Source organism: Lepidothrix coronata, unplaced genomic scaffold, assembly GCF_001604755.1.
Source record: "Lepidothrix coronata isolate B3197 unplaced genomic scaffold, Lepidothrix_coronata-1.0 Scaffold7, whole genome shotgun sequence".
NCBI classification, from domain to species: Eukaryota; Metazoa; Chordata; class Aves; order Passeriformes; family Pipridae; genus Lepidothrix; species Lepidothrix coronata.
Genome location: NW_016690187.1, coordinates 4,861,924 through 4,934,012, shown reverse-complemented (window position 1 = coordinate 4,934,012; position 72,089 = coordinate 4,861,924). Strand labels below are relative to the sequence as shown.

The 72,089-nt window shown below is 42.7% G+C and overlaps 1 long non-coding RNA gene across 1 annotated transcript; it reads right to left on the bottom strand.

Moving 5' to 3' along the window:
- Positions 1–45,045: 45,045 nt before the first annotated feature.
- LOC108507524 lies at positions 45,046–54,010 on the bottom strand. The gene is made up of 3 exons (XR_001878172.1): positions 53,903–54,010; positions 52,379–52,547; positions 45,046–45,116 (listed from the first exon to the last, which is right to left on the bottom strand). It is a non-coding gene; the product is annotated as an uncharacterized LOC108507524 (long non-coding RNA).
- Between the last annotated feature and the right edge of the window lie 18,079 nt (positions 54,011–72,089).

The window sequence follows — 72,089 nt, the reverse complement described above, 5'->3', positions numbered from 1 at the left end:
TTAATAAGGGGGCAAGGATTATATCCCTGCTCCCTGCTGAGTGTTTTGTACATTGGATTAGAAAGTTGTGATCTCTCTGAACCCACAAACATACACAATTGCTTGGAGAGGTTCCGAAAGCATCCCACCTCTGAATACCCCACTGCCTGCTAGCCAAGGCACACTTCTGTGGAAGGGGGAAATCCTCAGGCTAAGAAGCAATTAATCTGTTTTCTGCCGTGAACTAGAGGTTTCCACCATGTACCCCTCTCTCATCCTGTTCTGCTGAAGTTACACAGTATTTTAAACTGTCATCTGCCAGTAATGAGGTAGCTACAGAAAATCCTTCCCTAGAGCAAGAGATGGCCTGCTCAGTATCCCTTCCAGCTCTCTCTTTCTGCAATCCTGTGATCCTGACTGATGAAGAATTCTTGGGTGGAACAAACCCACTGTTTACTATTTGCTTGTGTAGCCTAATAAGTTATCTAAGGGTGAATGAAATAGGATAATGGCTAGCAGGGTAAATTACACAAACGCGTTTTCCCTGGATGCTCAATGTGCTACCATTAGACAGCAAATTATCTGGAGCCAAAACAGAAGAAGCAAACAAAGGAATTACTGGATAAAGGGAAATGGCTAAAGGAATATAAAGTTACTTTCTCAAGAAAGTTAAATTTTAAATGTTAACTGGACTGTGGCAGAGTGTATTAGAAACTCCCTGGCTCTGAGAACTATTTTTGTGTATTGAAATACTCAGCAGAGCCAAAGTGTTGGTTTTCCATGTTTACTCAGGGGTTATTTCTCCAATAGCTGTTCTCTCCCAAGCATTCACTATCAGTATGGATAGTGATTCTGATCCTTTTTCCTGCCACAATGACAGTCTGTGGCATGGCTTTGCCTCCCATTAGACTTCCTGAGGAAAGCCAACACTAATGCCAGTTTTGGAGACAATACTGTCCCACAATGGACAGTAATACGAGGCTGCAAAGCAAACTTTGCTTTCAAACAGCCACAACAAAATAACAAATCCACCCCTTCATTTTCTACATTCTATTTTCCTAATTAGGTGGGTGGGGGAACAAATGTCCACATGCAGAAAGTAGGTGGGCATAGGCTGGATAAATCCCATGCTCCCAATTCTTGGCATGGAACAACACAGCCATTATCCCTTCTAAATGTCAGGGAACTAGCTCCAACTCTATGAGGTGCCAGACACCTGCTCCCACTACTCCCAGCTTTGCCTTCTGCTGTTGCATCTCTCACTCACAGGCCTTGGTGTAATTCCACTCTGCACAAATTGAGCCATAAGTGCCAGGAAAATGGGATTCTGAAAGCATTTCATAGAAAGGCACAGACCAGGGCAGCAACAGACCCACGAGGAGGGACACAGCTGCCACCTCCATGAAGAGGAGCCACTCAGTACCAAGACTGCACACTGATAAAAAGCCAGCAGAGGGTTAAAGCAAGATGCTTTCTTGCAGGCAGATGAAGGGAAATGGATTTAGGGATATTTTTCACAACAAAAAGAGGCGGAAGAGCCACAAAAGGCTATTGAAAGAACATAGTGAGCTCTCCTGTCTGACACATCGACACAGAAGCAGTGGCAATGCAACAAGGCTGTCACATTGAAAAAGCAGCTCTTCCAGCCACAGGCTGGGCTGCAGGGCAAATCCTGTGCAGTGAAGTCCTCAGATAGAGGGGAATCTGTCTGACTTAGTGTCAGGAAGCAGCAAGATGGGCAGAGCCTGCCTCAGGAGGTCATCATTCCTTGCCTATAATCAGGGCTCCCAAGATGTTCCAATCTAGCAGTTTAAGGTGGTTGCTCATGGATCCACTGCCATGCTAGAGGCCCAGGGAACTTGGGTGAGAAGAAAAAGGAACATGTGCCAGAGCCCAAGATGGTCACTCCTGTAGACAATTGCCAGCATCCCCATCTGAGTTAGACCTCTATTTACAATATACGTTTCTGCAACTGAACGTGTATCAGTTCCAGATTCTTTGGCAAATAAGAACACAACGTGCTACTCCTGCTTGTTACACAAATTTACTGATATGTGCAGAGTTATTTATGTGCTGACTGCTCCACAACACATCACAACTGTTGTAGTAGAACAAGTTCACCACTGCTTAGCTCACGCCTCTGTGGGCAAACCTGCAGGCTGCTGGCCATAGCACTGTAAATCACACAAGCCATTCAGCATCAAACTACAGAGACAGGCAAGAAAATGAGCCAGCACCTTGCTTTCTAGTTCATCACTGGCTTCACTAATTTCATGGTCAGTTTTCATGACAGGAGCAGTACTGTCACCACGACTTGCAGGTACTTCAAATTATCTGTTTCACAGAAGCCTGATGTATTGCTAACACATATTTAATGCATAGTCCTGGGAACAGTGGTGCCACCTGAAGACAAAACATGTCTTGCACTTGATGAATTGTGTATCACTCAAGAAAAGTGGGACACTTTTCAATGACACGGCCCTTTGTGCCACACCATGCTGCTCTGGAGGCCGGCCGCTAAGGACACAAATAACACACCAAGCAGAACACAAGGCTTCTTGTGCCTACTGAGCAGTTTCTCTGGCAAAGATAAGCATTGCTCTCCCAGTACAAACCATTTGTCAGCTCAGTGCTTCCACGAATGCCAGATCAGTTCTGCCAGTGAGGGGCCTTCAGAAGAGGTACTAGTTACACCATGCTAAGTATTAATTGGCACAGAAACAGAAGAATAATCCCAGACTACTTTCCACCTCATTTCTAAACTCACATGACTCCCCCATATGTCAGCCCGAGTTGCAATATTTCACCTATCCAATTTTCTGTGGATTGGTGAGAATCAACTTGAATGCTCTTATGAAGGAATTTAGTCTTTCCTCCTGAGAATTACAAACATTAATCAAACCCTACACTGCAGGATAATATTTTTAATTGATATTGCATAGCACCTAGCAACTCCCAACTAAGTTACAGAAGTTTGAACAATATTCATATAAGGCAAAGATATTGTCCTTCAGGAGACAAGAGGCAAACAGATGGAGAGGAAGCAGGAGAAATTGGGAAATTATGTAGATTTGAGTCACATTCTGAGTCTTATTAAAGAACAAGTCACTTTATAGTGGAGGATTTCTGTTACTGTAGGGCTGGGGTTTTTTAAGGAAAATCATTACTGGGAACTGCAAGATCTGTGGCAAGCACATATTTTTCTTACCAAATTTCTTATTTTCTAACCTCATATAGTGCTTCAAAATATATTGCTTTGGGAAAGTATCCTTCAATACAAGGAGATACCTCTGGAAATCACTATTGAGAAAATTAATATCTAGCATATAAAATTACACAACAAGTAGCTATATATGGGAAGAAGGAGAAATACTTGCCTAACCAGATATCAATAGGTCAAATTTTGATCCCAGATAACCAGTCTGCAATAAATCTGTTTACATGAGCTCTTACTTGGTGTCAGTGGGTCAAAGGAGCTGAGAATCTGCCAGCTGAACACAGAGTACACTTAAAATTTTGTGGTTTCCCTGAGACAAGCCTCATTGTTGGGAGCTGTGTGGATCTCCACTTCTGGAGTAATAACTTCAGCCAGCAAAATCCACAGGATCTGTTTATCTTGGAATCAGAAAGTGCCAGCTGTCTACTTTACCCAGTATGAATAAATGCAGATTTACAGTTTCAAAAAGACTTATAAAGAATCATGGTTTTCTGAAGCCAGGGACAACCTTTTTAATCTCCACAGGCAATCTCCAGGCCTATTTTCCTTTTACATTACCTGTAGATTAAAACCTGAAGACTGTGTATGAAGATCACTAAAGATCATCCTCCAGAGAAAGAGAGAAAGTCAGATTCTGTGGGGGCTACCGAAAAGGTTAGTTTTGCATCGTGTGCTAGCTTGGAGAAGGGTCCAATTTCAGCTTATAGAGGAAGTATTAGCATGGCCAATTGTGCTATAAACATCGGAAATAACACCTGGTCCTTCCTGAGTTTGTTGCATGACATCTAGCTTGAGAGAAGGAAAGAAGAGGGAAGTCAAGGCAAAGGAGAAGGAAGAGGCAGAGTCAATGAATACTAATGGAAAGGAAAGGGAATGACTACCTTCAGTCTCAGGACAGAAGTAAGATGGAGATGAGAGCATCTAAGTTCCATTAATGTTGGCTGCTTCTCTTCTCACCTGTGAAAACCAATCCATGACATTCAGCAGGCTAGCAAGGCTGTCTCTTTCTGACTCCCAGTGCGAACACAAAAGCACCTACTGTTGCTATTGCAAGAGAAAAATAAATATCTGACAGGAGGGAGAGGCAAAAGAAGTATAACCCAGAGGGCTTTCTCCTCACTTAAATGCAACTCAATGCTAAAAAATCTCAGCCTGCCCTCATTGTCCCTGACACAGAGGGCCAGCAAAGCAACCAGAAACCCTGACCCTATGCCAGGTTAAGAACAAAAGTGCATTTGGATTTAATTACCCCCATTGGAAAACAACCTTAGTTTTGAATACAAAGCCAGAAAAGCAGTGAACTTTTTTTCCCCAAATAATTTAAAATTAAATAATTTAAAATCTTCCATCTTCCCATGCGAGATTTCAGCTCAAAAGACCCACCCATTTGAGGTGGCACAAATGTGATAAAATATTGTGACTGGGACAGAAATCTCAAGAGTATCTCAGACCACTGCAGAACTTAACAACCTATCCATCAGGTCTCACACATGAAATACAGGATCAACTTCTAAATCCTAATAGGCACTTCTCTCACCCACTGTTTTACCTGTCTACAGTGGTTGACTAAGCAGCAGTGTGGCTTCTTTCCTCACTCTGGGACCATCCAGGTCCTTTGGTTCTCCTCACTGCTGTGTCCACCATGTACAGCTGCCGTGGAGAAAAGGCAGTTGATCTGCCTGCAAGAACATGGCCCAGCAGCTGCTCAGCATGACAGCCCATGACAACATGACCTGGGAGTACACACCAGCATGACAGGTGCTCCTTCACATCCCAAAACTTGTTGTCTCACACTGAAAGCCTGGAAATATAGACTGGCTTGGCCTGAATCCCAAGAATAGCTGAAAACACAGGTTCATGTTTAAACCAGCCCAAATACCTTGATGTCACTATAAAGGTGTGCCACCCAGACATCTCTGAAGGAACAATACTTACTATTTCACAAATCTCTTCTCTGCACCTTAGAAACACTCTGTCAGTGTTTAGAGATGTTATTTTTTCACCTGTGTACTTTAAACTACTTTCACTGCTGCAAAGGCATTGTCTCTCTTCGTTAGCAGGGTTTTCACAGAAATAGCTTTGCTCTATCGTATGTATTTTAATAATTTACTCAACCAGCATGTATCCACTCATTTCCCTTTCAACTGGCAGTGCAACCATGCGAGTGAAATTCAGTGGATGAAGCAGCTATGAAAAATTGTTTAACTGTGACCTTAAGCAGCCTAGTTATGGTGGAAATCCTCCCCCATTAATCAGTTGCACTTTGTCTGCAGTATTGACTTTGTACTCTTTATGGAGCCTTTCATTGCAGAAAAGCTGGTGGATAGCTCAAAAATGTAAAAATTACATTCATATTTCAGAGCACCAAAAAAAAAAAAAAAACAGAAGGAGTAAATATCTTGACAAAATTCTTATGCAGATTAAAGATACTGGAACATGTACTTTCAGAAATGTGGTGTGGCATTTTCCTGTGTTATTTGAGAAAGTGTGTAATCACCCAGTTGTTGGGCTTATCATACAAGAAGTTGCCAGCAAATAACTGTTATCTCTCAACTGTGAGATTTCTGTCCCTGGCTGACATTGCTGATTAAAGGGTTCCCGTGGTGAGCGAGTGTGGAAAGGCAACCATTTTAGCTGGCGGTATATTGTTCTCCATTCATATTACTTTCAAAAAAGGATGGTGTTTACACAAAGGGCAAACAGCATCATAGCTGGAAAGGAAGAATCAACCATGAGTCTAGAGAAAAACAAGTGACAATTGATCACTGATGCAAGATTGTTGACGACATGTTACACTAAGGCTGGCAGGCTGCATTTAGCTTGATAGGTATGATATTCTTACTTATGCAGCTGCCTGCCAGAAGCTGTAGGATCACCTGATTAGAAAAAGGCAGTTCCAGAAGCTCTTCTGTCCTGAATAATGCTTCATTTGTGAATCCTGGCAATTTCTGAAAGTACTGGTCAGAGGGATACATGCAGCAGAGTACGTCTCTTACCTCCTGAACAGCACTCTGAGGGTAGCCAAGATGTGCAGGAACACAGAACACCTGGATTTCTGCCAGGAAACATTGAACAGTTAGACAGTCAGACACTGGGGGCAAAAACTGTCTTTGGAACTGGTGTTTATGCAGCACCCAGTCCTGTTGTTTTAACAGTAAATGGTTTAATAGAAAGAGACAACTCCGAAGTCAATAACAAACACAGTTGGGGCTCATAATCTAAACAGCCCTATCTGACCTTTTCCTTAGCTGTCAGGGAAGAATATACTCTTGTTATACAGGCAAACCCAGAAATAACTTACAGCAATTGTACAGGGGAGGCAGAGCACACAAAATGAAAGGGTTAGCACGTTCTTTCCTGAAAAAGGGTGTTACTCCCTCCATAACTGATACCAAAGCAGCTTTGGGCACAGTGCATCCCAATGAGAGAGCATGTGGCCTAATTTGGCACTTCTTCCACCAGCAGGAGCCTCTTCTGCAGGCTATTCACAATCCAACTGGGGCTGGCATCCTTGCCTAGTTGAAGCTGACATGCTGTGCCACATTATGAATGGGAACAGGACCATCCTAACAGATTAGCATGAAAGCAGGCTTGCCAGAATACCAGTATGTGGATAATATTTAAGTGTTAAAGGGGGGATCTCTGTCCAAAAATAATGAAATGACAGTCTGTCTTTCAGCTTGCCCAGCTGCAGTTAGGAAATCTGTCACACAGTATCACAGCTGAGCTCGGCACACCCCAAAGCCATTTCTGCAGCCCGTGTCAAAGAAGAAACTGTTTCAGGAATCAAGTTCTCTAGAGGGTATGAGAGGGTCCCCAGAAAAAAACTGTGAGAGTCTCAGTAGACTGGTTGTTTTTGTTGCTGGAGTACCTGGTTTGGCAGGGAAGCCAAATTAAGAATTGTTTCATCTGTTTTCTCCAGGGTAATTTTTGTGCCTGTGAGCTTCATGGTAAATTTTGGAGTGAGAAACAAAAGTTAGGGTCAGAGTGTGATGAAGTCTATGCAGATATGAGAAGCCTCTCCCCACTTCTTTACTGCCCTGGGAGATAAAAGCAATATTCTGTGTGGGCCCTGAGTGCACCAGCCCCCATTTGCTCTTTGGAGAAGTACTCTGCCCAAGGTAGCTGGCATGCTGCTGAGTCTCAGCAAGCAATTCAGGCTGGGGACCTTCAAAGCTTGCAGAATATGAACTGAATTTTTGAAAGAGATTTGTTGCACATAACCAGGAGCTATGGCATATAAGGCAAGGAAGACTAATCCTTGCAGGATTAACCGGTCACTTAACATCCTGCTTTACCTCTCAAAATCAGGGGTTTTCCCATCTGTAGTTGGAAACGTGACCTACCATTTAGGTTGACAGGTGATTTACACAAAAAGTATACTTCAGCACCCTTCACAAGCTATTAATGTCACCTCCAAATACTCTTTTCAGGAGGTTTTCATAATAAAACAGGGGAAAAACAACTAGATTTGCACAACCCAAAATGTGTTTGACATTTTCAAAGGTGTGGGTTGAAACAGAAATATTTTTAATCCCAGATAAGATCCTAAGGAAATAATTACTGGGCCTTAGAGAAAACGTAAATCAAAACTGCCCAAACTGTGTCAGTAGATTTCATTACAGTTTACTTACTTAAGCTGAGAATGCAAACAAGCAGAGTTCTGGGCAAGTTTGTATTCCTGCACCTCCTTTTAGATCCGTCTGTTTACATTTTACAGTATTTTAGGAGTGACACAAAGGTGGCAAGTTGCTGAATTCTAAATGTCCTTCAGTAACTGGAACATTGCATTCCCGTGCCTCTTGATGAGTCACATTACTTATTTGTCACATATGTTGCTCACACAAGGCAATGTATTCAATGAAGGAATGAATCCAGGCAGCTAGCCATGGACAGATGAATGGAAGTGACCAAAAGCAGGTTGGAGCAGAACACGAGGAAGGGAGAAAGGACTATTATATCTGTGCAGTCTCCAAATCCTTGTAATATCAAACACAAAGGCTTTAGAGAGTGAAAACAGCACTTCCCAATGCAGAAACACGAAAACTGAGCAGCAGCCTGAGCACAAACCTGGGTGGGGACCATGCTCCTTTCTTGACGTACGACCCCTCCTAACTGTGCTTTCACCCTTGACCTGAGGACAGAGGAAAAGTAGCAGCAAGAATTTGGGTAGGCTGCTTAGCAGAGATGTGAAGAGCCTATGGATCCTTCACTGGGGCCACCTGGGAACCCCTTTTGGAAGGAATGAGAAAACTGAATGCATTGCCAGCATTATGCTGAGCTGTTGTTCTCTGGAGTCCAAGTCTTCAGTCGGACTGTGAAATCAGAGGACTTGGAGTTGAAACAAAGATAAGGACAATTACAAAAGGTGTTTTCTACCATATCACCTCTTTTCAGCATTGTCTCCATAGGGCATGTGGACACCACAACAGGTCGTTGCTGGGTTCATTATTCTAACACAATATTTTTTGTCAGCAGTTTTTGAAGGGAAAAGTAGTATTCTGCTATGATAGCCAACAATTAGACCTGGTTATCTCAAACAGTATATCCAAACCCTTCATGCCTCATAGCTGAGACATGAGTCTATTGCCTTTGTAATGGATTAGCACTGTGGCAGCTTCTTCCATCCCTGGATAGTCTTAGTGATTGCCCCAGCCACTGAGATCCAAATCCTGGCCTCGGTTTCAGAAACTTAAACACCGCAGCCCTAACACACAACTAATCTAGACAAGAATCAGTTGACTTACCAGGCAATGTAGAAAGTAAAGAAACCCTGATCTTTGTTCCTGTACCGAAATGGCTGTGAACTCAGATGAAGTTTGGAGTGTTCAAACTCACTGAAGCTCTTCTCACCATTTTTGCTCTTTGACTATAAAGAAAACAATCAATATGGGCACTTTTCTGTCAAAGAAAGGCTTCAAGAGCCCTGAATACTTTCTCTTGAAATAGATGGGTCCACGCAAGCTCTTTGGCATGACTCCCACTGCTTGGCCGGGGTGCATTTCTTGCACGGCATCACTTCATGCCACTCGTCGCACTGTGATCTTCAGTATTCTGATCTATTCCTTATTCCAAACTCAGAGAGGTAAGCCTTTCCCACACCAAAGCATCAGGAAGATCTTGAGGATTGCCTCAGTTCTGTATCCTTCTTTCAGGCATGGCCGAGTGCCTGACTGCCCTGGGAATAGGTTCTGTGCCATTTGCTAGAAGGGAATAGTGTTTCCTCCCTAAGGAGGCAACTCCTGGCTGTGCAGGCTCATTGCAACTACAGCTGTTATACATGCTGTGGAGAGGTGCATCTTGTGGTAGCCATGTGAGTGAATGGGGTTTTAAATAAGTGGAATTTAATATTTAAATAAGGGGAAATTAATATTTCATTATTGGAGCCATGCTGCTTTCAAATCTGTCCTCTGAGAAACTGAGATCACTGCAGCCTGGAGAACAGGCAGGACTCAAGGGAATGACAATTCTCAATTCTAGACTAATAAATTTTGGTCTGACCTAGAGCAGCCATGAATCCTAAATAATCCCTCTTACTTCACTCATGTTAAGATAACCACAGTGGTTTTTCAGACACTGATCATTATCCATGACCTCTTTTCCTGAAAGGACAGTTGAATAGAAAATTTGTGTCCAAATCCTTCCTATTAATTCAAAATACAACAAAAAGATATAGGCTCTTGTACTCTGGAGAAGATGACCAGTCTTAACACATTCTGTTTTCTCCACAAACCTTTCAGCTTGAAAGCAAAAGTCCTCCTCATCTTTCCTTTGCTGGTGTAATCTCAGCATGTCTCTCAGAAAACTGATGAAATCAAAATGTAACCTGGGATCTCCAGCAAAACTTGAGCATGTTCATTTAAAGGCCTCTTTTGTCCAAATAAAATAATGATTCAGTGTCACACAAAAGAGTTCTCTTGTCCCTCAGCTCCCACCAAGAATTGTAGAAATTGATTCTACCTAGAAGGAATTAACTGGTTTACAGCATTAACCAGGTAACCCCACAGTTAACTCCACTGAAGTCAGGAGGCTGAGCTGGGTAGTGGAAATTGGATGGACAGTTTGAACAAATTTACAGTGAAAGGCGGATTTGTGCAGGAACATTGGCACCTAGCACACAATTATGTTCAACAGATTCTGAAAATCTGGTCCTAAATTTCAAATTGGGTTTGAACCCCGGGTAAGACACATATCTGGCATGTTTTGTCCCCTGGCTGCAGGACAGGCAGAACCAGCTTTCAGTTCCTAAGGCTTCCAAAGGCAGTTCTTCTCTCTAGACCCAATGACCTCCTACCTCCACACAAAGAGCTCAGACTGTTCCTCTGTTGCTTGCACGCTCTCTTTTGTGATTTACACAAACCACTCTGTTGCTTGCATTGTCATTAGAGTGCACTGCAAACTCAAAATCAAAACTCTGTCTCCAGTAATCCCACATATGCCACGATTACTTGCCCATCGGGGGAATCCTGATATTCTTATCTACCTCCACAAAGGATTATTTGTCACTTCAAGCCCTGTAGCCACCAGGAATATGGAAATTCCATTTACATAAATTCACGACCCAGGTTGTTTCTCTGCTCTTGCTGGCTGTCATAGCAGCCTAATTCGTGGGTGTTCACATCAGCCCTTCACCCTTGCATGGTGCTTTAGAGTTACAAGCAGCAAACACAAAGCTCAAGAAAAGGAAACACATCCTTTGGTCTGATGCAGAATGACAGGCAGAAGAAATCTAAGAGATTGTTATATGATCGGGGGGGTTTAGAGAGAGAGTGAGTTACTCTGAAAAAAACTTAGCACGCAAATCAATAGTTAGTTCTTCCTCTCTTCAATACAGTCTTTCACAAAAGTGCTCTTACCCAGGAGTCAAGCTCTGGAAAACCACTGGTACCTTAGGGAGCTTCTTAGCTGCTCCACTAGAGAATGGATTATTTAAGGATTTCTGCCTTGGATTAAACTGCTTGGGAAGCTTCAAATGTTGCCTTTCCACATCAAACAGCATCCAAATCAGTTGTTGGCATAAACAACAGTCAAGCTGCCTTTTCTCCTTGCCAGAAGAATTAGGTCCAATGGGACTTAGCAACCAAAATTTTCTATACCATGGCTTCGAACTCAAGACTCCTCACCAACCAGCCACCCAATTTTTGTGGGTTCCAGCCATGGAATGACTGCTAAGAGACAAAATCTCAGACTTAGGGAGGCGAGGGCGTGGGTCCAGCTTCACTCTGAGACATGGCAGAAAGTTCTCAGAAATATGCAGGAATTCATTTTGTCTAAACCTGAGATGTATTTGACCCTTATTGAATTTTAATGCAACTGGCAGAACTCTTAGATTACAACCTTCTTCTTCTCATTTAGTTCACAGTTCAAAAACTAATATTACTCATCTATTAGCATTTCACAATGAATTATTTGTTTAGTAGCAAAGAAAAGTGATTAAAATATACAACGTGGTGCAAATCACCTTCTCATCCTCTGCACTGCTGTATAATTCATGCTGAAGGAAAAATGAGATTACAGCTCAGGGACTGTCTCCAGAATGAGTTATATTTGTCCCATTTCCCATTCCTGTTATAATCTTTGTCAAGACAGTAGAATGATATGTCCCATTTGCTGTCCCCTTCACAGTATTTGTCACACTACTGCAATAATATAGTTGCTGGATACCCATATACACATCATGAATTATTTGTTGATGTAAGGAAAGTGTTCTTGCATTCTCTTTGAGTAATCTGTCCTTCCCTTTAAATCCAGAAGCAGGTACAGATCAACATTATTCCTTTTTACTGCTTTTAGGATGAGACTTGCTACACTCATCCTTTTGTTAAGAAGTGGTAAAAGAGGAGGGGTTGAGCAGCAGAGTGGCAGACACGGTATATCACTTTGCTAATTGCAAGGAGGGATTCAGGTGTTGGCAGAGATCAAGCCTACTAATATAATATCACCAGTCCTGAAGGGCAAATAATTGCAACAGATAAATCACTGTTCAATAAACACACCATTAGAACAGCCATCTACCCCTGAGCAAACAGCTTTGAGAAAACTTATCTTCTTATGCAAGCATTTGTGCAGGACTGATACTCACCAACTAACAGCATTTATTTAACTAATGTCAAAAATGGATATGCTCTGGTTGCTGCTAAGTAAATGCAAATAATGGAAGAAAAGGAAAAAAATGAAAGCATGAAAAGTGGACACAGTGCTTCAAAATTAACGGGAAAAGGATGGAAAAAACTTTAGTCTGTTTAGCTTGCACTACTAGAATAGCCTCACATGGCAGGATACTTGAAAGAGGGGTCAAGTGATTACCCTGAGCAAGCAATTCCAGAGGTTCAGTTCAAAGACTTACCTGCCACTTCTTGGTTGGAAACTGTGCAAGAGCAGGCTCACTCCTGTGATTTCAATGTGCCCTGAGTCTGACTGCACTGGAAATTAGGTGGTTTTGAACACTGGGCCATAGCTGGGAAATGCAGCTCCAGGCCCAGACTCCCGAAGGAACTGCTCCCTCTGGGGTGGGACTCACCAGAGCTCTGAACCAAGGAACCTGCAGCTGGAGTTCAAGCTGCTCTGACACCTCTCCCTCCCCTGGGGCCCAGGATGAGCACATACAAACTTCTGAAAACAAGGGAGTGGAGGCTGTGGGTAAGCAGAATGGGATCAAAACCAGGACATACAGAGTTAAGGGGGATCCCCATCCTGCAACCCCAGAGCTGCTGGGGCAGCTTAGCAGCGAGCAGATGACTGTGAGCAGGTACACATCATGAGCATTCCTGGCTGTCTCTGCTTGTCTGCCAGCAGTAATCTGCGTTTGCAGTGTGAGCTGCAGCTGTGCAGGGAGATGGGTTTGCTTCGCTCTGGTACACTGAGAGCAGTTGTGTTCTGGCAGGACTGCTGCTGGTGCCAGCCACACTGGAGAAGACCCAAAGAAGTGTACCAGAGGAGGGAAGGAAAGAAGGCCAGCTGAATCAGACTGGCAGCAGAAGAAAACCTTCACTTTCAGCACTCTGCCTGAGGCATGAAGACACCACGGGAACTACACAGTTTGTGATCTGTGCTATGCTACAGGGATAAAAGAACAACCTTTGTGTTCCAGCCCAAAAGTCCTTCCAGTGCAGTTTGCTGTCAGACCTAGCTTTGGCAGGGCTGGGAGCAGGGACCCAGATCATACCGGAGCTAGCAGGGGCACACAGACCCTGCAGCAAAGCAAGCACACAGAAGGAGCACAAGAATATGCTGCCCCCTCAACAGCTGGGAAAAGTGAAGTGGCCAGCCCAGCATGATACATGAGGAGGAAGGATGTACAAGCAGAAAGCCTGGTCAAAAGCAGCAGCAAGCCCACTGAGAAAAGGCAATTTCTCTATGACCACCAATTTGACAAATCTGCTTATGAAAAGGGTAAAGGAAGGGAATTTACCTCTGATAAATCCAGATTAGCAAAGGCATTTGTTCCCCCCAAGTCAAAGAGCCAAGGGATTCACAGCAATACATATTTCTGCAAACAAGTAATTGATATCACATAACAGCTAAAAATTAACAGTGGAAACTTCCCCCTCCACAGAGAGAGACAGAGATGGCCAACAGCATGGTAGCCAGGGTAGCCCCAGGAGCAGAATGGCTTGCAGACCTGATTTGACCTACACACTCAGCAGCTGAAGGGCTTCCCCTCTGCTAAAAATGACACAGAGGCCATTTCAGTTCTGTCCTAAGCTGGATGTCATGAGCCAGCTATGCACTCACTGCATCTTTCTTTGGGAGGTTTGCAACCTTAAGGATCCTAAATGAGAAAGAAATCAAAACAAGGAGACTGTCATTCATGCCACTCACACAAAAAATGAACTTTTCTCACCACACAAACAGAAGCAGCAATATGGCAGTCAGGTTTGTGTTTAGAAAGAAAACAGTAGCAAGAATGCTGTCATTTTTTTCAGAGATAATACATTCTTCAATGATACTTTTTGTATTGCTGTTTGAAATATGTATTTCCAAATGTGATACATTGTGCATGAGTTTAAGAAAAAAACAACAGAATAGTTACAATTCTGATGATGAACAGATCCCTGGAGAAAATAGGAACAGAGAAAGCAGAAGGATACTAATTCAACCTCCTAATACCACCCTCCTGGCACCCAGCTTTTTTCAGCTCAAGTGACATCTTCCCTATCCCAACATTTTTCTTCCCTAAACTCTAAGGTTTTCAGTTAGTCTGTTCATCTGAGAGCAAGATTACAGTCAGCTGTCAATGATTTTCAGCAACAGTCCAGAAGGATTTCTTATTTTAGACTAAGATGGGGTACTTCACATTGGTTAAACTTGCAATAAATCAAACACCAAACCACAAAAAATAACCAAAACCACCAGTCAAGCTTACCAGAGGCAAAAGACTAGCTTAGTTTTTGCACACGTCAGTCAGACAACAAAGTAGGACAAGGAAATCAATGACCATAGATTCCCCAGTGAGAGCCAGTTTTGCATTTGCTGCTATTTACAAAAGGTGTGTAGGTTGAAATCACTTTCATATACCTTGAAAGCAAGACAATTTTATATATATTATTCAGATCTTTATTCTTCCTTAAGTGTTTCATTCACCTTAATAATGTATTTCCCCTTGTTAACTACGGCAGTTGTGTTTATGCAAAACCAGAAGAAGGCATGAATTTGCAGGAACCATCATGGGGTTTCACAATGTACTGCACAAGGAAAGCAGGCAGTTGCATAATTATTCCAGTATGACATGTTCATGCATAAAATTAGGCCTTCTCTCCAAGCACTGTCTGTCAATAAGCCCTGTAAGTCTATAGGAGAGCTGTTCATAACACATTCAATTTTACCCATCAGTATGATGTCCAATTACTTGGGAAAGGGTGAAAGACTTTATGCCACATCTAAACATGACAGACATAACCTTTAAGTACTGGCAAATGCCAAGATGTTGCTGGCGGTAGGCATTCTGAACATGTTTGTGTTTTTCTTTGTACATGATTTCCCCCCTTTTTTTGATAAATGCAAATTGTTAAATATTTTAAACCCCTGCATTATCACATCTCACAAGAAGCAAGTTAGGAAAGCGGAAGAAAGTTTTAAACACCCTAACATGCCCTCACGCATTTAGCACAATGTGGGGTTTGTTCCTTCCATGGGGACGAAAGTGGCCTTTCCCTACCCCCTGGTTTTAGCACAAAAGTATTGAGCTGGAAGTTCAACACTAAGTCCAATCACTGAATCCTACACAAAACTAAAAAAAAAGCTAAATAATTTTGTTATATTGTTCTGTGCAGAACACATCAAAAGCCCCTGTTCTACCTCCAAATGGTAAAGCTGATCTGTACCTCACAAATCTTTCCAAAGAGGCCAGCATGTCTTCCTTCTTAAAATACCTCCCAGCAGGGAGCACAACAGCAGGTCTAGTTTATCTTAATTACGTCTCTTTATCTCCATAGGAAGAAGGGATTACTGGCAGTAGGTTGCTGGCTAGAACAGAAGAAGCCAAAGAGCACAAGCCATTTCTATTTCTCCACTTCTCCCTGTCTCAGGTAACTGCAATGGGAAAACCTGATGGAGGGAGTGGAGACCAGGAGAACGATATTTCTCTTGTTTCGGGTTATGCATTGTAACTGAAAGTGTGTGGTCAGAGTCATAGTGGCTGTAGAAGAAAGAAAGAAAAAGTTTCTTTGTGGAGGATGTGCTTTGTCCTTGCTTACCACGCAGGGAAATAACAAAGAGAAAGCTGGCTGCAGCCACCAAGACAGCGTGCTCTAAGCAAAGACAAAACTTGAGAAACACAGCCTCTGTATCAACCAAAAAAAGAGAGGGATACTTACAGTGCTGAGTCCCCGTGGGACAAAAAGTGACTGTCAGAATTTTCATTTTCTCGGGTGCTGTGGACATGGTAGTTCTTTTTGCATCAGGGAAGTTACCTTTCTGTCACTTACTGACTCTGCTGCGTCTCTTTTAGCTGCCTTAGGGAGTAGGCTTATGGGTTTTGTGTTCCAGGGAAGGTGCTGTGGCATTTGATTTGAAGCCTATGGCCTATTGGAAATTGTAGTTTGGTTGCTTTGTGGCTATTTCGGTTGCCCCTTTTTTAGTGTCCTGGCTGAGTGTTTAACTAATGTGCCCTCAATTTTGTTTCTTCGTTATTAGTGAAATCCCATTCTGTTTTTCAGCAGAGCATCATAAACTGCCTTAGGAGTCTGATGTGCTGCTCAGAGAAGTTGATGGGAACTAGAACAAGATTCTTCTGTGCTTCCTAGGGCCTAATTAGTGAAGCAAAAATAAGATTGTAACATAAATCTGAGTTACCATTCTCTTATATGCTTTGCTCAGCTGTGGTGATCTTTCCAAAACTGCTTTTCTTTAAAGTTTTCATGGTCCTGAGGAACAATCTTTTTTGCTTCATTTACATCCTGATCAGAACTAATAACTTACCAGAAAATAAATTTCAGAAAAGTTAACGGAAATATTTAGTGTGTAAGACTCAGCAGAAACACCTTGCAGAGGTAAAACAGACAATTAGAAATCTTCCAGTTCACAACAAAAACTTAGCTCTCACTGACCTTATATATGCTCCACATGCTGAATAAACATAAACACTTAAAATCAAGGCCTTGCTGGCCTAATCTAGATTATTATTATGACTCTTTCTCTGTTGAATACTATGTATAAGAAATTAAAACACAGTTCAGTTGTCTTTTGCTGCCTGTTTCCTGTGATGGGTAGCTACTGATGGCAAATAATATTTCCTTGCCATTAGGAGCTGGATTATGATGCACAGCTCATTCCATCAGATGAGTTTTGAGGATTTGCAGGTGGCAATTTGCAGGTTTCCTTTATACAACGGACTTCTTGCCTTCACTCTTACTGTTGCATAAAGGCACAGTCAGCAGACTGGGCCACCACTAAAAAGGTGGAAGGAAGCTCTGGTCCTAAGATTCCCCAATTTAAAGGCAAAACATAGGTTGACCATGAAGCTAAATAAATGCTGATGAGTAGCCTCTCCTTTATCCTCATGCAGCGAAGGGTGGATTTACAGGCCTGAAGTCAGCAGGAAATCCTTTCAAGCAGCTTGGTAAAATTTAGCCAAGAATCCTTTTCTAGCAGATCTTTGGCAGACTGTGTGCACCCTTCTGGTTTCCTTCTTGATGAGGATCGTGCTATCCACATACTGACGGACAAGAAAAACAAGACACTAGTAATAATAACATATTAATTTCAAAAGCTGGCAAGTTTTCTTCCTCCAAATTAGGAAGCACCCTTGAGCCAGCTGGACAGTGTGAGTACTGGCTATCAATGCTCTTTTCCAAAACAGAAGTCATTTGATAACTTCTTTCATGCATAAATCTTTGTCTCTTTGAAACATGATCTGTATCTTCCTGCTGTCTATAAAGAAGCTGGACCCCAGAAAGACCCCAGTTCGGTTGATAAATTCAAGTGATGATCACGATGACTGCTTTATTAAGCTGTAACACTCCAACTGTTGGCATGTAGCCAACAAGTGAAATGGTTGCCTGTTTCACTGTTCTGGGAATCCCACAACAGTCTGACAAATCTGAATTTTATTGCGAGGCCTGTGTTTGAAGTTCCAGCCATACAGGCCTGCAGGACTAGTGGCCCAGTGTCTGAGCATGGCTTTTATGTCAGAAAGCATGGGGAGGTTTCGTAGCAAGAACAGTATGAGAGCTTCTGAACAGGGAAATATCCATACCCAAAATACTTATCCACCTGCAGTTTACCAGTGATGGCCCAAACAAATTACTGACTTGCTGATCTTTTCTCCTGTGAAAAATGTAAAGTCATGGTGGAAGAGTGAGATTCAAGTGTGCATGGCACTTTCTTCTGAAGAAATGGAATAGGGGTAGCATATGTACATCTCATTCAGCAAGCCTCGGCTGATGTGGTGGTGAGTGGGAGAAAATGAAAAACTCCATTTTGTGCTATACTTGTGTAACTCTTCATTCTGTAAAAAGACAAACATGCATCACTTGTGCTCATGTTTCATGCTCAAGACTGTTAAACAGCGGTTTATGTTGTGCCATGTTTCTTTTTGTTCCTGATAGTCCTTTGTTATTGTAGATATCAAAACAAGGTTGTTATAATTTTCACTATACTCAGAGCTGGAGAAATCCAGCTAGGCATCAAGAACCATTTTCTAAATCTACCCTCCTGCAAATGGGGAGGTGGGGTAAAAAAATGCACAAAACCATGGGGAAAACTATCCATATTGTGCAGTTCCTCCTTTCCTCTCCCACTCCAGGCCTATTTTCTTTCATAACCAGCTCAATGGCATTTTCAAACAGCCGAATGCTTTCATTTTTTCTAGCTAGATTTTTCTAAGCAATCAGAATTCTGCTGCAGCATTAAATTAAAAAAAAAATAAATAGAATGAGCATTTCGACTACAAGCAGTCTTTGCTCTTTCACTGCAGCATGGCTCCCATCCAAAGCCAATTATGCAAAACAACAGCACCTCGGCACCATTACCACAGCCATCTAAAGGGAAGAATTACACCTACTCAAAGCTGAAAACATTTTCAAGAAATTTAATTATTTTCTTACTTTCTCGCCTCGAGCGTGCTTTTTACCTTACTTCACTCTAAAACGCCTTGGGTGTTATTCATCTAGAACATATGGAGCACTATATAAATCCAAGTTGTTGCTAATTTTACTTAAAAGTCAGGTTTTATTTTCTGTTTTTACTTCTGCCTGTTTACACTCCTTGAAACATCTTTTGCATTGCCCCAGATGTCGCTTCTCACAGTGCTTCATCCTTTGTACATGTTAATCTTGCTTCCTCAGTACTTGTGATTTTTTTGCCTCATACAGTGATGGAGAGAAATGCAATGTCAAAAACCAGTTGTCAAAGAAAATAGCAAAATTATTTAAGTTCATGCCTTTAAATGCAGTATCAATAAAGTTTAATGGTCAAAATCTTTTCATTGAGTTATGAAACTGTGCAGATCATGATTTCTAAAGGAAGAAGTGACTCTGAGACAGCTCTATCTAATAGAGAGATTTCTCTTTATTTTAGAGTCTTCTGCCTTAACTTTTACATACTGTGGAAATAATTTGCAGCTTTTTGTTCTCATATTAGACTTTCAATGATCTTGGTCAAGAACTCCAAGAATACTGATAACAGCTGCTGGCAAAGAATGTTCCCTGTGCTGCAGTGGGCTGTAAGACAGAATAATCGAAGCATGATTTACTCTCAGATATGGCACCAGTGGGCTCTCCAGAATATCTATCAGAGTTATAGTCTGGAGGCACAGTGAGTTGTCAAATATTCCCCTAAGTTGTGCTGGTCTTCTAGCATGTATTCATTTAACAACTGGGATGCCCAGCAGGCTGTACTTATTTCCAAAATGAGAAAGTGTTCTTCACAAGGAAGAAATCTTAACTTAGAGTATAATGTTTCACATGTAAACCACACAAATATTTGCATAAATATTGATGCTGTTTCATGTGTGCACTCATACTCCCTAAATGAAAAATGGTTCAAATGAAAGGGCTGAGTGATTTCTTCACTCTCAAGCAAGGTCATACAGTGTTTTGTATCTTCCACCTCTTGGTTTGTAGTGTGAAAATGCTACGTATGAGGCTAAGAGGAAATAATGATTTTCTTCTTTATATATCCCTGGGTACTCTTTCAGTCTGAACACTCTGAGTGTGGACTTCACCTGGCTCCAGATTCTCTCAGGTAATTGGCTCCCCAGAAACCATGAACGCTGCTTGCTCCTGGTCAAACACAGCAAAGCTATTACCTTACTTTTTTTGGGACAGTGGCTATAAATCATTCCTTTTCAATTAAGTTTTCCCTCCTTTATGTACAGTTCTTCGCCAACATGAACTGAGAACTGTGAATGAAAGGAGTCATTTGGAAGAAATCTCTTTGACTTGGGCATGTGACTAGACAGCCCCTAAAATATCCGAGGCACTGAAGTGAAGGGGGAATGGGGAGACAGGAACAGGAAGAAGAGAGTGGGACTATACATAGGATCAGGGCAACGGTAAGCAGAAGAATAGATCTTGGCCCTGCAGCACAAATTTTCTCTTGGAAAGGAAATGATTAATACAGTATAGAGCCAGCCATCAGCCTGAATTCTTCTTGACATCACGGAAAAGAATAAAATAATAGAGAAATGCAAATTTTTGAAAGAAGCGAATATGTACTACATTCTACAGCATGTATGTTTCTATTAATTGAGCTTGCAGTATGTAGATCTGAGTGGGAAGAGGCAAAAAATCTGGAACTTTTAGGTCTTGGTTCTCTTTGGAAGCTTCTACTCATTCAACCACCACACATACTGACCTTGTATCTCTGCAGCTTGTCTCAGTACTTGGACTTGCTCCTGCTGCTGAAAGCAATGGTAAGACCATCATTGTGCTCAAAAGCACTGAAATTGTAAATAATCTCTCTGGAATCACTCAGCATGGATATCAACAGAGCTGTGTTGATGCCTTCTTACAGTAAAGTCCAAATTTTTCACATTAGGATTCTAGCAAAGACCTATGGAAAAGAACAGAGCCACAGCTCCTGCCATTCAGTAGTACTGTGCTAAGAGAACAACAAGCAGTTCATTGTCAGTAAATGTATTGTGTTTGCATGGCAAGGTTTTGGAACCAGGGAACTGCAGGGTGGTTTCTCTGAGAAGCTGCTGGAAGCTTTCCCTATGTCCAAGAGTGTCAATGCCAGAGAGCTCCAAGGTGGACTTGTCACTGACCAAGCAAGGTCCATCAGCAACAGTGGTAATGCCTCTGGGTTAACATATTTAAGAAGGGGGAAGAAAACCTGCAGCTGCATTTGCAGTCAGATAGAGGAGTGAGAACATGTGAGAGAAACAACTCAGCAGGCACCAAGGTGAGAGAAAGAGAGGGGGGATGAGGTGCTTCAGGCACCAGAGCAGATATTCCCCTGCAGCTCGCAGTGAAGACTGTGGTGAAGCAGCTGTACTCTGCAGCCCACAGAGATCCATGGTGAAGCAAATATCCACCTGCAGCCCATGGAGGACCCCACACCAGAGCAGGTGGATGCTAAAAAGAGGCTGTGACCCAGTAGGAAGCCCAGAGTGAAGCAGGTTTGCTGGCAGGACCTGTTGCCCTGTGGAGAGAGAATCCTATGCTGGAGTAGTCTGCTCCTAAAGGACTGCACCCTGTAGCCCTCTCTCCCCCTGTGCCACTCAGGCAGAGAAGGCAGAGAATTTGTCAGTAAAGTTGAGCCAGGGAGAGGGAAGGAGTGGGAGGAAAGGTGTTTTAAAATTTGTTTTTATTTTGTCATTATCTTACCCTGATTTGATCAGTAACAAATTTAACTAATTTCCCCAAGTCGATTCTTTTCTGCCCATGACTGTAACAGGTGAATAATCTCTCCTTGTCCTTATCTCCCTGTCCTATCCATGTTCTTTCACTGTATTTTCTCTCTTCTGTCCAGCTGAGGAGGTGAGTGAGAGAGCAGCTTTGGTGGGCACCTGCCATCTAGTCAGGGTCAACCCATCACAGTTAATAGTAAAAAAGAGGTTCCACGTGGAACTTCAGAAAGCTCAGCAAGGTCCTGCTTCAATATATTATTATGCTCAGCGGTACATGTTGCTGCACGTAATATGTTGTTTACTCGCTGTCCCTGATCAAAGATCTGCTGTGTGCAGTGCTGATAAGGCACCGGAGAGCTCCTCAGGAAAAGAGCAGTTCCTTGGCTTAAAAACCTATAAGAGACCTTAAGAAAGGCTTGTTGGTTCTGCACAAATACAGCAACATTAAATTATAACCCGAGCTTTTTACCAAGCTCACTCAAGTACAGCAAATACCAGCTGGAGGGTAAGGAGGGATTTGCTTTCCAAACAGCTAGGAGAAGCATTTATTTCAGTAAATTAAACAAATATCAGCCTGTTTATGACAGTAGAAGTCAGCTGGACATCATGAGCTGTGGCTTGTACTGTGAGCTGTTCAGGACCTGGCATCCCAGGAGGAACTGAAAGGAGTACAGCAAAGCTACAGAAAGATGCAGATGTATGGACTATGGGTCAACAGGATAGAGACATTACACCATGAAGATGTAGGGCAGGTTTCTACCACTATTGCTGATGGTGCTATACCATTCATCCATGGTCTCCTGAGAGACCCATCTGCCTGCAGAAGAAATGCGACATGAACTGTGCTTCTGTCTGGGAAAAAACAATCTCTATTCCACCTTTACTTGAGACTGATGAAATGAGTTGGGACACCAGGAAAGAATTGTCCCTGGAACCTGAAGAAATAAGGAAAGGAAGAAAGGAGGAGGATGCATTTAGAGCAGAAAGATTTTTTGCATCATCTTTGCAACATGCTTTTCAAAGACCCAGGAAGGGCCACCCACAGCCTGGCCAGAAATGAGCAGGTGTTATTCCTGATATAGAATCACCAAATGGTTTGGGTTGGAAGGGACCTTAAAGGTCATCTAGTTCCAATGTCCAGTGCTTCACTAGACCAGGTTCCTCAGAGCTCCATCCAGCCTGGCCTTGAACACTTCCAGTGATGGAGCATCCACAACTTCTCTGGGCAACCTGTTCCAGTTCCTCACCACTCCTACAATAAAGAATTTTTTCCTAATATCTAATCTAAAGAATACTCTCTTTTAGTTTGAATCCATTCTCCCTTGTTCTGTCACTGCATGCTGTAGTAAAAAGTCCCTCTCCAGCTTGGACTTCAGCTCCAGTGGCACCTAAATTCCCAGAAAGACAGCTTTTCTTCCCTGCAGTATACTTAGTCCTGCTTATCGAGGACTGCCCAATGCCTGACCAAAGGGACAGAAACTGTCCCAGTAGGAAAGAGGAACTGGGCCCAGTTTGTTCCCCTTGTGTAGGAGTACAAAGTGCACTTGTATCCTCCTAAGAGCATGCACACCATGCTTTCATAACCCTGCAGCACTGTGTATGTGGCTAACACATGCCACTCATGTCACTTGTTCCTTACTGTCCAGATGATGGCTGCAGATGGTCTGAAATCTCTCTGCTATGTAACTTCACAGGGTCCCAGTTGCCCATAATGCAAGAAAAGGGGACCCCATCACACTGAATGACCACGAGGATTTCCAACAACAATTTCCATCAGCTTGTTATTCTTAATGTGGCCTGAGTTTGGGCACTTTGTTGCCAGCCACTCATGCACTGAATATTCTGTCAACCTGCAGGGAGTCTGTGACTCTCTTCACTGTGAGCAATCTAAGAGGCAATAGGGCATTCTGTTCCAAAGAATGAGTGGGAAGGCTCCCTTTGATTTGTCATCTCCAACTGATTTCAGGGAGGTTGGATTTTCACTCCCTCCCCAATTCTTTTGCCCTGTATTTTTACATTCTCTGCTTTTACTAATACATCATTTTTAAGGCCTTTTTTCATTATTTTTTTTAAGCATATCTATGCTTCCTGGTAATGCAGACAGCCTTGAAAATACAAATCAAAACACACATAGCACCAGGAACAAGATAAACTTTCTGATTAAAGGATTGTTGCTCTGGGCTTCTATTCTTCAGTGAATAGAGACCTTAAAGAAACCTTACCTGAGGTTTGCAGGAAATCTCTGGTGAGGCTGGCATTTTAGTACTGCTCTTGGATCTCAGCCTGGTATTTTTTTCTGAGGACTGTCATTTTGCTGGTAACACTAATGCCTGTGTAGTTGAGAGAGAGAAATGTGAGTGAGCTGGCCGATGTTAATGCCAGTACACACACAGCCAGACTTAGTTCAAAAAATAAAAGAAATTGAACTTACCTAACAATAACTGAGAAAATCTGATTTCTTATTTGTTCCAATGCTGAGAGGCATTTCCTTTGTCTCAATCTACTTCTCAGCAGGAGTCCCACACTGATGAAGTATCATCAAATTGTCATCTCCCACTGAGAGAGACACCCACACTGCTCACTGATTGGAGAGACAGAAACAGTGACAGGTGTTTGTAAAAACTGTGGGGTTTTAAAATTAAAGGAAAAAAATATTTTTCCCCTCGTGGCATGTATTTCCAAAATATAAGAACTCCTGAAGAACATTAAAATTATGTTGTGAGAGACTGAAGAAGACAAATGAGACTTGTTAGTGTAGCAAGGAACTGGGTGACAAAAGTTCGAGAAAGTCAGCCTCGGTGGTGCAAAGGACTTCATTCCAGGGCAGCTCAAGTCTTGATAATTCTGCGGCAGAGTAAGACAAGTCTGTTGTTTGGGTTCATCTCACAATGGCTGTTCAATCAAAGGAGTTGGTGGGATTCTGAAAAATGGGTTAATTATTCTTAAGAATAATGAGGGTATCTAGGCTAACATTGGTTGGGATAAAAAATACAAAATTTATGCAGGACTGGTAGCATCACTTATTATTAAAACTGAACAGATCTCTTCATAGTGAAACCATATTTCATTAGTTTTCTTAGCCATCTCAGAGAGAGCAATTGAATTTCTCATAGAAATTGCTCAGCAGTGATCTCCTCAGCTAAATGGGGATAATGCCAAGCCCTCCTTTTACACAAATGAAAACAAATGTTTTAATTTATGTGAGGTCCACAGCTGCTAAAGTCAGGAATGTGACAAGAATGTCCATGATGAGATGAGTAATCCTACCTTCAGCATGAAGTGAATAGTGTTCAGTAAATAACCTGGGACCACACAAACAGAAGGAGAAAGGAAAATATTGAGCAGCTTCTTGCATGGTGGATTTAGTCTGTCCTCTGCGTTGTGAGACACAGGCCCTCTGGGGAGAAATAATACATGCTTATGCAATTAGATAATGCATGCACACAGGAGGGTTAATTAGGGTTGCACAGTTCTGACATCTCATATCTGTGTGGTTTTGAATTTGTGTTCTGTTGTTTTTCAAGGGATTGTTTTTAACTTTCGTATTTGTTTACCAGAATGTAAACAGTATTTGGGTTCTAACACCAACCACCCATTTGCTTCCTCCTCTTGTCTAACTGCACCGAAGGCCCCTCTGTCCAGGATCCCTCTTGGAGCTTAGATCAAAATTAACATCAGCTTATAGGAGAATGAACAACAATAGTTAAGTATTTTCTGTTTCATTGCCATTCTCCTGAAAAACAACAATAAAGCCAAGCAGCCAAAAAAACCCCACAAAATCAAGTTTGACCTTTTGTGTAGGGGTACACTCAAAACAGGACTGGTGTAAGAAGGCAATTGAGTGGGAAGGGACTGGTTTGTGTAGGCATGGATAGTATTCATGGCAGGCTACCAGGCAGCTCTTTCATGTAGAACACAACTGCGAGGTCCCATATACGTTGGACAGACACATGCTGATTGAACAAAGATGTCTGATTCCTTCTATGCTCAAAATAATTCGTGTTGTCTCTCATGTGAGGACCAGACGTTTCCTTTGAATCCCTGGGGTAAAGGAGCTTTTCACAGGCTGTGAAAAGCATCGGTCTGGCAACTCCACAGAATGGTTGGTTGCTGCCTCTGCTGAGCAGTAGCCAGGGACTTGGTACTCCACCTGTCACTAGGAGGCAGGTAAAGCATTTTGACTGGGTATCTTCTGGGCACTGTCCTATTATTTCTCTGGTTTTATCCCATTCAACCCTCTTCTGAGCACACCTGACGTCTTTATCATGAAGCTGAATAGTCACACCATGTTTAAGCTTCCCAAGGCAGCTTTTGGTATTAAATTTAGGCCAGATGTTTTCATATCTCTCTACAGTAACATTCTTCTCATTTCATAGGCAAACCCCCTTGGAAAGTTCTGCAGAAGTTGAGAGGGAGAGTCTGTAGAAGTACAGCAGTGCTCTGTTCTGGAATTGAAATAGAGTGCTGTCTTCTGCAAGCTTTTTGAGCCATTCTACCAGATTATATTATCTGACAAAGATGTTAATTGTATTCTATTCTATAGGATGTTCAAAATGTAAGGAAAGGTTATCATTTTCTCTAAAATCTACACGGCTTTACCACAGAAATCAACATCACAGACTATAAAATGCAGTCACCACATGAAGTATTTCCATGTCTCTTTTGTTAGGTGTCTTTTTTATTTTTTGTATGAATTATTTATTACTCATTAATACTGGGGGAAGTGAATTGTGCTCCTGAACATGACCAAGTGAATGACAGAGACAATGTGACAATAATTACAGGAGTGTGCAAGTTCTCTAAGTGCCTGTAAAAATGATTTAGTTGGCTGTAGGGAAAAAATGGGTTTGTTTAATGTCTTGCTTTTTAGGAAGCTCAAGTGCCCTGGTGATGAGTGCTATATAAATACCACAACACATTATGTAAGTCTCATCTGGTACACTGATAATAAGAGTAATACACAAAAAAGGACAGTAGTCTTTGATATTTTGACATCTACTCTTAGATTTTCGAGAATTTGGTGGGCTGAAATAATCATGACATCTCTATGTGAGGAGCTGAGCACAGAGTAGCAAAGCTGCCCATCTACTGCTCAGTAAATACACTGTGAAATGATGAAGAGATCTCAAGGCACCACATTCTTGCTCCAGAGCTCCAGGGTGTGCTCTCCCTGCAGGGTGTTTGAGCACCATCCCCTAGGTAGGACATTACCATTTACTTTGCTTTTAATGTTCTCAAAGGGTTTTAATCTGTCTTGGGTACTGCTAAAATACTTAGACCTCACAGATTCTCATGCATCAGGGATACAGTACATTCAGCACACCCATCATAATTACATCTTGACCTTTTCTGGCAGGTAACCCCAGCAGGCTAACATCAGTGAATTTAGTAGAGGACTCTCTCCTTTTAAGATAACAGTGTCTTCATTTCCCTTCCATAAATGGTTTTACATTTTTGGGCCTATCTTTGTATGACTGTTAGTCTAATTAGTTGCTAAAATAAGTCATTCTAACAAATGCAGGAGTAAAACAATAGAGCAGAAAGTAGGTGCACTTGGAGAGCTGTCACTGAAGAGAGGACGTGGCTGATTATCTGAGTGACACGAACAGACAAAAGGGTTATGGGGGGTTGTTTTCCATAGACAAAGAGCAAATGTCTTTGCACTCTGAATAGCTCTCATTTTAGATTAAAGGAAGCAGAGACAGAGGATAAAGGGGAGTTTGAATCAAGTAGGTGGAGCTATGAAGCAATTATAGTTGACTTTCTGTGGGGTTTATGGAGGCTTCTTCCCATTCTGCCAATGTCATGATCAGCTCTCCATTACAAGGCACCAACAGATACCAGTAGAGAGTTACTGGTGCTACTGGCAGCAACAGGAAGTGGAAAAACAAAGAGAAAGCTGTGTGTGTAAGTGCATGTGTGTGCACAGATGATTTACTCTGTGACAGTGACTACAATGGACTTTACTCTGAAGGAGCACTCCCTAAAGAGTGGCTTCAGGATCACTTTAAGCTTTAATGGAACAGTATGAATAAAAACACTCAAACAACAGGCACACATTTACATATTTAGCATGTACCATTAAAGGCAGGAACAGCCAGGGTCAGCAGTGGAAATGGGGAGAAGGGAGACTGGAAGATTTAGTTAGAGATGCTTAAACCTAAGCAGTCACAGACAAAAAAACCCCTGTGCTATGTTCTGCTACAGCCCTGTTCTCTTGTCTGTACAGGCACTGTCCAATCTCGAAATACTTTTAAGATGTCTCGTGCAGATTCAGTGAAGAAATTGCTGGTGTGGCCTCAATAATTTTGTGCCACAATGTGAGAACACTGTTCACACCCATGGTAATGATGTTCCATTTCATTGGGCTGCACCAGTTCCTGCTGTACACGATACTGTAGGTCTGCCACTGAAGGCCTCAACTCACCATTAATATGAGGTTCTGACTTCTTTAGCTAAAAACAAAACCAAGCTGGACTCACATACTTCCTGACAGGGTTTATTTAGAGATCCAACATCTTTTAGCTCTGAAAGCAGTAGTCACACAATTTTCTTTTTCTCTATGTAAACAAAACACTTCTATTGAGCAACTTGAAATATGAAGTCAGGATCTACTTGGTATATACTTAAATTTAATCATGTAAGGAATCATTTTCCTTTGCAGGGTTGGAAATAAAAAACTATCAGTCTCCCTTTTGCCTCCACCCCTGAACTGAGTCTGTTGTGTTTCTAATTCCAGATGGAAGTACAGAAAAGACAAAGCACAGAAAATTGCACATAAAATCCATTTTTCCGTAACTCAGGGTTTTTTTCTGACCAGTGGCACTTACAAGTATTTCTTTCAGGACTTTATCCAACCTGCAAGCTGTAGTGAAAGTCAATTTTTCCCAGCACTTAAAACCTAACAATAAGACTTTCTTAGAAGTCATGAAATCACTGTTAAAAATGCAGATGTTTAACCGTAATGTACTCTTAAGGTTCTTTTTTTAGGTTTATAATTTTGAAGTTCTGTTGGATGACAGATTTTCAGACTTTTCTTACCCCTTCAAAAGGAAAAGAAAGCATTTTTTTAAGAGAAAACTAAGATTCCCACAGACCCAGAGTTTGGAGTTTAAAGAAAACAATCACCAAATATGGCAAGAAACCATAAGCTGGAGATGTTGAAATGCTATTATTGTTATTATCTGCTCTCATCCTGTCTTTCCCAACAGGCTTCACACCAGAGAACAGAGAAAAAAGCTCTCCCCTAAGACAGGATAAAAAAGCTGGTTACATTTTAAGAAGTGCCAGGCACCCACAGCTCTGCTATCAGTGGGAAATGCAGGTGCTCTGAGAATATGATCTGTTGTCAGCTTTTTTCTGCTATTGACTTGCCTTTTTGTTCGCTCTCCAGGCAGGACACAGTCCCATTGCTGTTCTGTGTAATAACAGAGACTTGAGTCTGTTCTCTGCCAGCTTTATCTACGGGCTTAGACAGGGTCATTCAGCTCCTGGGCGAGACATAAACTAAGTGCTCTGTGTTTACAGTCTGAAAGAGGGGTCTGGCTTCAACATCTTTTTACTTTCCCCAGTTTATTTCCCACAGAAACCAGAGTGTGGGAGGATGTCTTGCCCCATCACGAAGCCAGGATCAGCCAGAATTCTTTCCAGTTTTCTGTGATGATTTTATTGCAGACAGCAGTATGTGTTATGAGGTTTGGGTTCAGTGGTGGAGTGTCAGACTGTGCAGTCAGTTGCCCAGGCAGGTGTCCGAAGTGTGCCCCTCAAAAAGCTTTTTTGTCACTCAGAGCAGGACTGGGCCACGGTCTGACTGAAACTGCCTCTTATCTCTGGCTGTGGCAGAGCCAATGGCACTAGTTCTGACTGACTAGTCTAAAAGCTTTCTTTCACTGCCAAATGCTGAGTAAGGATTCCTGCTAGTGTGTGATGGAAAAAGAGTGACTTTGAGTCATCTAATAGAAGGTAATGGTACCAACCTACAAAAATACACCTCTGGTGGAGTATAAAGAGAGGCTTGAAGAAAGCTAAAATGGGAAGATCATAGATTAAGCAACAGGAATCCCAACGAGCAGTGGCAGATGTGCACCTACTTCCATGCTAGGAAGGGGGATGGAGAGACCATATCTCATCCTCTGCTAGACCTGCCCTGTTAATGTATCCTCAGTAGACCCACAGCTTGCAAACACTCGTAAACTAGCAAAAGCTTAAAAGAAACGCAGATTTCTCTCCCTGCTGGTCTTACACTGACTGCAACTAAGGAGAAAGAACTGAAAGTAAGGCTTGTATGAGTGTATATACCCACAGTCTAGATGAGTTCTTGCTATTTGATTTTTCCCCTGTCACTTCACGCTGCTTGTTAAAGGCGCCAATTGTATAATTTTGTGCCACAATGTGAGAACACTATTCACACCCATGGTAATGATGTTCCATTTCATTGGGCTGCACAGCTTTTAATTTCAAGTTAATACAGTATCGAGGTTTTATGTCCAACATTCTAAATGCCACAGCATGTTGATGAAAAGAAATTACATTGATGAAACAGTTAGGCAGTGATTAATATGATCCATAACTCAGAGTGATGTAACAGCCCCAGCTCTCTATCCTACAGAAAATGATGTCCAATTACTTGCTATTGATCAGATATTGCATTGCACCAAATGGGACCTCAGCATCAATTCATTTCATCATATTGAATTTCAGCCAGTATCAATGGATATTTGGCACGTGTTTTGCTGAAACATTTGTCTGTGTAATGATCAGAGCTGATGAACAGGTTGGCAGATTTTGTTTGTGAAAGAGGTGGGGAGGGGATAGGGAAGAAAAGGAAAGAAATGTGCTAATCCTGCTTGTGAATTTGTGCTCATACCTGGCACTGACAGGGCAGGAATGCCTCCGTGCATGTGCACATTCGTTTCACACAAGTGGCTGCATGTCCCTTTCAGACACGTTAACATTCTGTACTGCTCACTGCTTATTTTTTATTGATAATCAAGTGAATAATTAAAGCCCAGCAGCTACGTAAAACCCACATAAATCATCTTCAATATGCGAGTAATGCACCTCTGCTCAGGCAGAGCTCCCATTATGAATAATGGCCTAGAAAGCCGTGATTCATACTAGTGCGGATCGCTTCCTCACTCTGCAGTTGCCTGTGGGAGATGTGGGTGCCAAAAGTCAGGGAAATGGGGTGGAGGTACATAGAGTGGTCTTGAGATATCTCTTCAGCCCAGTTTCCCATAATATTATCATCCATGTTTCTTCTTTGCTGTTGATGTATTATTTTCCCAGCTGACGTGCCATTATCTCTGAGCTTCCCTTCCCCTTATTCTAATTTTTGGTTGTTATTATTCCTGCCATTATTAGTTCACTTATAACATTTGTTCCACTTTCTTTTGAAAGAAAACCCTCACACAGAAGTGCCCATCACCATTAACCTCTCTGGCTAAGATCACCAGTCGTGTGCCTGCCACATGGAGTACTGCTAGGCCAAATGTAACAACATCTGCCACGCATTCAACAACTTCCTTTTGGATTCCTCACACTCTATTTTCACTTCCAGCTCTGAGCAGGAGTGAGATATGTTCTTCTGTCTCTCAGATGCCAGAGTGCTGGGAATGTGCCATCCTTCCACTACAAACTGGGTGAGTTTTNGCATATTAAGCCAAGCGCTTGAATAGAAGTGGAGATGAGCTGCCCACAGCTTGTTTTTGTTGACCCTCAAGGCACCTTCTGCCATAGAACTTCTTTCCAGATCCTTGAAAAATACTGTGGCTGCAAATTACCAATTATGGAGCTGTAGCTCTGCAAATGTTTACATATCTGCTCAATTTTATGTGTTTGAATGTCCCTGGGGCTGCGTGAGGGTGTAAAATTAAGCACACACGGAAGTTTTTGTACGCTCCAGCTTTCCACCTTACAGAGCAGATGGCATCTCCGTAAGCTTTGTGAAACATTATATTTAGAAACAATTCCATTTGTTATTCAAATTATTTGTTTACTGGGCACAAACAGCATAGTTGGTATGTTGCAGATGTTGAGAAATGGCCCTCTTTTCCAAAAAAGCTTGTGACCTCAGTGGAGACTGACTACAGGTACCTGAGCAGGACAGCCTACCTGAGCTTCTTTCTTGAGCATCTGAATGGGTTTACCTGAAGGCATCATTTATTTTCAAGATACTTCCCTCAATTCCACAATAAACTACACTAGTGCATGTAGCAAGTTTAGAATGTATCCTAACGCACAGGAATTCCTTGTGCTTTAAGTGTCTTAGGACAGATCAGTTGAATCATGTTACTCAAAACTGAGATCAAATATATAGAGAAAAAATGTCTGAGATCACAAAAAAGTAGGTACAATAAATAAAAGAAAATTTTAATTTCTTTTCATTCCATGAGCACTTACATTTTTCTTAATCAGTTCTAGTGTACAGCAATAGTTAATTGCTGAGTAGAATAATAATAGGAGCTGTCCACTCAGTATTGAACTTCTAAAAGTCAAAGTATTTTCCATCTTTACCCTTTTTTAGAATATTCTTTCCAAATGCAATTTCAAGGCTATGATCAAATTATAACTGAGCAAGTGTCTGGAGGGAGAAATATTCTTCTGCAATAATTCAGTGAATAAAGGATTCAAGGGACAATTCCCCTGGCAATACTTGTTTTGCTGTGGACAGTATTCTCCAACTGATCCTTGATCTTGGATTACATCACTCAGAGACAGTTTTTCAGAAGAGTAATCCTCACCATTTCCCCAAAATTGGATTCTTTGCAGTGTTTCAGAATAGGTACACAGAAAACTGAGCAATCTCAAATAGGGACACTTCTGATCTTGTAAATTTATATACTTACTTAATTAAAAGCATCCCCCTCTTTTGAATCAAATACCAAATACAGGATTAAGTTCCCCAATTATTCATAACTTGATACTTGAACATTCTCTTCTCCAGACTGAACAACCTGGAGAAGAGGTTACTTAAAGGAGCCCTTTGAAAATAAGAGAGAATGACTTTTTACATGGACAGATAGTGATAGGACAAGGGGGATCAGTTCTAAACTGAAAGAGGAGAGTCTTAAACTAGATGTTAGGAAGACATTCTTTACTGTGAGGGTGGTGAGGCACTGGAACAGGTTGCCCAGAGAAGCTGTGGATGACCCGTATTCCTGAAAGTGTTTGAGACCAGGCTGGATGGGGCACTGAGCAAACTTACCCAGTGAGTGGCATCCCTGTCCTTCACTGTAGGGTTGGAACCAGATGATATTTAGGGTCCCTTCCAAACCAAGCCATTCAATGGTTCTGTGATTCTGTGATTCATCTTTCTGCATTGGACTGCTAAGAACCTTAACATCTCAAAATGCTTTCTACCACTTTCTCTTTGAAGAGTTTGTATCTGGGATGTGAGATAGTCGAAAAGAAGAGGAAAGTCTGATTTTTTTTGGCAATAGTTTTATTTGGCTTATTACCACTTTTAATTTTTTTTATATTAGGAAAGTGGTTTGTTTTTTTTAATCTCAGCAAACAGGTAAAAGAATGAAGGGGAATAAATACAGCTACTGATTACTCTTATCAGACTTTCAAAAATTAAATGTGAAACCTTTAAAAGTCAACAATGCTGATGAAAATCCTCCTGCAAATCTCTGAAACAAACATCAAACAAATTAATCTAGAGTTTTTAACATCTTTCCCCTTTTCCACCTCCAGGTTCAGTTTCATGAGTGATTGTTTAAATGGGCAAACATACAGAACACACTGGAAGCTACCCAGGCACTGCATGCCTCAAGGTTGAAGCTGCATCTTTGCTTGGTTAAAGTGGTGTTCACCTCTCACTGGAGAAGCTGCCATAGGTGATGATCTAACAGGCTCTGCGGTTTACAGCCAGGACTGGTCCCAGAGCTTCCACCTTCTTAAGAGGGAGGACTGCAGCCCAAGGGAAACATAACACGATATTGCCAATAATGAAAAAGAACAGATCCGCTCCCCTCCCAGAATTTTACATGTCTTTAAAGCTAGAAATTAACATTTAAAATCTTAATTCTGGCATACAGTTAGAGAATCACAGCAGTGCAGAAGGACTGAGGTTGGGAGGCATCTCTGGAGCTCCCCTAGTCCCACCTCCTCCTGATGGCTGGGTCAGCTGGAGCACACTGCTCCAGGCCATTCCCAGTCAGCATTTTGAGTATCTGTAAGGATGCAGACTCCACAGCCTCTCTGGGTAGCTTCTGCCAGTGCTCACTATTTTTTCTGGTTTAAACGAAATTTCTTGTATTTCATTTTGTGCCCACTGCCTCTTGTTCTGCCACTGGGCACAGCTGGGAAGAGTCAGAATCCATATTCCTTAACCCTTGACATTCTCTGGAGTTTATACAGGCCGGTAAGGTGTCCCTCAGCCTTCCCTTCTCTAGGCTAAATAATCCCACCATATGACAGATGCTCTGATTCCTCTGCCATCTCTTTATCCCTGGACTCACTCCATTATGCCTGTGTACTGCCTCTGTACTGGGGAGCCTAGAACTGGGAACAACTGTGGTGTCACCAGTGCTGAGGAGAAGGGAAGGGTCACTTCCCTCAATCTGCTAGAGATCCTCTTCCTGATGTTAATCAGCCTCTCATTTTCAAACTAAATCTATTTGGTTCTTATTTTCAAGGTTTCTTCCGTAACTGTGAAGACTAAATGGGGGGAAAAAAACAAGCAAGCAGGAAAAAAACCCAAACAAACACAAAAGCCCACAGCAGAAAGAGAAAATAGAGAATGTCAGACAAGCACTCAGAGCCCAAAGCCAGGGGTCTAAGAAGAAATGTCACATTGACACAAGAGAACTTAGAGATCTGCCACTGCACATGTTGTCATTCAGTCATCCTGGCTTTGATTGCACTGTTTCCTCTATGAAAAAGCATCAGGCTTTGAGGCACAGCTGCCACCAGCTATGCTGCTTCCTGGTTTCTCTCTGCGCTCCAAACTTCCCTTAGACCACAGGAAGTGCAGGGTCATTTATTTATCCTTGGGTATGTGAGCCTGTGGCACTTGCTCTAGGCTGGCCTAAAAGAATCTGAGAGAAGAGTTTGGCCTTAAGCTGTAAGTGGAAACCTGTGTGTGTGTGTGTGTGTGTATGTGTGTGTGTGTGTGTATGTGTGTGTCATGGAGATATTGAAAGGAGTATGGATGCTGCAATCCCTTAATATAGGGAACTAATGCTGGAAGAGCAGAATGGAGGACAACAGAGGAAACAAAATTATTTAGCTAACATATGATCTATTGCAGCAAGAAACTTCACCATCTCAACAGGCTTTCCAATATTTATAAAAATGCAATAATAGGCTTAAGCAAAAAAAGGCATGAGGGTAGGCATCATGTGATGTCTGTGATAAGAGAAATGAGTAATTGAGCTGGAGTGGAGGTGAAGGCTCTCCCTGCACATACAGTGCTATCACATTCTTTTCCACTTGGATACCCTCTCCAAGCACACTAATCCATGGATCTGGAGAAGGATAATCTACTGACATCCAATTTTCTGGGATATTTTTTTTTCCTGGATAAGCCAATTTGTTGACTGAGAGGTGTGGGTGTTAACTCTTTGCTGGCTAAATAGACCTCAAGGATTAAAGATGAGTTTGTTCACAAGCACTGAGCAAGCCTGTGTTTCCACCTGTCTTCCTGATAATAGGAATAAGTTTTCCAACTAAAGGTTAGATCACTGCTAGAGTTAACATACAGGTAAAGGAATGAGAACAGGCCCTCAAAATTAGCTGAAGCAAAGAGAGAGGAATAAGCTAAAATGTTTTGGCTGTGATCCGTGTTCAGATCTATTCCCTGGAGGTCAAACCAGAATTGTGGGCAAAGCCCAGTTCTAACATAGATATTCCTTGCTCTTACCAGATGAATGCATTTCTTTTTCCAACCACAAATGCCTTGAAGCTAGGATAAAAAAGGCCATTGTACTTTGCTGGTGCTCACTCCTCCTGGTGCTGACAAAGCTGCATTGTTCTCCCCAGGAGGAGGAGGAGGAAGGCTGGGGATCAGGGTGTGGCCAGCACAGCCTCACAGGGAGCTTTGCGGGGTGTTTGCATCCAGTCACTTCTTTGCAAGCCGCAGTGAATATTTTGCAGCTGCTATCGTAGTGGAGAGAGTTTGGATGATGATAGCTGGTGTATTAGTACTATACTCTGCCTCCTTAAAATCGGTACTGGAAAGCAATTTTGAAATTTTAAAATGGCTTGAAGTATTTAATGGAGGGATGTGTGATGGTGTTTCCTGTGCAAGCAGGGGCTTGGGTCAGTGACTTGGTTCTTTCATTCCCTAACCAGCGTTTGGCAAATCTTCCTTCTCAAGTAGTCCCACTAGACTGGTAGTTCCACTGCCATCTGGAAAGGGCATGCAGATGCAGCCTGAGGGGAAGGGTGGGCTCTCCTTCTGCAAAGTCAGTTACACGCAAATAGCATATCCTTGGCACGTAGAAAAGCAGCCCAAGAAGCATTCCAGCCCCTGCTCAGGCCTGATGAAGGTCAGTGTGGAAGTCTGTTGAGTGCTGTGCACGGCAACACTTTGCATTATCTCCCCCAGAAACCTCAGGCCTTGTGTTGAGGCTGAGTGTGTGTAGATAAGGCCTCTCCCACAGTAGATCTCTGCAGGAAGAAAAGCATGTTTAAAAGGAGAAAAGAAAGAAAAGCACAGTGATAGGACAAGGGAAGGTGTGCTGGAGCCTTTTGTTACAGGTACTAAGGGACCGATTTTGGCACTGGCTGGTTTGCTGACCTCCAGGCTCTGGATATCCTCAGCCACACTGGTCCACAGTTTGATCCAGCTGCAGGCATGATGGATAACCATCACAGATGACCAGGCATGACTATCCCCATGAGGAAAAGGGAGTGTCTATGGAGAGGACTTCTCCTTTGAACCTCTATCTCTAGCACTGCTGGGTTAATTTTGTGCAGAGTGACAGTCTCCAAGAACATACTTAGTCACTAAAATCTCTTGTAACAAGTTTCTTTCCAAAAGAAAGTAGCATTTTTATAACTCTTTCTTTAAAAACGTATGCACACCTCCTGTTTTGCTAATGGCTGGCTGGGTGTTCCACTTGTAGGTTGACCCCAGTAACCAGATAAAAGGGAATGTCAGATGGGAATTAATAGAATTAATGAATCCCACTTCCTCGCAATGCAGCCAGGCAGAACAATTCCAGTGATGACTTGCAAAATGGTCAGTATTTTAATGTGTAGAAAAAGGACATTTGCTAGCATTGCCAAAGGGCCTGTATCCCACCCTCATGGGGTTGTACTTTCCCTTTCATTTCAGAGTGACCCCAATCCCAGTATGGACAGCCAAAACAGGATAAACTGCACCCCAGTTTCCTACAGACCCACCTCCTGGCTTTCTGTGCAGATGTTGGGCCAGGTCTTTTCTGTTCCTGCTTGGCTCATAGTCTCTGCCCCATCTCTCACCAGACCTATACTCCCTCCAGCCATAACAGGGCCAAGCTATTTTTTCTCCGGCTCTCGGATTGGGACTTTGTGATGGATCACTCTTTAGCCCTGAGGATTCTACCCATTTCAGTTCACACCTCTTCTTGCTTCAGGTCTCCAGCCCAGAGGAATGGTTATCTCCCTCCTGAAGGTCTTCCGTCTTGGCGGCCAATCAGTTTGCACGGAGTGAAGGTAAGTCACAAAGCATGCAAGTACTGACGCTTCATCGGCATTTGGGGTCATCAGGAGTCAAAAGAAGGAGCAAATGGGGGAAAGGGGCAAGTCATGTTTGCAAAGTCTTTTCCTTTTCAATGAGAAGTGGCCCCAGCCCTTTGCTGCATGGCTGCTTTCTCCTTCCCACGGTGTGAAAGGGCAGCAGGTCGAAATTTCAGTGCTAAGTCCATCCCATGAGGATGCTGTGCTAACTCTTACTGGGATAGTGGCTTGTAATTCTTGCCTGCATGAAGCTCCTGGTTCTGCTTATTTTAAATTAAATGCCTTGTTTCCCAGCATGTTTACATGATGGCTTCGTGTCCCACACAGCTTACTGCTCATTCCCCACTGCCAGCCCTGCACAGGAGACACACACACATCGGTTTGCTTAATGTAAAATCCTAGCTGGAGAAATTACTGTTGGATCAGGCAGATGGACACAAGAAAGCATTTGCTGCTCTTCATTTGCTCCTCTGTCTATCTGTGTGCCACCCTGCCTGGCTCAGGAAGGCAGACGCAGCTGCTGATGAGAAGAATGAGACAGATTTTCTTTATTATTCTATCAGGACAGGAGACAGTGAAGCACTTGACATGAGAGAGTGTCCCTTGAGGTGGCCGAGGCCTGGCTGGGCTGTCAAAGTTGTACTTTCCATGAAGAAAAGAACTGAGCAGAGAGAGGGTTAGTGGCTGTTGTTGTAGTCGATGAAGTAAAAGGCTTAGCCTGCTGCTTCCTTCCTCACTATTTCCATACTCATTTGTTAAGGTAGATGGCAACATGTCAATTTGCATCTGGTCATTATAGGATTTCTTTTATTCTAAGCATGGCCATGTCCAGCAGCATCTGGAAAGGCAAGGAGGCACTAGTTGCAATTCTCTATCTTTATGTAACAGAGTTTTCAGGAACAGGAGCTGGGGTCAGGAACCTGACACCAGATGTGACCGCTGCAAAAAATCAGTACTGAAGTCAAAGGAGCTGTGCATGATTTGCACTGCTTATCTGAAATCATAATATGGATATTCGTTATAAATAAAAAAAAAAAAAACCCAGCTCTTTCTGCTAAACCAGACAGCTGGTCAAAATTGCACAAACATGTTGCAATCAAAACACATCTCAATAGCTGTGATTTTTTGCCTGTGGCCATGCCTGGATGTCACCTCTAAGGGGCACTGTGTGTGTGTGCATTGCGCAGCTGGGATCAGCTGGGCAGGGAGAACCGACTGCCGACATCATTCCACAGGGGCAAGTTGTTTTTCTGGCTGAGAAACAAGACATAATATATAAAGTTGCTTTAAGGATAAGAATAGCAAACGTGCTGCATAAATAATGTAAAGCAAGAAGAAAGTCCAGCATTGTTTAGAATATTTTATGAGGAATTTATTGCTGTTAATTGCAAGGGAGAGATTGATCACTGAGGAATCTAGTTCATTACTTAACAAAACCTGGATAAATGGTGTGTCATTTCTCTGTTCTGCTTAGCATTCCCTTTGAAACCTTTCTGTTTATGGAAAAAAAATCCAAACATTTCAAACCAGATACAAAGCGATGCCCCAGGACCCCTCTTCCATTCTCACATAAATACATTATGAAATAAAGACAGGCAGGATATAATGCTCTCTCTCCCTCCTTTTCCTGCTCACCAACATTTTGAAATTCCCGTTGAACCTCAGCATGTAAACTGGGGGCCAGAAATGAAGGAAGGGAGGAATCCACTGCGCTGTGCCCCATATTTCCGCTCTGAGGGCCTGCCATGGTTGCATGCAGCAAAGAATTGGGATGCTGAGTGCTCCAAGCAGGTTGTAACACTACCATCAGCTCCTTTTCCGAGGGGCCCAGCCAGCTATTGATCCAGCTCTAGGAGTCACCTCCATACAACTGTGCCCAGGGCCTGATTCTCACCAGCAGGACAGTTTTGATAACCAGGGTGTCTGCGTGAGGTGCTTTAAAAGGTCTTTGCTGTTAATTTGTTATAGAAAGAAGCAAGGGGAGGTGAAAAGCCGGCACATTATGCTAATTTTTTATCCCTTTTTTCTACTTTGATTTTGGATGTAGTCTCCAGCCTTTGAATAGATGCCTGTAATGAGCTGGCTCTAAAGAGAAATACTGCGAGAATTAAAATAAGACAGGACTAACTTGGACATGCACTGGGATGCTGATTATATCCAACCCATTGCAGCCACCGTCTGCTGCCTGTGTAATATTCATTTCCCAATTATCAGCACCAGACGAGTAAACTAAAAGGGCACTGGGTCTAACCTTCCTTTTTTCATGCTGAAGTTGAGAAGGTCGGTCAGCTGAGAACTGCTGAATCCAGTCTCAGCAGCCACAGAAACAAGTGAGAGGGTTCCATCACCCAGCAAACCACCCCCAAGCCACTCCAACAATACTGTGATGACACTGGGCAGAACCAAGCTGGATGGATACAGAAGCAGCAGAGCTCTCCAGAAGCACAGTGATATGCTTAGTCTCCAATCCCCACAGCTGCAGAGATATCAGCCCTACAGTCCCACACAGGACCACACATGCCCCTGGGTGAGAATTGCATGACCTGCTCTTGTAACAGCAAGGTAGTTTTCAAATTAAACTTTTACTAGCTGTGTTTTAAAAAAAATACTCAAAATTATCTCTATTTGGTATTTTATTTCTAATGAAATGGTTTGGTTTTCAGTTATCAGCATTACGTTTTTATTTTTGAATCTCCATTTTATTTTGATTTAGTTTACAAAATCAGCAAAACTCTTGAATCCTAATTTTCATTCAACCCAAAGCAAACTTACTTTCACTCTTCAGTTTAGCAATGTTTTGTATCTAGTGTCAGCCTAGAAGTATTTTCACACTGTTTTTTTCTTCTGGAACTACTAATTCATTGAAATATAACTGTAGTTTCAGTGGACCCTTCCCTTCTGTACCTTCCAGTCACCGAGCACAGATAACGCTTTGCAGAACTCAGGTTTTGTTAGATCACCAAGACAGACCCTTTCCTGGACATCTCTTAGTACCAGGGGCTCCCAGCACCATGCAGGGCACCACAAAAAAAAAGAATTGTGATTTCTTTTTAAATGGCATTGGATCGTTCTTCTTTAGATTTGTCAGTGCTCAGCAATACAATTCATTGGCAACTGCTTGTGTAAACATTTGAGAGATGACTGCCTATTTGTGTGGATAATAATATGTGAGGCTTAGTTATGGGCAATTTTTTGAGGTTTTAGCTTTCTTGTCTTTTCGTTCTTTCTTTTTTGAATTTCTATAAGGCTTTAATGAAAATCAGGCCTAATTAAGTCTGGGAAATTTTTTTTTGTCTGTGCTTTGATTATTGCAAAGAAAACTCAAGGGTTGTAATGGACAACAGCCTGTTAAGAAGAAATCAAAGTATTTGGGTAGTTTTTCTAAATATTCACCTGTCTCATTCTGCAAAATATTCCTACAAACCCAAGGGAAATCTCTGGGTCTGAGCAGCAGCACACGGGTGTTATTGCAGCCGTGCTGACTGCAACAGAAAGAATTACTTTGGCTGACCTTCTTTGGGCCTTGAATAGTTTCTGAAACACCCAGAGAAGAAGCTGCCCCTCAGAAGCCACAAAATATCACCTGCTGGATCACTTCAAACTTTATGTCTAGGATGAGGTGGGGAGCTGGTCCCTGAGTGGGAAGGGGCAACGTTTCCCTGCCTTGTCCTGACTTGCCCTACCTGCCATAGGTGTTCCCTGGCACGGTCGAGTCCCTGGTAGTGGGGTGACCTCTCCTTGGTGAGCTGCTTTGTCTCTGCTGAGGAGTGGTCCTCCATGCACTCCAGGGTCCTCTGATGGCTTGTTCATTTTCATTCCTGTCCCTCTCCACTGACTGTACAGAGAGACTCCGAAAACAGCAGCCCTGTAAGTCAGGCACACTATGAATCTATCACAGATTTTTTGGGCATAGATGCAGTATTAGGCAGGTAAGTTTGTTTTCAGCCTCACAGTTGTTTGAATACAGCTCCAGCTGCCTTGTGATAGAACTGCTACACTGACATTTTATTGTATTTTTTAAAAATGGGTTTAGTCAAACAGTTACAAATAATTTGAATTTTGGAAAGGAAAATCTTTTCTTTTTTTCCTGTGGGCTCAGTGCAGGAGAAAACAGGTGATTCATGATATGTTATGCTCTTCATTTGTTGAGTGCTGCAAAGATTAGATTAAGCTGCTTGTGTACAGTGCATGTGACTGAGCCAAAACACTGCCCTGGAAAATCTGGTCCCTTCTGCTGCAGTGACAGCACACAGCTCCTCACTGTGGGAGCCCTAATGGTGCCGAGGGTCAGGCCAGGCACCAGTGCTCAGCTATGGGTCAGCATTCCTGCCTCTGTATTTGCACATCTTTGTGTGTCCCTTGGGTCCATCTATCTTAGGTCCAGCAGGATGGCCCGTCTGTCTGTGTCCTCGTGCATTTGCAGACAGTGACACGGAGCTGTGATATTCCCTTCCTCCACCTCCTCTCACTGCCGAAATTGAGAGAATTGTAACAGAGTGGTTTCCAGCAGAGAACAGGAATCAAGAGCAAGGGATTGAACCTTCACATGTATTCATGACCACGCACACTTTTATGGACCCAATAGTACTGTCAAGCATTTCATGGGGCTTTCTATCAAGGACACTGTATAACAATAAGTTGTATTGTACTGCACTTTCAGTGAATATATGAGGTAATTGGTGTGCAGTTCCCTAGACTAATACTGGAAGACAGGTACCTGTAGACAGAGAAAATGAAGTTTAAAATTCTCTTTGCTGACTGTTCCCCCAGCTGGGAGAGCAAAGCACAGCCAGTAACAGCCGCAGATCAGTTGTTCTTAACCCTCTCCAGGCCTGGGTCACATCCCTCTGCTGCTACCCTGCCTTGCTAGGATGGAGCTGGGGACCGGTCTGATTTAGCAGTGGAGGGAGGGGTGTGTGCTTACACCCCCTGCCCCTTTCTAAGTGTCCAAAGAGGCTTGCCCCTTTCCACAGTGCTAAGCTGAGATGTAAGCCCTGGGGCACCAGGTGACCAGCACATGGAAGGCCCAGTGAGTGAGGAGAAGCTCCTGCCAGCCTGAATCATAGTCCAGGCTGCTGTGAAGGAGCGGCTGCTCCCAGGCACAAAGAACCCCCAGTAGCTCTCAAGGGCTGTGTAACACATTCTGCCATGGCTGGTCGTGGAGCACCTGGGGACCAGAAAGAGCCAAGCCTGCAGCTCTCCTCTGGGCAGTTCCCCCAGGCCACCATAGGTAATACAGGAGATGTGGGCCTGCAGGCAGAGAGCCACCCCATACTTTCTGTGTAGTTGCATTCAAACAAGATGTTCATCTTGGGAGCCATAAATAATATCTCTTCCCATTCAAGGTCTGATCTGTTAATCTGTTGTCCAGCTACAGTCAGCTGGACCATTTAGTTTAACTCTTCTGGGCATGGTGTAAGTCATCCTTGAAACCAGCACTTGGCACAGTGCATGGCCAGGAATCCTCCTGCTGCTAAAGTGCTGCTATATCCTGCTGAGCTCAGCTAGAAGGAACACAGTATATTTTTTTTCTTGTTCTTTCTTACTCTGTGAGCCATTACACAGCCATTTCATTGACATGTGGATTCCCAGATGTCCAGAATGTGATTAGGTTGAGTCATCCTTTCACATAGATTTCTTTATTAGTAGTATTTCTAACATTTACCCACTTAACCATGAACAATGATATTTATGGGGAGCATGTCCGTCCATACATAAATATTGCTGGTAAGATGCCCAGGGACAGCCACTTGCTAGACAGCAGGACTTTAAAAATGTAGGCAGTGTATTTAAGCCCACCTATAGTGATTTATCCCCTGACTTAATTTCCACAGTAGGAGATCATGCTGGCGGTTCTGCCATGCTCACAGTGGCCAAAGACCAGCTTACAGTGTTAGTAGCACTGTGCACTATGGTAAAATTGTGCTCAAGGCAATCTATCACCCATTGCTTCCAGGGCTAGTTATGGATTCAGATCACCTATCCATGTGTGAGAATGTGAACTTGCACATCACTGGAGACCCTGGAGCTTTATTTGCACCACACTGTGTATGCAGGCCCATCAGAGAGTGTCATCCTCTCACCAAGTGACAGGACAGGCGCAAAGCACAAAGAAAGATGACTTGAAAAATAAGGGGAGACCTGCAACTCACAGAGATTTGTCCCTCATAGTACAACAACGAAAAATGCACCAGCAGGATTTTCAGAGCAACATCCTGAGAAAAAATGAAAAGGTTCTGTGGACATTCCCCATCAGATGCAGCAATTCATGGCAGAGCAAGAACAGGCAGCACATTGCAAACTCTCTGAAGGCAAGGGCAGTGTTTGTAGTCTGTGTTTGTGTAGCACCTTGCAAAACAGTGAGCCAGGCTATGAACTCTCTTCCTGGGTGCTACTCTAAAGCAGAGGCTACTAATAGGTTAGGTAAAATCATAAACAGAAGCAAGTACGCTTGTCAGTCTACCTCTCTATAAAAAGGTTGTATAGTTATCCGTTAACAATATAGCAACTGTGATAAGAAAAAACAGATACATAATATTTGGCATCAAATCCTTTTCTTAAGATGGCTGCAATATTACATCTAAACCTCTTTCTGTATCCTGTTGACTATTATACTCTTCCATGTTATTGTTTAACCATGTCTGAAGACAAATGTTTTATATTAATTCTGATTTCCCTTAAATTGTCTTGTTTCATGCCATCGAGCAAATTAATCCACTGAATCAAGGGCAATTCTTTCTGTTGGGTAGCTCTCCTTGCTCATTATTCATTTCTGAAGGAGTGAAAATCCTTTATGTAACTTCACGTTTCTCTTGCTTACAGTACTCTCTGTAAATACGAGGAGCTGTTTTTCTTCAGACATTTGCAACTGGGTTGACAGCTGGCTGGAAATTGCCAGTGTAGCAAAGGAAGAGATACATTGGTTTAGCCCAAATCCAGAAAGGACCTAAAGTCCGTTCAGCAGGGAAGTTTACTCTGGGATTGCTTTGGGCCTGGGAGGGCAAGTCACACACATGCTCCTAATGTATGCCCAGGAGCTGCACTCTGTCTCTCTCAAGAGAATATAACCAAATTCAAAATCTTTTGCTGGGCAGAATGTCCTGAGCAGAGTTGCAGTATTCAGCAAGAGCTGTCGGGTTGCCAGGGAATCTGGAAGCCCGATTAGAGCAAAATTGAATCTTTTTTAACCTCGATATTTTGGAAAAGAATAATCTGCAACACCTGCAGATTGCAAAACTTTGCAAAATATTCATATGGATTACCATTAGGTGTTACAATATCTAATATAATATGAACTATTTTAATGTCTATGTTTTTATATATGTATACTATTTTTATGTATTGTACCTTTTGGGGTCCCAGTGTAAGTCACGTTCCCAGCGTATTTCCAGCGTATCCTCTGGCTTCTTCCAGCACCCACATTCAAGAGGCAGACCCAGCACTGCCTCAGGTACTGAGGTTGCAGAGTGGATGTGGCCCTGCAGAAGCAATGGATTACAGGCAGAGGCCAGAAGCTTGGCTAGTCCTTATCCCACAAAGCACACTAATGCATAGCAGATGATGGCACAGGGAGGACAGGATTTCGTGCCACCGTACGACTGATTTGCAGAGTGCTCAGAGGCTGTGGGTTGCTGGTGGATGCTGCAGCCACACACACATCTATGCACACCACTTCTGAAGAAACTTGTCTGATGTGGAGGCTCTTGGTCTGGTGGTTGATAGAAGGTCCCCTCCTGAGAGAGGAGTGAGTGACAGAGGGAATTAAGCTCCGTCACTTCTCCTGGAGGTAGAAAAACTTTTGAAGAGCTAATTCCTTATCTTTTTATTTGTTTTAGCAAGATAGGGTTGTGTATTCATCCTTGTAGACTGATCTTGCTCATTCAAAATTGTTCATTCAACAGGAAAGTAAATATCTCTTTGAGCTACACGTTTCTCCCTCACTTCCTTGGCAGGAGACACCTGTAAAAGAAGAAGATAAATAATGTGTCAAACATGATCTGAAGAGGATTCAGCTGAGCAATTTCTGACTTCCCCTGCCTGTCCTGCAGCTGTTGTGCCCCTGGTAACTTCAACTGCTGTACACAGACTTGGCCTGGCTGCAGTTTCATTCAGCTGGTTCTATGCCTCCAAATATTTTTCTGATGTAACAATCTGGCTTGGCCAGGGCTTCAAACCTCTCCCTAGGTGAACTGGGAAAAATATATAGTAACTATTTCTGCACCCTGCTATGAACAGACATTTAATACCTGTAAGTGAAAGATTTCAGTCAGGGTGCTGGGTCAGCAAACTGCCCCTGTGGGTGCCAGAGTCTTGTGTGTCAGGTTCACATGTATGTCATAACATACTTTCAGGGCTTGGGTTGTGCAGGAAGGGAGACCTTATGTTCTAACAGCATTTATCAAAATTTTATATGATAACTACCAGAGCTCCTCCATGAATTTGCCCTGAAAATACCTTTATGAAAGAAAATGACATTCAAACAGAGCTGAAAGTTGTCTGCTTATGCAGAAATGTCCTGTTATATCATATGAAGTATATGAACAAGTCCCAACAGTCTTCATTCTAAAATTGTGATGCCCCACACAAAACCTCTTGTTCTCTAGCTTGCCCTGGGCTGAGATCGTGCTTGTACAGCAGCAGAGCCACAGCAGGATCAGGAAGGGAAGTGGTGGCAGAACACCATGAGGCTTGGAATAAAGCCATGGAGCCAAAGGGGTGGAGTAGAAGGGAATGGTAGATATTTAAACCACAGATGCCAAAGACGTATTTTAGAATGCAAATACTCAGGGGTTGATTTTTTGCCAAAAACTTGAAACTTCTCTGAAAAAAATAAAAGGGAAGGCTCTTAAAAGCTTCTACAGGAAAAAGATTAATTTCAGTCATCACTAATGACTATATTAAATGATGAATATGTTCTGTTAACCTAATTACTGTATAGAAAATGGATTGCACATTGGTATGTGCACCTCAAACATAAAATATTAAAAATCATCTGCATTTTCTAAACTCCTAGGGATTTTCTACTAATAGACAGTATGGGAGTGTGGTAGAAGATATGAGACTTCAGCTTGGACCTCTGACTAAGTCTGGTGATCTGTGATTTTCCAAAGCCGTTTACTCATCGTTATTAACCAGTAATATTTGGTGACTCCTTCCCTGTCATTTCACACAAGAAATCTCCTCTCCATAAATCCACTGACTGAAGATTTGAGGTCAGTTTTTAAGAATGGCACAAGAGATGTGGCTTCTCCATCAGCTCCACAATAACAATAAATAATGCTTGGTGCATAAATTTTCAGGGCTCCAGTTAACATGCTCCCCTCAGCTACTCATTGAATTTCATGGGCTAAAATATTCTACTCTCAGTGTATGCAGGTACCATCATTCCTATCTGCTGAAGATCATGTATGCAGAGAAAGCATGGATGTGATGTAAAGCGTGCGTGTGATGTAAAACACTAGCAGGGAGCAGAGAGGTTCCCAGAAATTTAGAAATGTCCATTTCAATGAGGGAGCTAAGCAGGACAGTTACAAATTGTGTCATGAATGGCAAACAAACATTTAAAGGGAAGACAAGGTAGATTTTATGTTTGGTTGTCCAGGGGCTTTTTAAGATTATTTTTTTTAAGATTTGAAGTAAAATCTGTTTGTCTCTAGCTGACAGCTGTGAGGGAGAGAGGTTTTTTTTTTCTTTAATTCATGTTATTAAATTAAAAGCTTGATTTTTGAAGAAGCATTTGTTATGAAATCATTTGTACTTGGAGAATTTTTCATTTCTTAAGAACAAAACACAGTCCTTGCCACAAATGGATTATAGATTGATTACGATACATCAAAAAAGGGAAATAGATTGATTCATAGCTGTTTGCATGCTTGTGCTTACAAACCACATCCTGCATGTGCATTTGCTGTTAGTATGATTTATAATAATATGCTGATAGTATTAACTGTATGCAAAAGCTTTGCAACACAGGGACCTGACTGAAACAGTTTAGAGAACAGTCAGGGACTGATTGAAGAGTGGATGTGGTGCCCTGGGATGTGCTGTGACTGACAAGGGCATTTTTCCACGTGTTTCCCTTAAACGGTAATTTTGGAGATTTCTTTTTAAATGGGGAGTCTTCGATCTTATTATTTGCTTGCACTGCTGTGGAGGCAGCTCATTGCTTTGGGGGAATTGTTGCTTTGGAGTCATGATTTAGAAAGCTGGAGATTTAAGAGGAGAGAAGGAGGCAAGGTTGAAAGCTTGGAGGCAAATGCAAAAGAAGTTACAACTGAGGTGAAAGCGTGTGGCACTGCTGGTAAACTTTGCAGATTAAATAAACATCTCTGGCATGGTAAGTGATGCTAATAAGGACAGAGCATTCCTTAGGCAAGATCTGGACTGCTTGGTAAGCGGGATTCTTTTAGAAAGCTGGTGTCTACACAGAGCCGCTGGGAAGGTCACATACACACAAACCAAGAATGCAGGATGCATTTTCAGTTTCAGACTGAGAACCAGAAAGTAGAAATTCTGGAAAGGATGTAGGGGCTATTTTGGATGAACAAATGAATGTGAATTCCCAGTGTGAAGCTGGTGCTACAAGGACTGATGCAATCCTTGGGCAAGTAAACAAGTATATTTAGTAAGGCTAGGGAGGACTAGTGCTCAGACATCCAGAAAGGATGCAGAAAACTGGAAAGGCACTACAAGAAAACCTGAAAGAAATTCTGCCTTGCAACTATTTTCTAACCTATCCAACAGAAGGTTAAGAAGTAATTTGACTGATATGTACAAGCATCAATATCATGAGAAAATTTCTGAATCTGGTCTTCATATATGAAGACCAGAAGAAACTGCAGCAGAGAGGAAGGCATACAAAGTACCGGGAAAACCAGATTACCTTATACCTGCTCTTCTGCAGGAACTGTTTGTCCCCTCTGTGCAAGTGTGTGTTTACACCTCTTATCATGGAAGACAGACTCCCCTAATAAATAATCTCACCTTGACTGTAGTTTGCTGTAGGTAAGAGCATGAATAGGGGCGATTACCTCAGGGAAGCTGACCTGCAGTAATTTTTTCCCTTGAGGTGAACTGTTCAAATGTTAAAGTCCACAGGGAGGTCTGAGGGCTGTCAGCTGAGGCTGGCCACATTTGGATGAAAGATATGATGCATTTATTTTTAACAGGGAGGCTTAAATATTTAGGTCAAGCTATCCAGGGATGTAGACCACCCTCCATTAGTTGCAGTCTTTTAATCAAGTCTAGGTGCCGTTGTAAAAGACACACTAATTGTTCAAACAGAATTACAGGTTCAACATGGAAACTCCTGGACAAAATTCTGTGGCCTGTTAGGCTAAATGGTCATGATGAACCTTTTCTGGCCTTTGACTCAATTGATCTGTGAAAAAAATGAGCAGAGAATTGACGGGTAACCAGGAGCTACATAGTTCAGATTGAGGATAGCAGGACAAGGTTATTAAATTTGGTGGAAAGGGTAAAAGAAAGTTACAGAGAAACCTGCCAAAAAAATAGGCAGAGAGCTGGACTTGGCTGAAGTAACTTTGGGCTCAATGAAGCACTGATGGGACAATCTGGGACATTCCAAGAGAACAGGGAGGTATAAGAGATGCAAATGGCAGAGATTGTGCAGTGGAGTGACAGGCAGCTCTTGAAAGAGGAAAATAAGCCCATACTGGTGGAAATGTCACTGCTGATTTAGGGGTTAAGGTAGGAAATCATTTGCCTGTTCTGACAGAGGAGGGAGCAGAGCGTAATTTGGGCAGAAAGGTGACAGCCTTGGGGAGAGGGTGCAGAGACAGAAAGTCTGGACACTGTGGAGAAGTGAGACAGACAGTAGAGAGGGGTTTGAAGGATACTTGCTTTGGAGAGATACAGAAGTCAGCAGAGCATGATGAGCCTTCATTCACAGAGCACATGTTTGACTTTAATGGCAGGATTACCTGATGGCATTACATCCATGCTACTGCGGAAAAAACTAGGCCCATCACATAAAATAAAAACAGTGCATTCCATTTTAACCACTCCATGACCAAAAATAAATTGTACAGTCATCCGATTCCAGACTACCAGACTGATGGCTGAATAGTTAGAACTCAGCAAGTTAGGTAATTCATCACTGAATATAAATGAGACTTATAAGATCAATGACATTTAGTGACATTAATTAACTGATTAAATTAAACCTGATATTTTAATCAGAATTTGTTTATGAAAAGCTCAGGATAAAAATGAAATTCAGTTTAACCTAGTTACTTTTAAAATTCCAGTTACCATAACAACTTCTTGTGATATCAATTAAAGGTGGTCTTTGCTTTACATTATTTTTAGAATGAGTTACCATAACAACAGAACGCTGGTTCATTTGCAAAGAGTTAAAATGCATTGTTGTTCTTTGAGAAACAATCAAAATACAAGAGGGATGCCAGGAATTAATATCCCAGAATGGTTGCACAAACATCATTTTTCAGACACCTCACGTGTAGCATGAGAGACTGATGGATATTCTCCAGTGTGACAGGCTCAAGATGTTCCTTGGTTGCTCAGATCAGAAAGAGATTATTTATCAATTGGAGAAGAGTGGGGCTGTCAGGCACCAGAGGTATTATGAGCTGTCAGATCTGCAAGGAAAAACGATGCAATAGCAAATAAATTCACCTGGCCCTCACATGTTTCTGGAGGGCAAGAGAGTGTCTCTCAGAACTGAGACAGTGCCTTCTTCCCACAGATCCTTAGTGGGAAGAGAAAAAAGGTGACAGATCATTTCAAGGACTTTGTCTCAACTGTGTGGGGACACCTTGGAGGTCGGTGCCAGCATCCTTTTATTCTACCTCAGGCTATTCTTCTCCTCTGACTGGTTTTCCTTTATACAAGGGCAACATCTTTTGACAGAGAGCAACCTTGGTATGAACTGCCTACACAGAGGACTCGATGAAGTTATTCTCTTGGCCCAGTCCCACAAGAACCTCCATGATGCAGAAGTGTGGATAAGATTACAAGTCAGATGTGTTGCATGGCCAAGATGCAGAAAGGGTTCCACAAACATGCACACACATGTTTGTGCATGTTCACCATAAAATTAGCTAAGAGCTTACACTTGTATCAATGTGATCCCAAGCCTGATTTTAACATTACTGCTCTAACTTACGTCCAAAGTGAAGGTAACTAACAGCTACAGACCTCTACAGGGTCTGTACAGATGGAGCTCTTCTCTTTTTGCAGAGGTGGATCTTAGAGATCCCATGTACTTGTGTGCAGAGAAAGGGGAGGTCTTTAGAAATTTCCAGGCCATTGAACCTACAAAGAAAACACCTTGAAGCAGCCCATGAGGCACTGGAGTAAGGTGCTTCTTACAGCCAGGATCCCACCTGCAGTCCAGATCTAGTCTAGAAAAGATAAGTAAGGTGGGTGTCTGATTCTGTGCTTGCTGCCCTGCTGGGCATTGCTATTCGTGAGAGGACCCTGCGACATGAATGCAGTCCCTCTTATTTGGCTGTGGCTTCCAGTGGATCTGTGGGATAAGAGATATTCTAGGCTGTTATCAAACTGGAGAAGGAAGTGGGATACCTGAAAGCACAAGCTACTTCCCCCCACTTGCACACTTCCCCCCCAACTTGCGCACTGACTGCAGAGAAAAAGGAAATTCATACTGGATTTCTGGTTTTGCCTTTTAATGGCAAGACAAAAAACAGCCATAGCCATTTTGCATTGTTCTGCAGTGACCTTTTGCCCAGGCAAAGACATGCAGAGAGCCTGAAAGTAGGAGAGGCAGCCCTGCATTCCTGGTTTGATTGTGGTTCTCTTACTTAATGAGTTTTGAAGAGGAAGAGGAGGAGTGGTACACAGGGGAATTTGCATGTGCTCTTGTGTCTGAGGCTTATTTAATTAAAAGACAATAAAAATGTCAGCTCCTGCAAGTTGCAATCTGGATCCTCTTCCGCTCCTCCTATCTCCCTTCCTTCTTCTTCCTTCTTTCAAAGCAAATAAATAAGTCATGTGGAGGAGGCGGGGTGTCAAAGGACAAGACTGCTGCAAAATGCCAGCTTGTACTGATTTTTGTTGGGCTAACATAAATTGTGACAGGGCTCAAGGAAGAATCTGTCTCTTCTCAACAGCAGCTCCAAAATCATAGTGTGTTTGTCTCTTGCAGTGGTCCTCTAGATTTGATTTAGGGGCAGCTTCTCTCCTGGAAGGGGTGGCTTGAAAGCACAGTCTGTTCTAGTGGTAGCCACTTTGTGGCCAACCCCAGCTGCTCCTCATGGCTGCTCTGATAGTCCACCTCCTTTGATCTGCTGATGGGTGTCTTCTACGAATGCTCCTTGCCCATTTAGGCCAAAATGGGCTGGATGCCCTGGTGAAGGCTTTAACATGTGTTACAACTCATTTTCCCAGTGTAGACAAAGGTATGCTCACACAGAAAGCTCATCTCACTGAGCTTTGTGTGCTTCTCAGCAGCAGCAGGGAGAGGGACATGAAGATGTAGGACTGAGGTAGAGCCAACCTGTTGCAGAGGAACAAGGCAGCGTGAACTTGCCCAGCAGGGTTGCCTCTAACTTCCTGCAGCAATCTGAGTTTATAGAAAGGCAAAAGAAAGCTTTATATCCACCTCCCATTCCTTGAGATCATCTTGTGTTAGACTTCCTATGCAGCTGGGCCACACTGATCCTGTGACTCCACGAAATGTTATTACTTGAAGAGGAATTGAAGGAAAGCATCATCTCAGGTGTTGTTTACCAGCTTGCTGTCCTTCACTCAGCAAGCCTGGGTTCTGGGTAGTTGGTGTCATGGGGCAGAAGTGCTGTGGGAAAGGCTAAGGGAAGGGTGTAAATGTCAGAAGTGACTGCCTCATGTCCCTGCACTCACACAACAGACTTGGTAGTCCAAAGAGGCACCTTTAATCCAGAGCCTTTTTGTCTGAATACACTGTTCCTGTTTGAATGGCAGCCATCCTACCTGGAACTAATCGAGGTTTGCATATGCTGAAGCTGGTGCACTCTTTTCCTTGGGGTAGTATGCCATGGTTCAGAGCTAGCTGGCTGGGGAGCCCTCCTGCAAGCAGGGGTACTCCCCAATGGACCGAGCATGCAGCCTCTGCTGAGTCCTTCCCCAGCCTCTGGGCAGAGTCAGATGCTCAGAGATCCTGGCTCCCTGAAGCTGAAGTAAATGTGGCAGTGGTGACAAACACAAAAATAATTGTGCTGTACAGACAAGAGCTGAAGTACCTGTTACAGCAGTGAGAGCAATAGTGCTTGTCATGTGAATTTGTGTGAATCCAGTCTGTATAGGGTCTTGCAATGTGCTAATCTTCACAGCTCCTGAGTACCTTCCCTTTTGCATCCTCTCATCAGCTCCTAGGAAAGCTTGCTGTATGAAGAGTGGATTGTTTTACTACTGCAAAAAGGAAAAGCATAAGAAGATGGAAATAAATGTATTGACAAGTGAGACGAATAAATGTTCCTCTTGCCTGCACTATATAGAGGTGTTTGACATACCAAATTATGACATAACTGTAGGAGTAATGGTTGCAGCTGTTGCCTTTGTAAAATGATCTGCAATACCACATGCTAATAAGTAAGACAACATGTCTAAGTCATTTTATACAGTGCCAGAAGACTAATCCCATGCCATGCATGCACAGTGCCAAATGTGGTCATATCACAGCAGTAGGATCAGTCCTGGAATAATCACATCCTTAGGAAAAAATCCTCTGTGTAATACAATGAAATCCCACTTAAACAAGGCAACCTTGTGAATCCATTAGAGCAGCATCCCCAGAGTACTGCTACCGTAGCTTGCTCCTAGCACAGAGTGGAATGCTCATGTGTAAAAATGAAGACAGGAGCAGAATATTTACTCAGGTGAAAATAGGCTGCTTTTGGGAATTCTTATGGGGAGAGAGACAGAAGAGCTGCAGTTGCCATATGGAGGATATCACAACCTAAAAACCCCTGTATGCAACCAACCTGTCAAACCAGTTCTACACCCCTAATCCATACAGAACTCCCCTTGTCTTCTGGAGGAATATTATTTGAGCTAAGGTGGGGGATCATCCCCCTAATCTAAAGAAGTTCAAGCCCTTGCTGCATTTTACAATTCATACATTCATCCTGCATAGGAACAGGATGCCACAAAGTCCTGAGTCAGTTCTGCAAATCCCATCATTTAGACCCACAAATTCTGGATTATGTTTTTCCCTATGCACTTGCTATTAGCTTTAAATACCACCTTTGAAAAAAATGCTTTTGGCAACTTGCTTCTAAGTATCAACACACATATAAATCTAGGAAATACATGAGAACTGCCTATTTATTGAATAATGAAACCAGCCTTGCTAATTCACCTGTGCAACACGGACAGATGTGATTTCCCTAATACCTGGGGTTTAATATTTGCAGCATGTTAGGGCACTAAGCTTCCAAATCACAGCAGGTTTTTGTATATCCAAGCAGAACATTGTCCAAGTGCGTCTATTCCTTGCTTTTCTTTCACAAAAAGGTATTTATTATATCTATTTGCTGTCACAAAGCATAGGAAGAAGTTAAAAAATAAATAAGCATGTTGGTCAGACATCCTCAGGGTCTCTAAAAGAGCTGCTGAACTTTCCACTTCCAAGAAAAGCTGGGGGATTTGAATAGATTGAAGCCAGACTATTCATGGGACTCCTTTTCTCAGCAGCGGGAAAACATGACCTTGAATATTTTCCTAGGCACAGACAAGCATACATCCACCAATACTTGGAAACTCACCCTCCTGCTGCCAGTCCATTGCTTCCCAGTTGGTGGTTTGCAGTTCAGCCTTGGGGCAGTAGCATTGGAAGAGGGAACTGCCATGAAAAGAATGCTGTACTCTTCTCCCATTCCTTTCCAGTTTCAGACTGGCCAATGAACTGTGTGCTGTTGTGGAGGGTACACAGTTAGGGAGTTTCGAAATACCCTGGGCTCAGCATGTGCACTGACAGTCCCATCTTTTGGTTCCCTTCTGGTGCTCTTAAGTCCTGGCTGATCACCATATAAACCATAAAGGTCTGAGCAGATCTTTAATGCAGGAACCTTAGTAGGTCTGGACATTTTTCTGCCTTGAGAAGTACAACCTCTGTATCCATCATCTGCCTGCAGGGATTTCATGGCAAATTCATCCCAATTCAGTGAACAGTTAAAGGACAAACACAATTTCTCTCTTTTCTCCCCCAGTATATTTACTGATCTCAAGAAGTTGCTATCCTGTCCTAGTAGGGGTGCACAAAATATGAAGACAGGTGAGGCAGGTTTCCAAGGAAAACAGCAAATGTATTCCTGCAGAGCTTCAGCACATGCTGTTTCCAGACAGGGTTTGGTAACACGTTGTAAAGTAACGGGTGATTTAGAACAAAAGGTTTAGGAAAGGTTCCCTACGTAGGCAGAGAGGACATATTTGCCCAGTGAATCGCATGAATTCTTTTTGCCCAAGTAGCTTCTGAATCATCTATACAGCTGTGTATAGAGTATGGTGGAAATTTCAGGCTTCTTGGTAATCTTGCTGGAGAAGTGACAGTGCTATCCCAGAAATTCCCCTAAACAGATGGCGTCTGCAGACCACAAGTCCTACAAATGCATTGGAAGGATGTTAATCAGTTTTGCACACAGTAAATAAGAATGTGTTCAGGATGGAACATTTTGAGGCTTAGTCACTGAAAAACAGCTTGAAGTTATTTATTGGAGAAGATTTTTGTTTGAGGGCCAGGACAATGGCTGAGAAAGATCAGATCATTTTCAAAAGTGAATAAATCTACCCGCGTGCATTTTTTTCTTCCTACCCCTCTTTCCCTCATTACTCATTTTTCTGTCACTTTGTTGTCTTGATTTACTATAGCTTTTCCCAAAGCAAATTTTCTAAGAGAATGTCAGCTAATTAATTATTGTTTCAACATCATTTTTATCCCAGACCTTTGACCTCTTGGCAGCTCTGCAAAGCATTCTGATGTATTTCGTATTTGCTTAATAAATATTTATTTCAACCAATAAATTGAGAAACAAGACAAAGAATGCATTGTCTTTAAAAAAGAAAGAAGACAGTAGAGGCAAGTTGGAGAAAAGCCACAGGCCAAATTCACTAAACAAAGATCAGTTCACTAGGTCACATGAAAAAATGGAATGGCAGGCTCTGTACCTGGTATAGAGTAGAAAGAAACATGTCCAATTATATTACTTTATTATTTTTTATAATTGACTTTACTTTATTGGCTTTTATTTGTCAATTCCCCATGTGAGTGTGCATGCTCTCTCTGGAGTGGCATCATTTCTCTTTACCCTGGTGAGGAGGGGATCACTCCTTGCTGAGGCTGATGTGCCAGCGCAGCACTGCAAGTTAGTGGTAACTGCCATTCACCAAGTGATGCGTCTGGGACTTTCCTTTGGCGGCCTGATCAGCACCCCTCTGCCTGCTTGTCTTTCTGCCTGCCCTCAAGTCCTGGATAGAGTGCAAACTCCTGTCACAGAGCTCTTCTCTTACAGGACCTGGGGGGAAATCAGCTCTCTGCAGTCATGGTAACATCAGTGTCAGAAAGAGGGGAAGGATCCAGCTACAGGCCTCCTCAGGACTATATTTTGATATCTGAGATAAAGTGATGGTTTTATGTCTTTGACTCAGCTTGATGAGAGAGGAGACACCTCTCAAAAGACTCCAGTGATCTGGATAAGGCACTGTAAGCTAGGAAGTAGGAGGCATTGAGGACATTGATATCTGAATGCAACCCTGAAGGCAAAGTTCCCAGTTTCCACGTGAAACCAAATGCACTACCTGGGCTGCATTTTACCTAAATTAAGGACTTGGTGCCACTCCAGCTCTCCTCCAGCTGCTTGTCCCATACCCATACTCATACCTGCCAAGCAGGTGTCTGGCCTTGCTCTTTCAGAGAAATCGTCCCAGATCAGTCTGGTTGTTTCTTCAGAGAGTATTTTTATTCAGATTAGTTAATTTGACTAGACCAATCAATTTGACTTGATCTGATTTCGGAAGTTCTTCACCAGTCTGCTGAGGCTGGAACTGTCAGACTTCCCTTATTGTCATAGGTCCTGGGTTCCTGTGCCTTTGAAGTGCATCCCACACTCCTGTGGCAAGCGGCAGATATCTTGTACCTTTATTTCTTTGCTGGAAACTGTGGGGAGGGGGGAAAGCATGAGAAGACAAAGCAAAGTTTCACAAGCTGTGGTCACCGGTCAGAAGGTATGCAGAGAACAGTCCCTCAGCCAAAACACAGGGCCCTGAGCCAAGCTTTCTGGATCCTTTTTGTCAGCTCTCCTACACATTTCCTGGAGGATTTGGAAGGAATCATTTAAGCTAAATTGGGCATTTGCATCCAAAAGAACAGCTAAAGTAACTTGATTTTCAGAGGTGCTGAAAGCTTACAGCTTCTGTTCAAAAAAAGAAAGGTTATGAGTGTTTTTACAGAGCAGGAAGTGCCTGCCCTTAGAGCTCTGGTTTCCTCATACGATCTTCATCTTTCTTTGCCACTGCTTTCCACATCTGTAGACTAAGGAGAGCAATAGCTAATTGAAGGGCTCAGAGAGAGTTAATTCAGTAATGTTTGCAAAGAGCTCTGAGATCTCAGATGGAAGGCACTATATAAATGCAAAGTATTATTTTATGAAGATCAGTTAGTAGCACTTCATCATTTCAAATGGCACCAATTATACACAATGTACATTGATATATACACTCTATTTTCATAAAGTGCTGTTGCATTTGATTCAAACTTATTTGCAGTCTGATAACTACACAGATATTAATAATGCCAGGAAGGAGAAAGTTTTGCATAGTCTATAATTTGTAAAATTATTTTCCAAACATTATTTTGTGTACACTGAATGTCAGATTCACTGGCCTGTGTGCAGGACCCTTGTATTGTGCTGATGACACAAATGTGTTTACCAGTGAGGATGGCTCTGGACAGATTCAGTCTGTGAATGGTGATATATGAGATCTTCTCATGTATTTTAAATAGACTAATTCTTACTTAAAGAAGTAACTAAAGATTTCTGTAAGAAAGTCTCAATGGATACTTCAAATTAAGACCATGCACCTAATCTGTTGTCTATTTTCAGTATACAATAGCATGATTTATTCATATTCAATAAAAATATCTAGGAATGCTTCCCTCCTCCCCCTGTATAAAAAAATTAATGTTGTTCCTATAGCTTTGACAGTCCTTTCTTTTTCAGACTGTGCATATGACATCACTAAAAAAAGCTATCAAATTATACAGCTAAACTCAGATGCAGTGTGCAATTTTGTGTGTCCAGCATTCATTTCTCTGGTAAAACACTGAAAGGCAAGCCATGAGTTTTCTTTCATTCCCTCACCTCTGTCTCTAGGAGTTGCATCTGTATTCCCCCATTGTATTCTCAGCCTTTGCAATTGTTTTAGAAAGACTTGTGATATTTTGTTCTCTTTCTTTCTGTCCCTCAGCTGGCGCACTGCAGAGAAAACACCCACAGGCATCGAACAGCTTGAGAACTTGTGCCAGTGTGTCCCAGCGACTTCTGATCGGACACAGGTAGGCCTCATTAACCTGCATGTAACCATGTAGACACAGAGACACACCTGGTGAGATCTCTGCTGTGCTCACAGCCTTTAATACGTGAGGACAGAGGTGAGTCAACCCTCCACATCACCTGTCAAAATTTTGCTGTACTCAAGAACCACTAGACCTACTCCCCGTCCTTAAGGAGCAGGGAGATGCTCAGGATGGAGTCCAAGGAAGGGGACAACTCCCACTACTTCTTCATGTACCTCTTGATTATTTGGTGGCTCAGCAATGACTGCTGGACAGTTTCTTCCTAGACCAGGGCTTTAGGTGACCCAGCACATCGTGGTCTCCCTGCAGGTGGGAGCTGCCCCAGAACTCCCTGGAAACTACATTTAGCTGCAGAACCCCAGTGCAGCCCCTCTGCCTGTCGGGTGCTGACAGCGCTGTGCACCAGGGCCCTGGACGGCAACCGTGTTGGAGGAGGGAGGTGAAGTGTCTGAAGAGGGTTCCAATGTTCTGTGAAGACACTCCCAGGCTTTGCAACAAGGCAACATCACTTGCTAGTGCAGGAGGCAGTGAGAAGATGATGTTTTTATGTCTCTGCTGGAAGTCTTTGACTCTGTGTTCTTAAAGACACAGACAGCAAGCATAGAGGGCACTGGCACCCTGCTGACTTGAATTTGCAGTTCACTTGAGCTCAGTTTCAAAAAAGCCTTTCTTTTGAGTACATAACATATCAACTCCCCCAGTGCCTCACATGCAACTTAAGAAAAAACATTCACAGCTCTGTAGCCTCTCATAGTGGTTCAGGCAGTCCCGGGCTTCACAAAATATCTGGGAATACAGGAAGAAATTATATTTTCCAATGAATGTAATTTCATCAGGTTCTTTCTGCATCTTAGAGCTGTGCTGTTTCTGAGTCTGATCTATTTGAGGACGGTTGCATAATTTAAGTTATTGATGGAAGTGTCTGTAGGATAAAGGGTTTCGGTTTTCCCGTTTTTTTTCTCAGCCATATTTCACTCCCTCACTTTGAGCCTGTGCCAGCACAGTGGGTTTAAATATTTGATGGCAAGAAAATTGTTTTATTTAGCTTAGAGTTGAACATAAGACTTTTCTAGCAACAGAACTACAAAAATCATCTTAGCACAAGATCTAGAGGAGAAGGGGTTTGTGTGCAATTGCACAACATGACAAAAGGTTCAGATCATAGAAATGAAGGCTGGCTATTGACACAGCAGTGGGGAAGGGAAGTTCAAGGCATAAACCAAGAGCAAATTGCAGTGTGGCAGACGCAGGCTGTGCATGAGAAAAGAGTGGGCTGTGTGTTGAAATGGACACCTCTGAAGACCTGACAAATTTGTGATTTCACATTTAGGACTAAATCTGCCATAGTTTCTAGGAATGACACGGGGCACTTACAGCTTTTTCAAAGTGGGACACCCTGACTTGCTTCAGGCTGAGGTGCTGAGGGTGCTCCTGGCTCTCAGATGCCCAGGAAAAAGTGGTGTGGTTTTCCAAAGGTCTGAGTGGCCTCAGTGTTATTTGCAGATCCTCAGCATCTTTGGATTGCTTGTCATGGAAAAAAGAGTACCCGGCTCAGGTGTGAAATCATTTCACTACCCATGTGCACAGATATTTTTTTATGCCAGGTTTTTTTTATTGTTATATATAATGTACTGCATTTCTAAACACCATAAACCAACATCTTCTGAACAAAAGTGTTTCAGAATGAGGAGGAAACAGTGTGAAAATTTCATTTTTCAGCCCTTTCCCTCTGCTGACCTAAGATATATATAAGATACATAACTCAGGGATAGATAACAGGTGTATAACCATAGTTTAGATTTTAATGAGTACATTTCCACATGGAAAAGTTTGCCAAGCTGAACACTTTTTTCCTCAAGAAAGACCCAGTGTAGAAAAGTGGGATAACACACAAAATAATGGTGTTTGCTTATTACACGCTTTAATCAAGCCACTCCTATTATTTGCTTCCAATCTTTTAATGAAGCTACTGTGTGTAGAGATTTAGCAGTAGGCCCCCAATGCATTTCAAAATAGAGATCTTTTGGCTGGGCAGAGCTCAGAAGGAGAGGCCTTTCACACTGAGTTAAGGCGGTAATTCCCAGTGGGAAGCACAAGAGCAAGAACTCATTTTTTCTCTACCTGGCATTGGCTATAAAAGGATGCAGCCATGCAGGTCAGCTGCAAACAGCTGAGGCAGTTCAAGATGCAAGTACGTTCCAGCTGCTTGTTGCTGCCCTTCATCTGGAGGTCAGTAAGCAGGGAGCAGAGAGCTGGAGGCTGGGCAGAAGGATGTCATCTCCTGATCCATATTTAAGCTGTTAACAATCAGTGTGCTCAGTGTGTCTGAATTCCCCCCACACCCCCACCATAGTAATTTTGGCAGCACAGTTATAATAATTGTTTGGTGACTGTGCAAGATAAAGAAAAACTTGACAGGCTTGAGCTGAAGAAAGCCCTTATTTATGTGTGAGAAACTGAATGTGAAACTCAGAATGCCGTGTGAGCAAGCTGGCTTGCCAGGGTCAGTGGTGTGGCCTTGTACAGCAAGCCTTTGGTTCCTCAACAAAAGTGTGCAGAATCTTTAACAGCCATGGAGTTGACTTTACCAGAAATTTTCACCTCTGTTCAGGTGAAATCTTGGCCTTCCAGGCTTAACTACTGAGTGAACAAGAATCAGAGGGAACAATTCCATTATTTGTTCAAAGAAACTGTAAGACTTAGAAGTGTAACTAATCATGGCAAGACCTAGATCGAAATTAGAATGCACACAGACAGTTTTCCAGGCTTTTAATGCTTTTCTTCTTTAATTGGACTTACTGTGGTTTTCAGCTTATTTGAATAAAGCTTCAGATGTGTTTGGATTTATTCTAGTTTGAATGATGCCATAAGATATTCCTAGGATTCAGTGAGGACTGTGGGATTCTTATAGGTATTTTAAGCTGACTTTTAATGGGAAAGGTGACATGGATTGTCACACAAATGGAAATTGCCATGACTACCAATAGTGCTAATCCAATGCCTTGACTGACTAATCCTGACCACATTGTGCTCAATAAAGAACTAAGCAAAGATTTCTGCAGGTTGGTTGGTTCTCCAGCTATACCAGCAGCTATCTAACCCGATACAGCTTGAGGAATTTGCATGGATAATGGGCATGGATTGAACAGCATCCCAGAAAGCTACTTTTATAAATAATGCCTTTTGAAGATCACTAACAGAGTGCAGTGTAGGGCTAGCTCATCTGAGCTCTGGGATGAAACGGAGATCTTACGCTTCACTCTTTCACAGCACAGGGACAAGATCAACATACCAATTACTGCAGGAGATATTGCATCAGCTCTCAAGTTAATGGAATTAAACAAGTCCCTGGAGCCAGCTGATTTTGCTGCTTCATTAGTGGACCTTTTGTTCAGACTGTTCTCCCATAGCTCCATAAGATCCTGAACTCAGGATCTAGCAGCCAAGCAGCGTCTTAGCACGGAGATTTTGGAATGGGTGCAGGTCTGGCCTGTAATGCAAACATCTGAAAGGCTTTGCAGCTGCTCTGGCAGGTTATCTAGGTAGATCCTGTATAGTGCTCTGCGAGTGCAAGTGCAGAGAAGAAAATGATGAGCAGGACAGGGAATTCAGCAAGCAGCAGTGAAACCACTGCTCTGCAGAGGCCAAGCAGCTTGTCCTTAGCAGCAGGAGAAAAGCAAGGCCAAAGCTGGGTCTGCATGACTCAGAAGTTCATTTGCATTCTGCCAATCCACTTCAAAGCTGTTGTCTTTTTAGGGAGAAAGTCCCTGCAACTGTATTCCCTTAGATTCCAGGTTGTGAATGAAGGTCAGAACAAGCCCTACGTGCTCCCTTGAGGATTTCAGGAAGGTTCTCACAGAAGCATTTGGTTGCCTTAGCTCTTCACGAAGGGATTCATTTCACAAGGACCTTGAGACTTCTTTAGTTTCAGCTCCTGGAGTTGTGCCTACTGCTGAGTGCTGGCTCTGCTCAGAGATGGCCTCTGCTCTCCCTGCATTCTCCGAAATCGTGCAGTTCTCATTTCCACCTTTCACTTTAAAACAGTACTACTGTGCAGACTGCAAAGCACAGAATAGAATCCTAGAATCATTCTATGAGAGCGGCACCATCTTCAGGGGCTCCCTAAATCTGTCAAAATTCGAAGGGAAAATGAAATCCATAGGTTTTCTTCCCACTCCTTGTTCCTAGTGTAGCCTTTCACCTGCTCCCTTCCTCCTTAACCCCAAAGCTACCAGTACCCTTGTGCTGAGAGTGCCCAAGTGCCACAGTAACACACACACGCTCTAACACATCTAAAGTGTGCGGATTCCCATGTGCCGATGGATGATTCCTTATTGACACATCAAGGCTCTTTTTCCCAACAGAGGACCTGTTCTCTTTGTGATTCCTAAAATATTGAAAAAATAATTTTAAAAATTGTCTGTTCTCTGTTTCTTAAACTCAGTCCCATATGCTAATCCCAAAGCTATCTTTAACCTACACCAGCTTCCTCCATTCTCATGCATCTCCTTCAGCCACTGTCATGGTGATCACAGAAAATGATCTGGCTCTGAACAAAGCTGATTTGGGTTATTGCCATGTAGATGTGCCCGTAGAAGACATTCTCATCTTTTTTTGTACATGTCCAGCATTTCCATGCAGAGAGATAATAGTGTATTTAAATTATGAGTTAGTTTCTTTTTTTTCCATAAAACAAGGACAATGAAAATTGGCAGGCAGGAATAGTGGGCCAGTGGACCCAACTGCTGAACTACTATCTAAGCTACTGAAATAGCACTCAAGAGGTAAGTGCTGGGCACCTGTCCAGGTGTGGAGCTGACACAGGCTGCCCCCTCAGTTCAACACATTTCTCCATGGCACTTTCATTCCTCTATCCCCTTTTTTTTGCTAGCCTGAGGAGAGCCATCTCTGTGTTCAACTCCTGTCAGAAAAGATGAGCTACACTGCTGATTATTCGCTGCTGGGAAAGTCATTCTATTGAACTGTAAGAGAAATCATCTGCCCAGGAGTGCTGTCGACTGCAGAAACACACAGATCTAAAACAAAGACGCACACACACACAGCTTGACCAAACCCGCTGGTTTGGGATTACAGGTGATTTCAGAGGGGCACAGGGGTGAAGATTGCAGTACCCATGGAACTATAAATTGGAACTCGGTGCCTAATCCTATTATTTTTTGTAAAAATCTCAGCCAGCATCCCGGAGTTCTGTACTTTATGCCACCGATATACTTCTCTTTTGATGCATAAAATACTTGAACATAACTGTCAAGACTATTCCTCTTACCTACCTCCTGAGCAACTCCCTGGAATTCAATCCGTCCCCAGGCCAGGTTGTGTGGGAGATGGAGTAGACAGTCAGTGAAGACCTCTCTGTTCATGCATCTGGATTTCAGTCAGTCTGATATGCAAGCTTGTTTGATGGAAATGTGATGTTCGATCATGCCTGTGAAATGCCACTTGTTGTGGAGGAATAACTGGCTCATTGAAAGAGGACTTGGATGACACTTTAATCAGGTGGCAGGAGGGTTTGCCCAATGGTGCTGAATAGTGTTCTCAGCTCAGAACAGGGGCTGCATCATCTGTTCTGAGCATAAGATACAAGAGCTCTTTTAAAGCCAGGGAGGGAAATGGGATAGTATGAAAGCAGTTAACCCATGAGGCCAGAACAGATGGAGATCCATCCTGGCACATGAACAAAGTTTGTGGTGGCTGAGGGAGGCAGCCAGCCACAACCTGAAGGTGATATCTAGCATTCCCAGCATCACTGTGAAGCACTAATACTTTAGGAAGTCCCACTTTAAAGCAATTGTCCTTCCTTTTCGTGAGGATTCTCTTTGTGATGCATTGGAGTCAACGAGGACTTGATTTTGATGTCTGAGTTTTTTGTATGCTGTTCCTGAAACTATGGCTCAGATTTGGTTTCCAAAGTGAGAGCTTGATTTTTCTGAGTGCTCATCTCTTTGGAAAATCAGGTCCATCTTGTGTGAGCAGGTGGTTCCTTTTATTTGTCGCAAAACTAAAAAGAAGTCTTGATGGAAAACAAGTTTTGTATCTTCTCTTTCATACAGACAACATGCAGAACTGCCCTTGGGGCTTTGAATATATTTACATCCTTTCACAATTAACCCTAATGGGGCATATGTGGCCTTTTTTTTCTTCTCTGAGTAGATACACTCAAATCTGCAAAACATCCAGTGTTTAAATAGATCTCATTATATCAGCTACACCAAATCTCTCCTCTTTATATACAGAGGATTAGACTTCTTTTCACTGTCATGCAACATTAAAATAGGAAGGCATACACAAGGCTGACATGGATTTGACAAAAAATTAATGATTTGTACATCACTTTAATGCTTTAAATCTGCAATTCATGTATGCTAATTAGGTCATAATGGGGCTGTTTGAGAACAGAACTGTCATCATGCTGCTCTGGCTGCTTCTGGGAGCAGAGATACAGCCCTGCCTTCCCCTGGTTGGCTCCTGGAATCTGTGCTGTAACCTGGCAGATCTATGACACCATTTTTTTCTTACACAATTGTTTCCTGGATGTGGTGCTCTAATCTATCAGAGTTATGATGGCATATCTCAAATAGCGAGCTCCTGGATCCTGCAATACATCCTGGTGGAAACAGCATCCAGGCACTAAATCTCAGTGATTGATTCCCTGATTTTAAACTGTCACACTCTATCTCGTAGGGCAGCTGTCAGCTTCCCAGATGCATGAAGTTGTATTTATGCAGTGTGCTATGAAAAAAAATATATATGATGATTTTGTTTACAGATAAGTAAGGTTGTAAAACTTAGGAAAAACAAAAGGGTATTCAAAAACATGTCTATATTTTATTTTTCATCTGAAAAGCCTGGCATATCTCTCTATTGCAGGAGAACAAAACTGCTCCCTTGTTCAGAGATCTCTTTAGTTTTGCACCAGTGGTGCAAAGACAAAAGCTGTCACAACAGAGGGAGAGAAAACCAGAAAGCACCTTCACAAATGGGACAATGGTAAGCAGCAGAACTTGCAAAATGATAGTGTTGCAGAGCACCATGTTGTGTGATAACATGATCTGCTGTCTTTGCTGGCAGCTGTTCTTTACAGGTTCTACCAAAGCCCAAAGTTGCTTTACAGTTTGAACAAGGGTGCCTTGTACAGGAACTCCACAAAGCATGAAGTAAAAGAGAAGAAAGTTATGCCTTGTGAGAGTTTCTTCAGGGAGATTGTTATAGGTGTCATGGGGCTGATTCAGGCTACCTGAGGACAGCTTGATCTTTCAGTCAGCTCCAGATCATAAAGGAGTATTTTCAGGAGACATAACACATTCTTTGCCCTAGAAAACTGGAAGAAAGGTTAACTATAGATGAATGATGAAAGATTATGATTCTGCAAGAAATGATGTATTTAAAAAATCTGGGAAGCAACAGGTCTACCTAGCAACTGGATTCTTCTACTTGTGAGACCTTTCTATTTGACTTCTCTTTGGGCATATTGTCTTCAGTGTTGTTCTCTCTTGTTTCTTTTCCGTCTGTACACAAATACACACTGACTTATAAATTCACTCATATTTATAGTCAGAACTGTGCTGGCAGTGAGTGTGCACCTTCTAAAGCCAGCTAAACCCAGCCCAACAGGGTATTTACCAGTCAAGTCTTTCTTTGGCCTATGGTATTGTATCTTGTAAATGTGGGGTGTTTTCATCACTTTAGCAGTAATAACACTGTTACTTATCCATTTGTTAATGGTCATTTTTACGGAATGTTGTCATAGAAGTCCATTTTCTTTTGCACTTCACATGGCCATATATAGAAGCAGCAGCCTCCTTACAGCATGTCCATTCCCTTGTAGAAAAGAACATTCGAAGCGTATCCTCAAGGCAAAGCAGCCCCATTCATAATCTCACTTTTCATGTAGAGTCAACAATCAAAATCAAAATACAGAAGGTCTGCTAGGTGTCATGGTTTGCCTACTCTGTAGACAAAATGCCAGGGTACAATCTTGGTGATGTGAGAAGTGCTGATGTGACAAATATTGGAGCAGTGGCCCATTTTGACCACTGCAATACTTTTGTGCAAAGTGCTAATGTAGGCAGTATGGACTACAGAATAGCTGTAGGTTTTGTACTGTGGCTCAGAGTCCCAACAGAGATTAAAGCTCTCCTGTGGTTGGTGCTGCATACTCATCGTAAGAGACGATCCCCCTCCCAAGCTTGCAGTCAAACAGACAAGACAGATGAAAGATGGGAAGTAGAAGAAGCACACAGAAGTGAAGTGATTTGCCTGAGGTCACGCAGCAGGTCAGTGACGGAGCCAAGAATAAGAAGCCTTGCTACTTCTTACCAGCATGATGTCCATTGCCTAAAGCTATGTACAGAATTTCTCTAAGGCTGAAATGCTCAGTGCTCTGGACGGCAGCTGCCAGCAGCCGAGTGCAGCAGCGCTGTGGAACAATGGCTATTACTTCCTGCAAGGGAGTACCGTGCACAGCCTTTGCAGGCCTTGAGCACAGGGCACTGCAGTGTTAGTTTTGCGGCTGCCCTGGCACTGGCTCTTCACTGATCTGGCATCCCTGAGGGGGTAGGCACAACCTGATGCAGGACACAGTCTGTGTGCACTAGAGGTGTTCTTCAACACCTCTAGTTGTTCTTCAACAACCACTATTAACCAGTATTTGCCAACAATGAAATGTGATGAGCTCCCTCCTTCCGCCTTATCTAGGATAGCTGTGTTTTATTGATTGACAGAAAGTCTTTTTTGTGTTGTTCTGTTTCATTGCATCTTATTCGTGATGCAGGGGGTATCTTTCCTTTTCACAGGGAGTCCAGAGATCACATGTGAACTTGAAATACTTGTGTAAAGCCATCTTTTAAGAGCTTATAATTAAGATGCTCTGCCACTCCTAAACTGGGTCAAAACTGGCTTCCATGGTGGAGTAACATAAATAAAGCCAAATGCCTCTCTAGTTTCACAAGTATAATTCAGCACAACACTAGGCAAGACAGAGCCAACCTTGCTAATTACTTCTCCAGGTTTTGCTGACTTTTCTGAATGAAGTCTCCTCCTGACAGGACAAGCAGCTGGAGCCATGCCAAGGGAAGCAACAGGGAATCCAGACAGAAAGCATTTGTCATAAGCATGGTTCAGGTTTCCTTTGGCTAGTATGCTGAGGGTTTATGCATATTATGATTGATTTAAGCCCTGGACTTCTTGTTCTTGCTTAGAAGTTGCATGTCACGTGATGCACCAGACCAGTGCAGGAGTACATAATGACTAAGGGGAATACAAGGTGTAAAGTGAGAGTGGGTAACAACATTAAGGTGTGATGGTCTGAGTTTGATAACAGTCCTAATCTGAGAAAATGGGGTAAATATAATCTTTAATATGTTTTGTCTCCTGATTCCCTGGACACAGCAAACTTGTCGGCAAGCACATTAATCCCAGAATGATTTTTACAGCGGTTCTTGTGCCACTCATCATTCCAAATGTAAAAATACTGAGAAATATAATCCTCACCTTTCCAGTGAAAGAGTGCAGCTCCTTCTACAGGGACTTGGTGACATTCACCATGCAGGACAAGAAATCCATTGCTAAAGAGGTGGGGTGTGAAAATACTGGCCCAGTTTTAGTTCAGTTGTCCTCAGCATCATCACTTATGTCCTCAGAGTCACCAGTGTCACATTCCTTGTGGCAAAGGCTGAACTCAGCTTTTTGCAAAATTACCCTGGTGCCTGGTATCCAACCGGAGACACCTTGGGTCTGAGTCCCGGGGTTGTCAAACACCCACAGTCACAGGAGCTGTCCCACAGCAAACACCGACCACTTCATGTTAGGAGTGAACCTGACGCCCACACTGAGTGGCACTTCAGCTGAACATTCTGTAGCCCAATTCCAGCTCTTTTAAAAATGCCTTCACCCGCTCAAGGAAGCCAAAGGCCTTTTAAAATATGTCTGACTGTTTTCTCCTTCAATTTAGCTGCCTCTCATTTCTGCACCTCTGTCAAGCAGCCTTCTCCATATGCATGTTGCCTGTCATCTTACTCAGAAAATGCAACTATAAAGCATAATTAGTAATAATGATGTGAGAGATTGAGTTTCTTATTTGTATTAATTGCTGATTAATGCCTTAAATGTCTCTAGCACTTAGAAGGATTTTAAATTAGAAGTATTCCTTTCTGTAGTGTCTTCTCGGAGGGGGGCTCTTACTGACTGGCACTGACTAACCCAGAGTGTGCCATGGGTTGTTTATATGTTCAGGTCTGTTACCACTAAACAAGGAAAACACTGATGGAGCTTGCTTAAGGGGGGAGAATTATTTCACAGCTAGTGCTGCACGTGAGCTGCGTGTTTGGATTTCAAACAAAAAACATTGCTGTGGAGTTGGAGGGGCCTTGTGTGAGCCCCCATTGCCAGTCCTACAGGTAGAGGAGGAACTCAGCTCCTGCAATATCTGTGTATGTGTGGGTAAGGAAGTCAATGCCCTCTTGTCTGGAAAAGGAACTTCTGTAAACCAATCTCTAGGGCTACCAGGGAGCAGCACTTGGCTCTGTTTGAACAGCTTGAGGATGGGACAGCTCTCTTATATGGAGTGTTGATGGTACTGTTAAGGCATTTGACTTTGTCATGTGTGTCCATTTATCATCTTTGAAACAAGTGTCCCCAGATTCTCAGCCCAGTCCAGCTAAGAAGTCCAGCCAGTGAGGTAGAAATGGTCACAGAGACCCACACAAGAATGCCCTTGTCCTCAAAACCTGATCCATACTTATGAATTAGATACGTAGAATAAGGATTCTGGCTGGGAGAGTAAGTTTCTTATTACACTACAGCAGTTCACAATAGGTATGGCAGAAGGGAATATGTGTTGCCAGACCACCAGGTCAGGACTGTGTGACACTGCTGGACCAAGACATGAAATGGTGAGGCAGAGGCTGGTGCTATCTTCCACATGTTCCAGAGCTTCTTGTCAGAGCTCTGCATCCTGACTGGAAGAGGAACATCAATAGCAGTTCTCCACTGAGGTCAGGAAAAAAAGTTTAAAATTTCCATCCCATGAGCCTTGGGTCCTAGAATGAGATTGCATTTGCTCCCATGGGGAGGGTGGCAGCATGCAGGAGGGAGCAATCTCTCACTTTTTGCCCTCATCTGGGGTGGGAGGCTTGCAGGGATGTAGAGGCAGTTTTAGACATCCGTTATCCTGATAGCTTTATGTTATCCTCATGAATGGAGCTGTGGATTGCTGAGAGTGACCTTCCCCAGGTTTACACGTAGGTCTTTCTGCAGCTGAATGTGTCCCAGTTTGGGGAGAGGACAGCATGTTGCACAAGAGGACTGCTCTCGTGTGGTAACTCTGAGAGGAGGAGCAGAAGGGGTGAGTTGCACTGCAAGGACGCGAAGTGTAATGAAGGTGGGCATCACCCACCTGCCTGGGGGGTGTCCTGAACAGTGTGCTCTCGTTGGCAAGGAGGGGGCTTATGAGCTTTCATACAAAAGATACTGCACTGACCCGGTGGCCATAGTGCTCTGGCAGTGGGCTGCACGAGGTGGGTATGTGTTAAACAGCACACAGGCCAGCTGAGTCCGTACGCAGTGCTCTTAGAGACGCAATGTGCCCCTTTCCCTCTTGCTGTTACAATTCTCACATGGACTAAAATGACACATTTTCCAACCCATTTAACTTTTTACTTCACAGATTTTTTTAAAATAGTAAGTTTTTTTTCAAGCTCACCGATTTTAAGTTCAATAGATAAATCTTCCTGTTTTTAAAAGGTTTTTGATCTCTGTAAATGTGACAAATGGATCAGAAACCACAGGTATTCAAGAGGGGTCTCAGATCCATGCTGGGTCATTTCTGGTATTTCTCACAGCCCTGGGACAGTGACTGTACCCTGCCCCCTCCAGGAGCATGGGCCCGAGATCAGCACTAAACCCTGCACCAGAAATGGTGCAGCCCCGCTCCTCTGCATGGCCAGAGTACTTCAGCCTCTCTGGGAGGGCTCTTGTCCTTGTCACAGCCTCTGGCCCTGGGGCTGTGCAGCACAGCCTTCCACAGAGCTGGTCATGTTTCTGCACTGAAGTTGAGTTTGTCAAAGTGAGGCACTGGTCCATAGGCACTCGACAGTCCACAGGGGAATTCAAATGCCCTTCAGCATGCACAGAATTATGAGGGAAGTAGTATTGTTTAGGGTCCTTAGTCACGTTTGTCTTGTCACTTCACAGTTGGGGTGAAATACATATTTGTGATGAAAATGGGCATAAAAGGGGCATTTTATAAGTGCATTTTGAGCTATTATGTTGACTGTCATCTGAACTCTGTCCTCCATGACAACTCAGGAATGGAATAATTTCCAGCATTCTCTTAAAAGATCCTGGGTGTCATACAAACAGTCTGATATAAGCTGATTTCAACTAGGAGCTATTAGAGAACACTGGAGAGCCACTCAACAATGCCACAGTCCAGACTTTGGTTGTGCAGTGTTGCTATCATCATTGTAATAAAAGCAGGAAATTGTACACCAGCACTGGAAAATAAAGGAAGAAGGAAGGATGATAATTTTCAGGCCATTTAACAACAGATTTGTGACCTATTTTTTCTATATTTTTCAAACAATGGCTGATAGATAGGGGCTTGTTTTTCTTTTTCATTGCATCTATTTAGGATTTACTTTCTTTTCATAGAGCATATGTATGTGCAGGAGTGTTTTATAGAAGCAATAACCAAGATTTTTCATAGGCTCCTTTTCTTTAGTCTCTCCTTTTGCACGGTAAATAGAATTCAAATTCGGCGATGTTCAAAATACAGACATGACTATGCAATGTTGACTTCATCAGTATTCAGCATTTTCATTGGTAAGCCCAGTGCAGCCTGCCCACAAGTTTAGTGTGGCTATTACAGAGGAAGAGGAGAGGAAATGCCAGCCAGTCCAAACACAGAATATTGAAAAGGTCAACATAGTAGAGCAAGCTGCTATGATTCATAGAGACTTTAAGAGTCTAATATTTCATCTCATGACAAAGATTGTAATGAGAACTGAAAATGGCACAACATTAATTCATCTTTGTGACAAACACCATAATGAGAATGGAAGTGTACAAGCTTCAAATATTCGTGTTACTGATCTGTGGTCCTTGTTCTGTAACAGGACACAAACCCCAACTGCTCACTTAGAAATAGAAATCTAAAATCAACAACTTCTACAGCTACTCTGAATAGCCTATTACATGTTCTGATGCTAAGCAAGCAGAGAGCAGCACAAGCCTGCCAAAGTCAACCAGATTTGCTGTGTGCTGCCCAAGCACACGTGGCCCACTAGCACACAGCCTGGCTGCCATGGCATGACCATGCTGAACTGTGTACGTGCTGTGTGTTTGCACAGTTGTATAGCAAACATGCTGTTTGCACAGGCTTATGTCCACAGTGTTGGAAACTCCCTGTAAACACTGCAAGTTGGCTGGGGGGCAAAAATGATAGGCTGGCTAGTAGCAAGAAGTCCCTTATTTTCTGCCTCTGACTAGTGCTTATATAAATGAAGAGGGGGAAGGAATGTGTGTGTAGAAAGTGCCTTCACTTATTACATTTTTAGTTGACATTTTCCATGTTATCTTCAGGGTCATGGCAACATAAGCGGAACATGCATGGCAAGTCTAATTTTATATTCTGTTGGTTTGCTTCAAATAAAGAAAAAGAAAAAAAAAGAAACGGAGAGCAAGAAAAAGAAAATGGCATATGGACTGTGGTATCTGTTCTTGGAAATGCTCAGATTCATTACATAAACAGACATGTATCTTGAGTGCTGTGATACCAGGGACTGTAATATCATACTTCACTTTCTGAGCACTGGGCACAACCTCTAGCTTCAGCTCCCCAGGCTGCTGTAACATGGTGAGACTTTTGTCCTTGTAGGGTGCTACTGTAGGTCCCCCTCCACCCTACCCCAAGGTTTCCAGGTGACCCATCACATTCCAGGTTCTTCAGTCTATAGCTAAGGACATTAATCCACTCCCCCGAAGAGATTTAATTATTATGTGCCAAGCATCCTGGAAAGCTTTGGATAATAAAAAGCAAAGAAAAGAACTAGCGCTTTTCAGAGCTCTGGCCCAAAACATGGCTTGGCTAGTGGGACCCAGCCCTGAGCAGCACATAAAATGTTGTTAGAGCGGGGTAGTTTTCCTGTCTGAGAGCAGGAATCCACATTGGCGGGATCACATTAACCTGAGAGATCACATTATTTAGAGAGATTCTTGATCACCCTTTCCATTCCTTTCCACCCCGTGCTTGCAATTGCAGAATTTCCTTCAGGCAATGGAAGCAATTTACTTGCTTAAGTAACATTAGGAAAGTATTTAACGTATATTTAACAGTGTCACAGTGCAATTTAGCAGCTGGAAAC